The sequence below is a fragment of the Anabas testudineus genome, chromosome 13, assembly GCF_900324465.2.
Source record: "Anabas testudineus chromosome 13, fAnaTes1.2, whole genome shotgun sequence".
In the NCBI taxonomy this organism is placed as follows: domain Eukaryota; kingdom Metazoa; phylum Chordata; class Actinopteri; order Anabantiformes; family Anabantidae; genus Anabas; species Anabas testudineus.
In genome coordinates, this window is record NC_046622.1 from 18,317,059 (window position 1) to 18,389,147 (window position 72,089).

Consider the following 72,089-nt stretch of genomic DNA (forward strand, 5'->3'; position numbering starts at 1 on the left):
TCTCAAAATCTGGACTGTGTAGAACTGGGCTCTTACTCAGGGATTGCTGGATGTCCTGAAAAGCCGTTACTGCTTCTGCTGTCCACTGCACCTGGTTTGGGCAACGTGAGCCAGTCATATCAGTTAGCGGTGCAGCCCTGGCAGAGAAGTTTGGTATGAAGCGATGATAGAAACCTGCCATCCCAAGGAAAGACCTGAGCTGCTTCCTAGTTTGAGGAAGAGGACAAACCAAGGTGAAACCAAGGTATTCAGTTTCTGTTCTAGCCAGAGTACATTTCACTGGATTAACTGTCAGTCCTGCAGAATGTAAACGTTCCAGTACCACCTTCAGATGTCCCAGGTGCTCCTCCCAGGTGGTGCTGTAGACAACAATATCATCAAGATATGCACATGCAAATGCAGTTACGCCACTGAGTACCTGGTCCATCAGTCTCTGAAAAGTAGCTGGAGCCCCATGTAGCCCAAATGGCAAAACTGAGAAATGGAAGAGCCCCCAGGGTGTTCGAAAAGCCGTCAGCTCTTGGGACTGGGCTGTTAGGGGTACTTGCCAGTATCCTTTGCAGAGATCAATAGTGGTCAAATATTTAGCTTTTCCCAAACGTTCAAGGAGATCATCAATCCGTGGTGTTGGATATGAGCCAAACTTAGAAATAGAGTTAAGATACCTGAAATCAATACAAAATCGGATTGTTCCATCCTTCTTGGGCACTAAAATAATCAGATTACACCACTCACTTTTTGAAGGCGTAATAATCCCTAGCAACAGCATAAGGTCCACCTCCTTTTTCAGTGACACAAGAAGACGCTCTGGTATCCGATAACTCATGCGTCGTACAGTTGCATTGTCCTTTAACACAATCTCATGTTCCACAAGCTCTGTACGACCGGGGTATTCTTGAAATATTTCTGGATTTAGCAACATTTTCACCTGAGCTTGCTTTTCTTCAGAAAGATGACTCACATCCAACTCTGAAGATTCTGGTGAGGGCAGGTATTGATCATCCATTTCCTCCTCCTCTTTCACACTTTGGATCAGCAACACCTCGGCACCCTCCTTCACTCTTGGAATCCATTCTTTCAGAAGGTTCACATGAAGAACACGGCTGGATTGCTTACGCCCTGGAGTAGAGATTTTATAAGTGGTGGGTCCAAGTTTCTTCTCCACCACAAAAGGCCCCTGCCACTTTGCCAGCAACTTACTGTCACTGGTAGGTAGCATAACCAGAACCTTCTGACCTGGTTCAAAGCTTCTCTGGCGGGCTGACTTGTCATACCAGGTTTTCTGGCATTTCTGGGCCTCCTTCATGTGTGCCTGGGCCAATTCGCTCATTTTCTGTAGTTTTTCTCTCATCTGAAGACCAAAAGAAATCACATTAACAGGCTCCACACTATCCTGGTCTCCTTCCCACGTCTCTCTAAGTAAGGTCAACGGTCCCCTTACCTCATGCCCATAGAGCAGTTCAAAAGGGGAGAAGCCAGTGGAGGCCTGAGGTACCTCCCTGTAGGCAAAGAGAACATAAGGAAGCCACTGATCCCAGTCAGATCCAGTCTCATTCACAAACTTACGGAGCATTTGTTTAAGAGTCTGGTTGAAGCGCTCTGTCAGTCCATCTGTCTGTGGATGATAAGGAGTGGTCCGTACACTCACAATGCCCAGCAGCTTGTAAACCTGCTTCAGAAGTGTAGACATGAAGTTAGTACCTTGGTCTGTCAAGATCTCACGGGGAAAACCCACTCTTGAGAAGAACTGAACTAAGGAGAATGCTACAGCTTTTGCTTTAACAGATTTTAGTGGGAATACTTCTGGGTATTTAGTAGCATGATCTGTTATAACCAGCATGTAACGATTTCCTGCTTTGCTTTTCTCCACTGGACCAACAATGTCCATCCCCAGGCGTTCAAACGGGGTCCCAATGATTGGGAGGGGGTGCAATGGAGCTCTGGAAGGAACTCTAGCAAAAGTCTTCTGACACTGAGGGCAGCTCTTACAGAACTGGGCAACATCTCTATGCAAGCCTGGCCAGTAAAAATGGCACCTAATTCGAGCAGTGGTCTTGTGTTTCCCCAGGTGGCCAGCCCAAGGAATCGAATGTCCCAAGTTAAGTATAATATCCCTGGCTTCTTGAGGGACCACTAGCTGCTTCGTCTGGCCCTGCTGATGATAAAGAATCCCATTCTGCAGAAAGTATTCCTCTTTGTTATCAGGCTCAGTCCCTAGCCCCGTCTCCCATGCAGTCAATAAACAGATGGACAAAGTCGGATCATTCTGCTGCATTTCAATTATATTGGTAGGTAACGGGAAGCCCAAAGGCATGTCTGGAGCAGTTTCAACCGTTGAATCTACAGCAGTGCGTTTAAGTTTTTCTGTTCTCCTTTGGCTACGTGACTTGCGAGACTTCCCGGGCTGCGTCTCCAGCTCAGCAGCGTAAAAAGGCAACGCACTAAGAGTTGGAGAATGCTCCTGCACATGCTTTGCTTGTGCTCTGGTAACTGCAACATTACAGTGGTGTTCTGTGCCTAATAAATCAACAGGAACTGGCAGATCATGGCCCAAAACCACTGGAAAGGGCAAATTATCAGCAACTCCCACGTTCAGTAGATAAGTCTGCCCTTGCACTTTAACATAGAGATCAGCAGTGGGGTATGGCTTCTCATCACCATGTACACAACAGATTGGAATGGTCTCGAGAGTACAAATAGCATTTGGTGGGACATACCGCCTGTGTACAAGAGTCTGAGTACTACCTGTATCAATCAGGGCTCTGAGTTTTTCTCCATTGATCTTTACAGTTATCATTTTCATAAACTGGTTACCCTTACATTCGACATTCTGACGTGGAACAAAACACATTTGAGTGAGCTTGGTTGGATTCTTTGGACATAATGGTTTGATGTGGCCTTCCTGTCCACACAAATAACAGATTGGTGCTTTGCCAGGGAGTTTTGCTGGTGCATTGGCCTGCTGATTCTCCTTTACCGGAGTCTTACCCGCTCCTGACATTGGCCTCGGTGGTTGATAAGTGGATATAGGCCTGCGAGTGTCTTTAGATGTCTTCCAAGCGATGTTGCTCCATGGTTGGTTCCTTTTCCGTGCAGCCACAAACACTTCAGCCAAATGGGCTGCCTCAGCAGCTGACTTAGGTCCATGTTCCTTAATCCAAACCTGCAGCTCAGGGCATAACATTCTCAAATATTGTTCCAGTATAATGAGTTCACCGATTTCTTGGAGTGTTTTACCTTTGGGTTGGATCCATTTTCCATACATCTCTTTCAGCCTCACATACAACTCCTTGGGACTCTCACTGGATCCAACATCTAGGGAGCGAAATCTCTGCCTGTAACACTCAGGATTAATGTCATATTTTTGCAAAATGGCAGTTTTCACCTTATCATAATCCAGAGAGTCATCCACATCCATGTTGACGTAGGCACCTCTGGCCCTACCAGTGAGCAGTGGTATTAGGCGAAAGACCCAGTCTGCTTTTAACCACCGACATGCTGTCGCAATTCTTTCAAACGTAATCAGGAAGTGTTCAACATCATCACTTTCTGTTAATTTTTCTAATCTTGGATCAACCGAAAATCGAGACTGACCTGAGGCCGCATGGGGTTGGCAAACATTTTCTGGGGAAGGTGTGGCTTGGGCCTGTGAAGCATGGTCATCCACACTGGAAGTCTCCAAGGGATCCAGCACGGTTGGAGAGATTGCTGGAATGGGAGACGTACGCACCTGCACCTCCATTTGCAAGAGCTGGAACTGATGCTGTAGTGTCTTAAGCCGATGCTCCTGTCGCATGGCTTCCTCCTTCAGCCGTAACTCACGGGCCTCCTGCTGCCCCATGAAGGCCTGGAGGATGCCAGCCAGGTCTTTCAGTGTTGGCTCTCCAGCTCCTTCACCTTTAGTAGTAGAAGCCACTCCACAACCTTCAGTCTCTGTCTCATCTTCCTGATCCACGTGGTTTCCCTGTCCACTGTGTGGGTCTCTGTTCTCTGCTTGACTTCTTGTTCTTCCCCCACGCTGCATGGCTCACAGCAAAAATTGTCGCGTCATGATGAGAAAAGAGGAAAAAATACACCTGTATCCTCAACCAGTTGATCCCACCGCTTCCACCATATGTAAGGGACCAAGTAGCCAGGCAAGAGGAAACACAGGTGGATTGCCAAAAAAAAAGGGTTTATTTATCCAAAAATGTGAGGGAAAAATTACACAAAATATTTAAGAAATCTTAGGGCCCATAAAAGAGGTCAACAAAAGAAACCACATATAACGAAATAGACTAGACAAACATAACTTCAACTGAATAAACAGACTAACAAAAAACAACTGACCTACCTAAAGGAACACACAAGGGAACATATATAATGGCTGATCAGACCATTTAACACACACACAGGGGGTAACTACAAACAACTAGTACTACCAAAAACCCAAAAACCCACTAACATAACAGTAAGTCTTTTCAGTTGTAAATAATTAAACAATTAATCAAAAGCAACTCCCTCAAAGGACTAATATTAACATAGACCAACATAGTATACAACATGCCAACCTAAATCCCCCTCACAGGTGGTAGGCTATGGTTCAGTCCAATGAACCATCTTCCTGTATAAAACAGGTCTGTATTCAGGGCCGCGTCCTTTTCCCTCGGCCTGAGAAGATGACCAGCAGCAGCAGCAGCAACAGCAACTAGCCTTGGCCACCTCTGCACTGGTAACTCAAAATAACAAATCAACACAGGCAAGAATTATCAAACATAGGATGACAGTACAGAAGATAACTAAATGTGCGCGCTACAGATAGAAACTAATGTACTGGCAAACAAACTAAATAAAGTATATTAAATAAACTTTGACTGTTGTCTTGCTTTACATTCTACAGGTATAAACTTAATCTTTCTAAAAGGTATAAACTGAATATGATGGTTAAAGTATATAAATCTAAACCAATACCTGAAGTTACCCACAGTTCAATTGTGTGGCAGCAAGTGCGGCCATCACAGCCCTACTCTGAATTTCTTTGTGAATTTGCAGATTTCCTTTCTAACCTAGTTGTTTCTGTAGACAAAGCGTTAATTGCTGGAAATTTTAATATTCACTTTGAGAATCCAGAAGACCCTCTGAGAACAGCATTTATGTCCATATTGGACTCGCTAGGAGTAGATCAGTGTGTAGTAGGACCCACTCATAAAGCGGGTCACACCTTAGATTTAATAATATCATTCGGTTTAAGTATAAGAAATTTACTTACGCTCCCACTGTCTGAAGTTATCTCAGACCACTATCTTGTTTCAACTACAGTGTGTCATATTTACAATGTATACTCAGCGCCGCGCTATCGCATTAAACGTACATTTACATCAACTACCGCACAGAGCTTTATTAGTAATTTTCCAGAGTTATCAACTTTGATTGGATCACCGTCTGACACCACAGAACTAGACCAGGCGACTGAATATCTCGAGTCGTCATTACATTATACCTTAGATAATGTAGCTCCAGTTAAAAGAAAAGTCATCAGAGATAAGAAACTTGCTCCTTGGTATAACGATGACACGCGCGTCTTAAAACAGACTACTCGAAAGTTAGAACGTAAATGGCGCCAAACTAAATTGTTAGTATTCCAGATAGCGTGGAAGGAGAGCATCCTGAACTATAAAAAAGCTCTTAGTGCAGCTAGATCAACGTATCTCTCCACTCTCATAGAAAACAACAAAAACAACCCTAGATTTTTATTTAATACAGTAGCCAAATTAACTAGAAAGAAAACTACTGCAGATATCTCCACAACAACGTTGTGCAGTAGTGAGGACTTCATGAACTTTTTCAATAACAAAATTGTAAATATAAGGCAGAAAATTCAAGCTTTAAAACCAGACAATTTAGTTGACGCAGGTGACGAGCTAACCTCAGCAGATCAGTACCTAGATTACTTTACTCTTCTTGAAGAGAATGAACTAATTTCACTCATCTCTTCTGCAAAATCTTCAACCTGTACATTAGACCCTATACCGACACACTTTCTAAAACAGATAGTGCCAGAAATAATAGAACCCCTGCTGACAATCATAAATTCCTCACTCAGCTGTGGGTATGTCCCAAAGTGTTTTAAATTAGCAGTTATTAAACCGCTAATCAAGAAACCTGATCTCGACCCGTCAGCTGTCCAATTACAGGCCAATATCAAACCTCCCCTTTATCTCTAAGATTCTCGAAAAGATAGTAGCTGGGCAGCTATCCTCGTATCTTCATAGAAATAACATACGTGAACTCTATCAGTCAGGATTTAGGCCTCATCACAGCACAGAGACGCCCTTGTTAAAGTAGTAAATGACCTCCTATTGGCCTCTGATCAGGGTAGTGTCTCTATGCTTGTGCTACTCGATCTCAGTGCAGCTTTCGACACCATTGACCATAGTATTCTCCTTCACAGACTAGAAAATGTTGTTGGAATTAGGGGAACGGCCCTCTCCTGGCTTAGGTCCTATTTGACTGATCGTTATCAGTATGTAGATCTAAATGGCGATTACTCCACATGCTCTCCAGTGGAGTTTGGTGTTCCACAGGGTTCAGTTTTAGGCCCCCTGCTTTTTTCCCTCTACATGCTTCCTCTGGGCAACATTATCCGTAAACATGGTATTAACTTTCATTGTTATGCTGACGACACACAGTTATATGTTTCATCAAAACCAGATGAGATCAAACTGCTTAATAAAGTTGAGCAATGTGTAAAGGATATACGAGACTGGATGCTAATTAACTTCCTTCTGCTAAATCCTGATAAGACAGAAGTACTAGTTATAGGATCATCTGCAGCTAGAAGCAAGATGTTAGACCACACCGTAACTCTAGATGGCCTTTCCGTTACATCTAGTGCAACAGTCAAAGACCTTGGTGTGATTTTAGATTCCATTCTTTCATTTGAAGCTCATGTAGATAATGTCACCAGGACAGCTTTCTTTCACCTCAGAAATATTGCCAAGATAAGGAATATTTTGTCACTAAATGATGCAGAAAAATTAGTCCATGCTTTCATCACCTCTAGGTTGGACTACTGTAATGCCTTACTGTCTGGCTGTTCAGCCAGGTGCATAAACAAGCTTCAGTTAGTTCAGAATGCAGCAGCGAGAGTCCTCACTCGAACCAGAAGATACGATCACATCTCGCCTATCTTATCTACACTTCATTGGCTCCCCGTGAAATTTCGCATTGATTTTAAAATACTACTTTTGACATTTAAAGCATTAAATGGTCTTGCGCCGCATTATCTAAGTGAACTGCTAGTGTCTTATGATCCACCACGCCTATTTCGCTCAAAGGATGCTGGCTGCCTGTCAGTACCTCGTATCCTAAAAACTACAGCTGGGGGCAGAGCTTTTTCTTACAAAGCCCCAAAGTTATGGAATAGCCTTCCAAATAGCGTTCGGGACTCAGACACAGTCTCAGTGTTTAAGTCTAGGCTGAAAACCTACCTATTTAGTCAAGCATTTGAGTAAATAGATCTGGGAAGGACTCATGGACGTAGAGCATTATGGTGAACTGGTATGTTTAGATGCTGTCTTCCCAACTCTCACTGATCACTCGGGTTTGTTGATGGTGAAGTGTTTGGTTGCTCTACATCCCAGTGCGCCCTCATGTCTGTGTTTTCTTCTGAACCCACCCTTTTAGTTAGGCTGTCATAATTAGTCCTGCCGGAGTCCCTGCTGCACTACACTAAATATACATTCACCTCAAACTTTATCTGACTGTGAATACAACTAACTGCAATCTCTCCTCTTCTCTCTCTTTCCCTCTCCCTCTCTCTTTTCCCTCTTCCTGTCTCTCTGTCGAGCTACACGTCATTCCACCCTTTGCCCTCTGGACCTGTCTGACTCGTCCTGATGCCCAACTTCTGGCTGGAGATCTCGTCGCCTGGATCCACCGTTTGCCCTTTGGGATGCGTTTGGAGACTGGATTGGTCACAAGCTACTATGATGTCGGTCCCGGCCTCGGCGGACGTCGGAAGCTGTTTCTTGGAGGTCTCGACTCAACGCTCGATAGTCAAGGAATGGAACAAGTCTGCCTGCAATAACTAACTGGACTCCATATTAACTTAAAAGACTTTAACTGTTATAATGGACTGCTGCCTACACAGCATGTAATCACCCATATGAGGATGGGTTCCCTGTTGAGTCTGGTTCCTCTCAAGGTTTCTTCCTGTTGCCTTCTCAGGGAGTTTTTCCTTGCCACTGTCGCCCTCGGCTTGCTCATCAGGGACAATCACATTATTATGACTCATACACATACACTGTTCATGTACTGTTCTTTGGTTGTGTAAAGCTGCTTTGTGACAATGTCAATTGTAAAAAGCGCTCTACAAATAAAATTGAATTGAATTGAAATTGAATTGAAAAACAATCAACAGGATTAGCAACCTGTGTTAATATTCATAGTGAACTCGTCTCTCTTCTGTCACACAAACGTAAAGTTAGTCCAAGACTTTACCTTCTTTCTGGATTTACTTTTCACTTCCAATAAGCGAAGAGGACGTTCTTGCGTAGTTTAAAGTGATGTGTTTTGGTTCGGTTGGATTTTTCTTGGTGTGAAACAAATCCGAACCGAGGAGAAACTGCTACAATGTTACAAAGTCATCAACTGATTCGGACCAAAGCAAACAAATTGAGGTGTGAAAGCAATCTAAGAAGCTGTTGAAGTATTCATTCAATTTTTCTAAGAGGTCAACCCAAAACTGGACACAGTGGCTTCAAGTCAAATCATCTTATTGAAAACCCAACAATGCATTTACTTATTGCATTTCCAAATGATTTAAGCTCGTTATAGCCATAAATATGTCAAACATTTGACCTCAAATTAACACCTTGTTTTTGTGCATCCTTCTTTAACCATGACCTGGTGTTTCCAGTTGCTGTTGTATGAAACCTCCCCCCACAGCCACATCCGTTTTATTCTTTCTACACCAAAGCTATTTCTTCTGAAACGGCAGCCTGAATGGAGGAAAACTGAGCTCTGGGAAGAGGCTGCAGTTGTCCTTGCCAAGTAGCTGAGTCACAAGAACACAGACGGTGGGTGCAAAGAAGGCACATCTGCAGGAGCCTGCAGAGGTTAGAAGAGGACCTCCGACGACTTCAGCTGGTAGGGACAAGTTAATTGCATGTACATCTGATGCATCTGTTCTTGTTTAGCTGCATGAGTTGTGTGTTTGTTTGTTTTGTTTTTTTGTGACCCCAGCACTTCCCGATTTATTTGAAAGTTGGAACACATTTCTGTACATGCTTCATCTTTAGTAAATCAGGCCCTCAATGTAACTACAGCCTAGAGGATCTAGTTGTGTTGCTTTTCTAAAACTGACACTAGTGTAGAAGACTATCAAACCTATTTAGTGAGAGTCAGTGTAGATTTCCAACTCCTTATAGTGTTGAAATAATACTATATGAAACACAGTCACCACACAGTGTTTTACAGGCATCAAACTCAAAATGTTTCTATCTGTTTATTTACAACATACCTTATAATTAAATTGGTCAGTGCAATCCATGAAATTATCTGAAAGTCAAGTCATGGCAACTTGACTTACTTACAAAACATTTTACTACTCATCCAAGCATGTTGGTCTAAGTTTATCGGTTTGGTTAAAAACTAGAACCTTGCTTTTTAGTTGCTTAAATGTATTTGAACAAATTAACATAAACTGTTCATAGTGCATAAGTTCCACAGACAAACCGAGTTGTTTTTCCTGTGATGTCAGTTTGTGCTTGTTTTGGGGCTGTTGCCTTCAGGAAGTGAAATACATGTTCAGTTGTGAGAATATGGTTATTTGAAGTACAGAACCATAAATAAATAAATAATAATAAAAAAAGATTTAGTGAGATGCCATTTTCAAGCTCCATTTGTGGCACTTTCCCGCAATTGACTGAATTCTGTTGACTCACAGGATGTGCTTGTCCAGGAGACGTCTGTCTGTAAGGCCAAGTACCTCAGACAGTTTATGACTGTATGAGTTTTAGCAGAGCCACAGACACAGACAATAAAATACAATGTTAATGAGTAATGACAGAGTTGGATTGAGACTGATTAGTTTCACAACAAAACATCAACTAAATCTCACATCCCTTAAGTTCGTTTATGAGGACCATGAAAACCCTCATCAATGGCGCGCCGATACAAGTACATACATCTACATTACATACATGTATTTTAATCCAGTAGAATTAGAAATGTTAATGTGGGACATTAATACACATTTATGTTTAAAAGTCACATCACCAGTGGAAGAACCTGAGTCAGACAAAAAGGTCAGTACAGTAAATGAATACTGTAACATTTGTAAAGTGTAAAATATATGTGTTATTATTATTTAATACATTAAATGGATGATAAAATGCTGGAATCAGTTTTGCATGAATTGGTCATAAAATGTGCTCTGATCTTCATTTAAGTCACAACTATAGAAAAACACTGTTTTGTCTGTTTAAAATAATACTACACAAACATTATATGTTTTCATGTTTTTATTGAACATAACATGTAAACTTTCACAGTGCAGGGTGGAAAAACTCCCTAGGCGTGGCCGTCCTGTAAAGATGACTGCAAGAGCACAGCGCAGAATGCTGAATGAGGTAAAAAAGAATCCTGTCAGCTATAGGCTTACAGAAATCTCTGTCACATGCTGCCTCAGGGCCTGGACGGATTGTTGTCATTGATGGAAAAATTAATTCCAGAGATTATCAATGCATTTTGCAGGAAAACGTAAGACCATCTGTCTGCCAACTAGAAGCTCCACAGAGGATGGGTGATGCAGCAGGACAATGACTCAAAGCATACAAGTAATTTACCAAAAGAATAGCTTCAAAAGAATGGCTTCAACAAAGGCAAACACACCTTCTGGAGTGGCCCAGTCAGAGTCCTGACCTCAACCTGATTGAAATGCTGTGGCATGACCTTAAAAGAGTGATTCACACCAATATTGCTAGACTGAAACAGTTTTGTGAAGAGGAGTGGTCCAAAATGAGTCCAGATCGTTGTGCAGGTCTGATCTGAAACTACAGGAAACGAGGTTGAGGTTATTGGTGCTTGGTGTTTACATGTTATGTTCAATAAAAGCATGAAAACATATGTTTGTGTAGTATTATTTTAAGCAGGCTGTGTTTTTCTATTGTTGTGAGTTAGATGAAGATCAGAGCACATTTCGTGACCAATTCATGCAAAACTCCACGTAATCGCAGCACCAGTCCCAAAGCATGGTGTGATGTCTAATTGCCTACCTGTAGATCCTTCTACAATAACAGAAGAGCCTAGAAGTAACTAGACATGCTAACACACCCCCCCCCAGAACACCACCACTAAAAAACTCATGCATTATGTGAAGCAAAATAATCGGTATAACAAAGTTAAATGAGGTAGGCTGCAGGATTCCCTCTACCACAGAAGTTGGTGTTTTCTTCAAGCCTCCTGTCTTGTTCTCTGCCAGTCCTCCACCCTGCCACTGTCCCCATACTTGCTTGTCCATCTTCTCTAAATTTCATGGTCAGCTGACTTGAATCAACTAATCCCTTTGTCCGGCCTGCCATATAAGGTTCAACACCCTCAATAAAAAACTCCGCCCATTTTTTTATTTTATGTGCTCAATTGTCTAGTCTGCTTCTACAAGCTAATGTTGAAGTCCTCTGTGTCGTTTGCTTGGTGCTGACACACTGCATGGATTGTTTTCATCTCCCAATATCCCTGATGAATTGTTAAGCCTGGACTTAAGCAAGCCTGTTTTAGTTTTTGTTTTGTTGTTGGTCTTTTTGCATATTGTTTGACTCGCTCCATGTATGTTCTGTCTCTGGGTTCTTAGATGTTCACTGAAATACTGCAGACAAATTCATACAATTCTCATTTCAAATAACCAAATCATGCAGTCATGTAGGATCCCAGAAGCTAAATGAGAAAAAAAGCTTTTCATCTCCTGTAAGTTAAATTAACTAACATAAACATAATAACTTAATATATATATTGTTTTCACATGCATTGTCTAACTCAGACTCAACTGTGGATTACAGTGAAGTGCATGTCCTGGGTCCTGGGTGGGAAACGACAATCAAGAGGATTTCATCATTGCCTGGCAATGAAAAAACATTAAGAATCATTACGACTGCTCATGAATCAATAACAGTGTGAAATTATGGGGATGGGAACCTGCCGTTTACGTGGCTCCTATAGAATATGCACCTGTATTTGGTCTGGTAATGTCTTGTATTTGCACATTCCTGTCTACACCACAAATATGTGACTCTTAAGGAATGTGTGGAACCAAACATAAAAAACAGTTCCAAAGTTATCTGTCTAGTTATCTATCTGTAACACACAAATGCATTTTCCACGTACTGTACAACATCTTTTAAGACATTTATTTAACCCCTGGAATTAGTAACACAAAAACCCTCACATGTCCCTGTTTGCCATTAGTATTGAGAAATTTATAGAGTGTGTCAGTTAAATATGAACTTTGCTAGATTATGGAGTTCTTTCCCGTGGGGATGATTCATTTTTCACTGGCTCAACAAACGGAACCAGAAAGCCCACACAAATACCACAGGCTCGACCACATTGCATAGTACGCTAGTTATTCGTAATGATCTACTGGGGGTCTGTAAGGACCACATTTTCAAAAAGGTTAAAAATAGCTCTCAAATTCCTTCCTTGCTGAAAGATCCTCTGTGAATTGTACATGGTGCACAGGTCACCACAATATTTTGTTGTATTTTTGTAATGTAATGTTGTATTTTTGAGTTCATGAAACTCCCCCGGCAACAAAAATTATTTGTAAATCACTTACTTTGGTTGTAAAGCTCAATTTCATTGAGAGTATTCATGCAGAAAAAACCTGAACCTGAAAGAGAAATTTTGATTTGATTTGTGATCTATTTATTTATTTACTTAAGTGGTCATGTTACATTAACAAGAGCTGAGAAATACTCCCAAATGATTTCCATAGTCGAACTATCCTTCTGCCACATTTTAGCAGACCTTTAAAAACAAGAGTCTGGTCTATGCTGGGATCTTGAGTGTTTAATTTCAAAATCAATCTCGTGGGTTACAGAGGACACATGCTAAAAAACATAATTACTGTTTTGTTTTTTATAAATCTACCTGTATTTGTTGACATTATGGCCTAATTTAACATTTTTAGTTATGTTGCCCTCTGATTGGAAATAGATTAAGTTTGCTATGAGCATGTAATTGACCGCACTTTGTTCCACTGAAAATGCATTTCTCAAACAAGTCAAGGACTGAAAACACATCAAGAAATGCAAGAAATTATTATGGCTTGACAGTGAGGAGAGTTGAGGAGACGAGACGAGACCAGTGTGACAGTAGAGGTTTCCCCCTGGTTCCCCGCCTCCTGAACCTGAGCTGGGAGCTGGTTCCACAGGAGAGGAGCTTTACACCATTCTACATTTGGAAACACTAGGAACCACAAGTAGACCTGCACTTTGAGAGGTGTTCTGCTCTCATGTGAAGAGAAGTGTTTTAAACTTGGGAGCCAATGGAGAGAAGCTAATGTAGGAGAAAGGCAGTTCTAGAGATTTCTTGTATGTATGATGTAAAGGACATATCCTGGACAAAGATAACTCCCAGATTCCTCACACTACTTGTTACTTGAGGCCAATCCTAGGTCATCGACAGTAAGAACGTGATTAGACATCATGTCTCTGAGGATTTAGGATGACATAGAATACCCTTTGATTTAGGAGTAGAACACAATATACAGTGGCAAGGAATTTAATGATTTTCCGCATTCATTTGTCATAAAATAATAAGTCTGGAGTATTAACAAATATAATGTGCCCAAAACAATACCACAAAAAGATTCTGATCTTTCATGTATTATTCAGAACAATCAGAAAGTGGAAAACCTTGGAATTAATTAGAGGGTTGAGTCCACCCTTGGGAGCAATAACATGGACCAAGCACTTCCTTTACCTGTGGATCAGACCTGCACATTGTTCACAAGGAATTGGGCTGCTCGTTCAAGGGTCTTGGCCAGGAATAAGAGAGACAGGCCTGTAATTCTCTAGAAGGGAGGGGTCAACCATTGTGTTTTTAAAGGGGTGGGGTGATTTGGGTCTGCTTAAATGTTTGCTTCTAGAGATACAGGTGCTAGTCATATAATTAGAAGACCTTCAAGAAGTTAATGTATTTCACTAATTCCATTCAAGAAGTGAAACATGTATAAAGAATACATTCATTCAACACAGACTGATATTTTTTCAAATGTTTATTTCTTTTAATTTTAATGATTATAACTGGCAACTAATGAAAACCCCAAATTCAGTATCTCAAAAAAATGAATATTACTTAAGACCAATACAAAGAAATGCTATTTAGAAATCATGTAGCATGTACAGCACTCAATACTTAGCCGGGGATGCTTTTGCCTGCAGAAATGCGGCGTGGCATGGAGTTGATCAGTCTGTGACACTCAGGTGTCAGGTGCTCAGGTGTTATGAGGGGCCAACACTGCATTGTTGGGTCTGGCATATGGCATCTTCCTCTTCACAACACTGTCAGGCGAGCCTGCTGGCCAATTAAGAACAGGAATACCATGGTCCTTAAACTAGGTACTGGTAGGTTTGGCACTGTGTGCAGGTGCCAGGTCCTGTTGGAAAATCAAATGTGCATCTTCATAAAGTTGGTCAGCAGCAGGAAGCATGAAGTACTTTAAAATACTTACTACTTTGTACTTTGTATGTTCTGGTATACAGCTGCGTTGACCTTCGACCTCAGAAAACACAGTGGAGCAACACCAGCAGATGGCATGACACCCCAAACCATCACTGACTGTCGAAACTGTACACTGGACCTCAAGCAACCAGTGGATTCTGTGCCTCTCCTCTCTTCCTCTAGACTCTGGGATCCAGATTTCCAAAGGAAATGCAAAATGTACTTATTTATTATTAAAGAACATCATTTCTCCCAGTCACCCAGTCTGTCTTTAGCCCAAGAGTGGCTTGACGCAAGGAATTCAACATCTGAAACTGATTCTTATCGCACTGATTCCAGCTATAGTCCACTCTTTGTGAATCTCCCCCACATTTTTTCATAATAATCTCCAGGGTGCAGTTATCCCTATTGGTCGTATGCTTTTTTCAACCACAACTTTTCCATCTCTTCACCTCTCTATTAATGTGTTTGGACACAGAGCTCTGTGCTCTCAGCTCTCAGAGCTCACTTCCAATATATCAGTCTGTGTGGAATTAATTTATTATACAGGTTTCACTTCTATTGTTGTCACTGCAGCCTATAAAGACTCAAAAAGAAGCAGGCCCAAGCACGAGCTCTCCTCTTAAACTAACACAGGTTCCCACATGCAGCTCTATCTGTCAACACTCCTAAACAAAGGCACAGTCAGCTAACAGCTGGCATTCCTACACAAGAGACTGGATGTGGAGGCTTACGTGATGAGGATGATACCACAAAAAATGCTGCAACTAAAGTTGTGACTATGGCCTTGAGGTTTTTTGCATCAAAGAAAAGTATTTGAAATTAGTTGAAGGGCATTCAAAGAGACAAAATAGACTTAAAATAGCACTTTAAATAGTTATATATCTTATATATACGTCCATTTTCTGCCGAGATCAACAGTTTACTACTAATATCGACTTCTTGCTGACAAGGTCGGCGGTTCAGCATGTTTGTCTGCAACCAGTTATGTTGAGTAATTGAGAAGTAATTTACATCAAGGTCATGCAGATCATTCTCCCTTTTTCAGTTGATCACCAACAGGTGAGCATCCGTTTGCTGCTCTGGAGTATTCAGATAGATCTACAAGCAGGAGCTTATCTTTATGATTTTAATTATGGAATTATGCCTTAATATTTGGTGAAAATGTTGTTCTGTGTGGTAGATGGACTGTGTTTGCACTTTTAAATTAAAAGAAATCACCAAAATAGGTTTGACTGGCCCTATTTTCCTTGTAGACACAATGCCAGCCAGGGTTTAACATGAACTCACCGGCCACTGTGGCTGGTGCTCAAATTTACATAATCTAAGTTTACAATTGTGCCAATTGTTCATTGTTTACAGTATGTTATTCTTTATACAGACTGTAGAAGAAGAAGACATGTTTCCTCATTTCACTGAGATAGTTAGGACCACTGATTGGCATCAGATGATTCATTCACAGTCATTGACATAGTCAGGGATGCCTTTATCAGATGCTTGGTTATCAGATCACTTGCAATGTATAATGATATCATATAGTATGATTGTACAGTGTTGTCATTGTAACACCATTACTCTGTTGATTCCTTAAAGGTTAAAATGATGAGAGAAGAGTTTGACCACTTCTACACAATAGATGTATTGTGGTATAATTTAGTTGAGATGTCTGAGATTAAAGGCAATTTGTACTCGCCCTCTGCTCTGAACTGTCATGGTTTACGATGTCTAATAAGCTCATCCATAAAACAAATGCTTAAATCGTGTCAGCATGTGCTACCACTGAAATCAGTCGCTGTGTATAAGTGAGCTAAGAGTTCAAATTAATATGTAAGCAGGTTTTAAGCAGTCTTCTTTAGGCACAGCAGTCCCTTTCCTGTTTTGGATGTTTGCCACCTCTCCTGAGTTTCAGATCATTCCTGCCACACCTGTTCTAAATGAACCTGCCTTTTGCTCTACTTCAGCCTCCGTCACTTCACAGTTGACCTGGTGCCAGATGGATGAGTTCTCTGTTGTTTCTGTGCCCAAGCTTGTCTGCCTCCCAGATAAGAAACTCTTTTTTTCAGTCTGTTTCAATTAATTCTTCAGTTGTTGATTTTCAGTTCTAACCCCTCACCTTTGTCTGCCCTGCTTATCTGCTTCCCAGACATTTGATCTCAGACATCTTACCTTGTTTGGCTAAAAACTGCCGCTGCCATGGAGCTGGTTCCTGTTCATAGATCCCTGGTTATCTGCAGGCATGCAATCTGGCCTATACTCTTGCATCTCTGTCTTCTGCCTTTTCCTGCTTCATTATCTTCATCTGACTGACGACTCTAATTACTCACGACATCTTTTACATTAAATTGTCTTTAACCTGACCTGGTGTATTCAAAATATTTTGTTTTACAAGTGAGGTCAAAATTGCTGTCTAGCTATAAAAAGATTTAATCAAGGTAATCAATCATAGGGTTTGGGCTTGTCTCTTGGTGTACAGATGCACACAAGTGGGAATATGAAAACAGATGAATCATCTAACTGCACATGTGGTGTCACTTTTTATAAAGCTCTGGGGCTGTTATTGCACCACTGGCTCCTCAAGTGGGTGTTAATCTTTTCCAATGAGAGTGTCAGATGTCCCCATCTAGAAGTCACCTGACCATCTTTAGAACGTCAGGGGGATGAATCAAGCATTAATTTGTGGGAAGGAACCACCTCCTCACAGGTGCCATCACCCAGAGGTTATATTTCCTGGCTTCCTCTAATTGTTATGTCTTTCACCACCGTGTTGTGTGTCCATATAAGTGAGATCCATTTATTTGATCTAATCTAGAATCTCACACATTATTCGTGTTGAGGGTTTTTTAGTTCTGTTGCTGTCAACTTTCTTCATGTTAAACAACTTTTTCTTGTTGCAGACCATAAAGCACACACATATAATAATAATAATAATAATAATGTATACTTTATTGATCCCCTTGGGGAAATTCGTTTTGGACAGCTGCCAGACTGAGTCAGCGCTACTACAGGGTTTTGGTGTCTTGTCCAAGGACACCTCAGCTAGTAGCCAGGAGGAACTGGGAATCGAACCACTCACCCTAGGGTCCGTAGGCGACTGCGTGAGTGTGTATGTATACAAGGCACATGAACACCAAGCAACCAAGAAACACAAGACTTGTTCCATCTTTCATCCTGGGAGTTCTGGTCTCATCAATTTATAGTCCTCTCAAAGTTACTTCAGCATGCCCACTAGAACTAGAATTTAACAGAAGGGTTTATGCACTTCCACACTAATATCCTTATTTTTGTAACTGTGGATTAATTGGTTCTTATAAACACAGACTGATCACGTCCTGCGCTGGTATTATCTATCACCTGAGGCAGTAAGAATACGAAGGTGAGAAAACAGAGCGGCCTGTATGGCCTTCAATGACACCTGAACCGTGCAAAAGGCAGATGAATGAAGATTAAAATGTTTAAAATATTTACATTTTTGAGATGCACTGGAGTATTGACAGTGGCATCTATGACCAGCAGGTTTCCCACTGCCCATGACCTAATGACAAAAGACAGAGAGGTAGAGAGAGAGGAGAGCCAAAGATATCAGCCACAAAACTCAAACACCATAATCATTCCCAGAGTATTTCCCATACAGAACAAATTGGTGGGAGTGGGAGCTCTCTGCTTGGTTCTTGCCAATTCACACCACTTTGGAAACCTGTTCCTGGTCAGTGAAAAATGCATTTCTTAATTTAACAATGAAAAGGGATATCACAGATGACGTGCTACCTTGTCTCTAAGTATGAATCAGACTTTTTGGACACAAATCTACTTAAATTCATTTAAAATGACTAAAAATCGAAACCTACAACTAATAAACTATGTATTAGTATTAGTAATGGGTGTGGTGTTTTCTGGTGGCTGGTCTCTTCTCGCCGTTCGCTGGACCTGGTATAGGATGGTAGCCAAGTCGCACTCGTCACTTTGGCAGGAGTCATTGGCAGCTCGGGGACATGAACGTGTGCTCGCACGCACATCAAAAGGATGAATCACCATTATGGGGAGTGCTGTTGTGTCAGCAATCGATAGTAAGATGTGGTATATTTTCTTGCACTTAAAATGGTTGGTGTTTTGTGTATTGCATTATTACTTTTGTAGTGTCTCTTTGTCCCGCTCTGTCTTCCCCTCTCTACCTCTCTTCATCTCTTTCAGGTGTCCGATTCATGATGTAATTTCACCATGGCCATCTTTTAATAATATTATTCCTTACTTCATCTAACTCATCTGTGGATACCCTGGGTTCACCCAGGTCTATACGGATGGATCTAAGGATCCCAGGTCTGACAGAACCTGTGCTGCAGTTACAGCGCCAAGTCATAAAACATAGACATGATCATTTCTTTGTTAGTGGGCAAACTTACAAAATCAGCTGGGGTTCAAATAATTTTTTCCCTCACTGTACATAGGATGCAGGAGAAAGTGGGAGAGGACAGAGGATGGGGCACAGACAGGAAGAAGTGGTTTTTACCAGACTACAAATAATAGGGAAAGATGACACTGAAACTGTCAGGAGCCAGAAACAGTGGAACATATTATGTAGCTGTGACACATTATTTTACTGTTGAACTGTGTTCTCCCAGGACTCACTAGCACACATGCAAGTTATTTTCAATGCTTAAATATCTAAATACTTTCCAGATTGTATAATACAAAATGCACAAACTGTTTGGCTTAAACACTTATCATCTGTGTCCAACCTACAATAAGGTTTAATTTGTTTTGTTTTTTTGTTTGTTTGTTTGTTTGTTTTTTTGTCTTGTTCTAAGAGATCTGAGATGTAGAAGGTACAACCGTGAGAGAGAGGTCATGATGGAGGACTTCAGGAGGAGAGGTGTACAGGCGACTGATTTCAATATTTAATAGTAGAGGCTTGGATCAACTTCTTAAGAAGGACTGGACTCATGAAGAGAATTGGAAAAAGGCAACGCAATAAGTTTCCTACAGATGGCAGTAATGCAACATGTTTGGATGCCGGCTGCCTTAAAACCCCGAAGAAGAAGAAGAAGAAGAAGAAGAACAGGAAGAAGTCGCAAACAATCCTCGCATGTTGCTGCTAGTTCTGCTTTCTGCAGGGTAGAGCTGGTAGGTGGCTCTAAGTCAATGTTAGACCAACAAAATATGTTTAGTAAAGCAATCGTACGTCTTTTATGCCGTACATCGATAAACTGTGCGTTGTCAATGTGTTGAAACTGAAACCAGCACCACGCTGTTGCCAGGTTGCTAGTTTCCTGTTTTCAGTAAAGATAATAAACTTTGGCCGGTGACATTCATGTAGCTCATGTCTTTTCTCTGTAGACGAGCTGATCTGATCCACTGTGTGTACATATGTTTGACAGTAAGGTTAGCTTCATGCTATGTGCAAATCTTAAGATTGCTTGTTTTTGGAAACAGCCCTGTTTCCAAAAATGTTGGGACCCAGTCAAAATACAAGTTTTAGTTTATTTAAATTTCTATAAATATATTATACATGTTTAAGAAGCTGGAAATTTGGCTTGATCAGTGCATTAGGTAGTAAACAAACCTCACAGTAGGCTTCATGTGTTTTTATCAACAGAAAGACTCAACATGGCAACACCGGTGTCTGTGCTCCGCCTGCCAAAAGGTCCTGACCCCAACAGTCGTGGATTTGACCCCAACTCGCCTCGCTTCATTGCTCTCTGTCGCACCTCCATATCCGCTTCAGCCGCATCAGAGGCCGACGCAGAGGAGCTGCAGCGAGAGCAGCATGCACGATCTGTGCTGAGAGAGAGCTTCCTCCGGTGTCTGCTCTCCATGAACAACAAGAAGGTTCAGTTTCACATGCATGAGAACGTGAAAGTGGACGCCACATTTGGAGCATCTGACATTGACGTGCTGAACTTTCAGGTGTCCAACTTGCACACTCCCATCGGGGTGCAAAAAGAGGCACTGATCAGGTCCCAAGATGTGATTTCATTCACTTTTGATTTATGAACACTTAAGAAGGTTTTTGTTTTCTGTTTAATCAGAAAATGACATTTGAGATAAAGGGCACTTGGACCCTCATTTGTTGATGTAAATGGGCTGTATTTTCACACTTTCTGAGGTAGTTTATAAAATGAATTGTATTTTTGCACACTGGTGTGTTCGTACGTTGCCGTTTTTTCTTTTTTTATGTGTGTTGTGCAATACATCATCCTCTAGTGTGACCAAGCATTCATAATCCAGAACAGACAGGCATTGCCTATTTTTAAGCACAAGAGGGAGTCCTATGCCCATCTTTCAAGTGCAACCTCCAACCATGGTGTATATGTTTGCAATGGTTTTGAATGAACTATTAGTAATGTGATATTTTCCAGATCGCTACTAATGCTTTCAAAACATTTTTACACACATTAACCTCTGGGGTGACACTGATGTTTAATCTAAATGAAGGCTGAACAGGTGAGACTAACACTGTCTCAGTTTATTTCTCTCAGCCATAGGTCAGTTCAGAAAGTTGTACAACATACAGTAATAATACTGAAGACTTTAAGACCGGGAATTAAAACAAACCAATGTGTCAGACCATATTTAGCATCATTTTGCATCACAGATTATCAGAGACTTTCCCATTTCTTTGCCCATAATAGTCCAGTTTATCTCTTTGTCAACAGTATGACTAGTGTAATGTCTGTATTTTATCAAACAGCAAATGTTAATGGAACTCTTTCTGCACAGTTAGTGTACTGACTAAGACTAAGGCAGTGCTTATAATGAAATAATAATATACAAATGGCAGGAGAACAGATACTTGAAATATGGCCAGCCAAAGATGAGCATTGAGGTGAGACCCAATTTTTACCTGAGGCACCTGAAGTAGCCAACTTACTGAGGGGCTGTATTTGATTTTGATCTCTGACCTGCATATGGATAAGAGCCAAAATGGAAGTTTTATGAAGGCATCATTGAAGTTTTACAGTGTTCTGACTCTTGCATCATGGTCTCTATTTACATGCCTGACTAAAACCTAAATTATACATTGTATTAATTTCCTGGAAAACTCAAGTATGTTTGGCCAATCGTCTTTAAAACCATCATCAGTGTCACATTAAGCACTGATTAATGGATAAATCCGTTTGTCAATCGTTTTCAACAGGTGGTTCCTAAATGTGAGAATCGGCTGTCTTCAGTAGACTGTTGTACTTTTGGCTGTTGGACATTTGATGAAACCGTATTAGACTCCAGGATATTGTGAAGGACACTGTCACTGTCCTTCAGTGTTTTACCTAAAATTATTTATAGAGAAAACAATCTGGAGATGTATTAATTACATCCAATCTATCAGAACCATTGTTGTTTGAGGCCCAAATGTCATACATCAGATGTTGATGTGATGGTTTGGGTCTGTGACATCATATTGTACATGTAAATGTACTGTATAAAATAAAAGTAGTATTAAAAAGGACAATACTCCCCCTCAAATTTACCCGAGTAAAAGTAGAATAGAATTGAAATACTCCAGTATAGTAAAGTAAAGTTCCTCAAAATTGCATGATTAATTAATATAATTAATTACAGCACATGACTAAAAGTACTCAGTCACATATCCAAAACACTTGGCGTATTATCCTGAATGAAAATATCAGACCCTCAAATGAAACTTTGCTTTTTTGGTGGATTTTTTCTGAATCTTAACACAGCTGAACCACGTCTGATGACAACACACAAATGTGTTATTTAAAACTTAGATCATAAGTATCTGCTGGATTGTTTAGCACCAGCCTCATTGGGAGGAGGAGGAGGAGGAGGAGGAGGAGGGAGCATCAATACTATTTAATCTTCTTAAAAGGTGTATTTTGCAGGTTCCCAATAAGTCATTTTATTTGAGTGCCATTAGGCGGTCGTGCTGTGCCTGTGTCTCTTTTTGTACCTGAATTATCTGACTACTCGGTGGAGACACTCATCAGTGAGGCAGTGACTCATCCTCCCTCTCTTTCTCTCTCCCCCTCCTGTCGCCCCCTTCTCTAATCCGAAATATGACTTAAAACCTTCGATGACGTCATCTGGCCTGTGTGATTCAATCAGGAAGCCCTCAAGGACGACCAATGTTAATTTCATATACACAGGCACGCTGCTCTGTGACCAACAGCCCTCGATTCCCTCAGTTCTCCGTCTCACCTCTGTGACGCTGAGTGTCCACAGCACACACAGTAAGCAAACATGATCTGTGAGCTTTACATCAGCCCATTTCTGTGCCGACTGTTTGATACACACAAAGTTCTATTTATGTATTTCTTCAGTAATATTTTTACATTTACGTAATACCATAGTAACTTTGCATTTAAGTTGAGGTGTTTTTATGATTCAAATTTAACCCAAGGATTCAATATTGATGGTCAAAGGTCAAGGTCATATGCTATATCTCAATCATTTCATTCACATTTCACATGACTTTCATTACATGTGGCACAAACGTCCACTTGGACTCGTTATTAAGTGTTTATTTAATCAATAAAGTATAATTTGATGATGTTGGTCAAATATGTCTGTTAGTAGTAGGCTTGGTTTGTTCTTATTCTTTTCTTCTATTCTTATGAACATTTTTAAAGCAGCAATAAAGTGAAAGTGATCTTAGTGATCCACCCACAGAGACGAATCACCTAACTCCAAACCGTGCTTACAGCTCTACAGAGCGTTGTAGCATCTTTCAGCTCATTGTTTGGATCTTTCAGCATGAGACACAACCAGCACGCATCAGTGTCATTTTTACACGCATTTTATCATATCAATAAATGAATGAGCTGTTGAAAAATTAAATGCTGTGTTAGTGTTGGACGTGTTTCACTGTCCATGTGTTGTCCATTGTGTCTCATGCACAATGAAAACACACAGTTTCAGTGTGAGTTTGCTGTAGTTTTAAGTTTTAATATGGCCGAGATCATTCTCCTTTGTAAAATGAAGGTTTCTCAGGTATGGAGCAAAGTACCTTGTGCATTGCTCCACTCCTTCACAGCACGAAGCTAGATATGAACAGCCTAGTGAAAGTCATCGGGCTATAAGAATAACCTTTTGTTGGATTCATGCTCTTTAATTTGTAGCAGTTCTTGGGTACACGCTGTCTCAATGTTATCTGCTCTTACTGTTTGTCTTTCCTGGCAGCCTGCTTCTCCCTGATTTCAGTGGAAAAACATTACTGTCTCTTAGTATGCTTGTTTGTGTGTGTGTGTGCGCCCGTCTGTGTGTGTGTGTGTGTGTGTCAGCACGTCAGTCATGATGGTACAAGGAATCTGTCCTGTAAAACGCCGCCGGCCAACAGGAAGCACATTCCGCTCCTTCCTGTTTGTGGCCGTCTCTCACTTCCTGACAAGTGTCTGATAACTTACAAAACCACTTAATCACTCCTTTGCCCAAAACCACTGCCAGCAGACTAAAATAATTGAGCAGTGACCTCATGATCATGTATTTTTAGTGTGTTTCATTATAAACATTTCGGAGGAGATGATGATCTTTCATGTGTTGAGACTCATTTCCGTGGAAGAACTATGAGCTCAGGCATCTGACATCTGTTAACACAAAATATGACATTGTTTAACAAGCTTTCCTCTGGTTTGTCACATAGAGGCCGCATCAATTCATGAACACCGAAGCGGTGAGATGAGTAATTCACACCGATAGCTGATGAGTCAGTGAAGCTGCTTCTGACTCCTCTCTGCTGGTTCGTTACAAAGCAAAAAGAAAAATCTGTAACCAGACCGACCCTGTGGTTTGTCCGCTGACACTTTAACGTAACCTTGGAAAACTTTAACTTATTTTTTTAGACATGTTAACAGTGCAACCTTGTCTCTATTCTGAAGAAAAGATTTTTTATTTCAACCTGCAGAACAACTTCCACTTATAGTCACTACGACATTTATTTAAAAGCATTTATCTTTCTCTGACCTTAACCAACATGTTGTTGTTGCCTAAACCAAACCACAGACCCCTGAAGTCAGGTCACCTCCTGATGACTTTTTTTTAGAATATTTAAATGTAATTTCTTGGAGACCATTAACACTGTCACTAGAATTACGTTGTTATATTGATGTTAGCATTTAGCTCCAAGCCTCACGGTGTTACTTGGGATTCAATGTCACTCTCTACTTACTGTGTAGTGTTCACAATATAGATATGACATGTGATACTTCAGCCGTCAGTTTAATTATCCTGCTTCAGAAAGATTTGTTTGTTGTTTGCACCATTCTTCTTATAATGATCATATTGTGTCAACCTAAATATTATAGCTGTAAGTTACCAGACCAGGTCCTATCTAAATCAATGGCTGCAGTACAATCGCTGATGAATAACTTTCTCCAAGTGCAAATTATGTGGTCATATTTGTTAATTTCTCATTGGAGCTGTTGTTGAAGCAGCCAGACAGGCAAACACCAGTGGAATGGCTGAGTCACAGTCAGTCCCGAGGTTTGTTTGAGTTGCCACCAGGGGGGAATGTTGGAGGAGCTCCAGTGATTGTGAGGGCCAGGCGCTGTGCTGCAGCCTCACTTCCCTGTCTCAAGTGGCCAGTCAGATAAACAAGCTGACAAGGGAGCATGCCAGCTTGACCCCATTGAGTGGAGGTCTGAACTTCAAACATAAGCACACCATTCAGCCTTAAAACATTGTGCTTTAGTATTTGTGTCTATGGCAAATATTATATGCATTTATCAACACATTCAGCTGGTTTGCCTTTGAATGAAGGAGACCAGTTGTTCAAAATGAACATTTCTCTTTAGCCTTCTGTTCTTTTAGGGCCTTACTGCAATCGAAGAATCCTTTCTGTTTGTCAGATAAAATGGACTTTAGTGACCAAGATGTTGCCACAGCATGGTATGGGAAAGGGGACACCTATGCACAACTCAAGTCTAGACAGGAAGACATAGGCTATGAGGAGGTGGGAGGAGAAGGGAAGCACTAATTACAGTGAGATTAAAGTTATCTTCATTTGTCTGTAAGTCTGTAGACTCAATCATGGTCCACTCCCTTTCCCACAGGAATAAACACAGGAAGATGTTGCTAATTAGTGTCTGTAATGTTGAAGACCAACCACTATCATCACTGAATGGACAGATTCAGCATTAGTGACCAGCAATGGTGATGCACTTGTGCTAATTGGTTTATGGATATAACTGTAGAGCATGTTAACCGCAAACTAATATATTATATCTGCTGAACACCAACACGTTAGCATTGTCATTGTATCTTCATTAAGTTTCGTCTTAAAAACCAAATTCATTTTAGAATGGCCAAACAGTTTTAACAGCAAAATGCTTCCCACCTCACCGTGCTTCCTCGCACACAAACTGGTCATCCAGCGCCTGCCACTGAGGCCGTTTCCATTTCAGTGCAACAATCCTTTAATTAGACAAAAATAGGAAGTAGTCATGTGGTATTTGAGAAGTGGTTTCCAGTTGGAACTGGCTGCAGGCACAGACCCAGTCCTGACTTCTGCACCGTGTGCAGCCTCTCAAAATGGATCATATTATCATTATCAGCATCTTTGGTGGGAAACATATGGCAGCACTCCAGTGGGTACAAATTCCTTTAGAAATGTTTCCGTGACCTTAAATGACTGCGCTGCTTTTTAAGATACGTGCTCATGGTGTTTGTGAGGGAGATTGGATGACGGTGTTTGTTGAGAGGAAGCTGCCCTGGCAGAGGGGGTGAATGTCTGGTGTAGAGCTGTTTAATCAGGAGTAGGATCACATACTTGTCTTGAGTTCATCATCCTGTGGTCATTAGCTGAGTCTGGAGGCCGGAGCGACTGCAACAGATTTGAGGAGATAGCAGAACACCAGCATAAGAACGTAACAGAGTACTGTGTATATCGTACTCTAGACTGTAGCTGTAGACTTAGTGGCTTAGTTTATTGGTACTTGCTTCTAAAACATGACACGCGTCCACAGATAATAATAATTATTATTATAATGATAATAATAATAATACCTCCCTCCTCCTCTTATGTTTTTTTTTCCTATTCACTCCACTGTCTGTGCAGATCTTACACTGAGTCACTTCACCTTCTGCAGCTTTCCTCCCTTCTTGTTTTCTGTCCTCATCAAAACTGCATTTCTACAGTGGGCTCAGCGAGTGAACTAATTGCTTATAATTTCACTTAGACACGCACTCACGTCCAGCCCAACGCCTCGCTCCTCCAGACGGCAATCTCAATCTCTGCCTTACTTGTTGCCTCCCTTCCTCTCCTCCTCTCTTTCTTTTATTTTTCCCCCCAAGAGACATAATTTACTTGTGTCAGGGACAAGGACATCTGCCTATTAACAAGTGCCACTGACGTAGGCATTGCCATCCCCTCCTCCTTATTATCCCCCTTCCTCATCTGCCTTCTTCTTCTGCTCCTCCCCCTCCTGCCTTACTCAAATTGGGGTCACCAACCTTCATCGTGTACGCTGGTGAATCATCAGTGGGACTCACGCCACACGGGAAGGAGGGACATTGCCCACCCTGGATACTTCCGTCCTCCTTCCCAAATTACTAGGGTAACCCAACATTGTCTGCTCTTTACTGTCACATCACTCTGTCGCACAAAGAGTGGAATAAAGAAACAGAGGGAGAGCTGGAGTATGAAGGGGAGACCGAGTGGTTAAAGGGAGAGGGTTCTTAAGAAAGACAGAGTAAGAGTAAGGAAAATGGGTTCAGCACCTTTTTTGGTCCATCAAACAGGCTTTGTAGTGTTATAATGTAGTCGCTTCATTAGTACTGATTACTGCCCAAACAGGGAGAACAGAGAGTCGACCATAGAGTTCCTCCATTACCTCATAATATTTGCTTTTTGAATTGCTGTTTCATCATGTGTATGTCCACAGGATCCCTAAGAATTACAAACCTATAGGGAATTTCTGCCTCTCACAATTTACATCCAATATATCTCCAGAGAGACATTCATAACGTCGCACTCGGCCGTGGACACACAGTTGAGCAACAAATGAAAGGAGAATAAAAAGCCAGCTTAAAGATGTGGAAACCTTATGGTGGATCAGCATGTAGCTGTCATAACTCCTGCCCCTGACTGTTTGTTCTGATCTCCGTCTCTCCCCTCACTCTGATTGTAATTTCCTCAGTCCTGTGTTGTTGTTTTTTGGACAATGAGCCACCAGATGCCCAGACTTTCCATCCACCTGGTCAGGGGACCTCCAGTTAAACCAGCCATTTTCACCTGCCCTTTGCTAGATTATCAAGTTCTCCATCTTTACTGTGTCTAGCTTCTATTTAATGTATGTCTAATCTGGATCCTGCTCCTTGTCACTCACTGTATCTGCCTGTGTGTCTGTATTTTGGTCCTCTAAGCTGTTTCATTCAGCTTCATTCACAAAATGTGACAGTAGCTTGACATTCACACAGACGTGCTGTTAATGCTAATGCACTTGCCTGTCCCAGCTGTCACTGTGCGAGAGGCAGGTTACACCCTGGCCGCGTTGCCAGTCTGTCACAAAGCAGACATGAAATATGGCCCTAAGTAAAGGTACAGCAGGATATACAATGACCCTAAGTGTATACAGCACATGTCCCTATCAAATAAATAACTCAGAAATTTGCAGATTTGTCCAAAACTGTCCACATTTTGTCAGACTAATGTGAGACAAGCCACACACAGAGGTCTGGTATAATATATCCACGTTTTGACAAATCCAACTCAGAGAGTTTGGCTGCCACAGCGTTACAGTGGTCACAGTTTGAGAAGTCAGCCACCAGTCAGAGGTCAGCGTCAGTGTGTGTGTGTGTGTGTGTGTGTGTGTGTGTGTGTGTGTGTGTGTGTGTGTGTGTGTGTGTGTGTGTGTGTGTGTGTGTGTGTGTGTGTGTCAGAGAAAGAAAGCGTTGTGCCTATAGCTAAGAGGTGATGCGTGTTTCTCTCTTTGTGATGAGGTGTTGTGGAACCTGAAGGGGTGAACGACAGGGAGGAACAGACTGTACCTGCTCACGCTGTGGATGCTGCTGTGGTTTTAAAGATCATGGGTTTACATGATTGGGTTATTTAATGGTATGTTGTAGGACTTTTATTCACTGTATCCAGTCATTGTGTTATTTCTCTTTAAGCCTGAGCTCATTGTTTTTATAAATATCGATGATCTTAATTTGTACTTGTTCTTTGACCCCTGATCATACAAACCTGTCTATACTTCCTAAATTTGTGGTTCGTATTTCTCTGGTGTAGTTAGCATACTTTGTTTTTCCCTTTACATTTTTAATTAAATTTATTACATTATTGTGCCACAATAATTTATATTCTTTACCCCTCGATTTGTTTACAGTCTGCCTAGGACAGGCCTTTTCAGATACCACTGTTTGTTTTAACATTTAAAACACTTTTGACATGACTTTCCAAATCTGGTTATACTGTATCCCTGATCACAAGGTCTCACTCAGGGAAATTTATTTAATTACATTTAGTCATTAGGACCTTTTATCAAGCGACTTACAAGTGAATTTAACTAAACTCACAATGTTTTCTTAAAAATAACCAAGTTGTGTCTAAACTTATCACCGGGCAGACTGTTCCACAACTTAAATCGTATGTTTGTCATTGTTACCTTAATGATAAAGGGCTGGTATGCTCCTATGGGTCATGACAGAGAGCAGGGCCAAACAGCTTCTCTGATTTGTTTCAGACACCAACTGCGTGTCAAATGAGCCTTGCTGAAATAAAACCCAATAATAAAACCCAAATGATCAGCACAGATAGCACTAGATACACTTTCTGTGTGATTCTGGTGAACTGTATCTTTGACAAATCCAGAGGTTTATACAAAAATAACAGTATTTAACAATGATGACGACAACAAGATTCTTCCTCACAAAATAAACTTGGAAATCGTGCTCTTGTTTGTCTTCGACCCCCATCAATGCTCAGTGTTTATAGTTGAGCAGAATGTAGAGAACAGCAGGATCATGTCTGTATATTGTGTGTGTGTGTGTGTGTGTGTGTGTGTGTGTGTGTGTGTGTGTGTGTGGGCAAAAGGTCAGCTTTGGCTCGCTCCAATAGCATGTCAACATGGACGCAGCTTATTTGCTGATGCTATCTGTGAGTAGGAATCTGAGTAAACACTGAGGCTAGATAACAAGTGGAGCACATCTTCGAGTGTTCTCTTTCTCCTTGCGTTCTCCACCACCGACACCAAACTCTCCTCACCCTGCGCTCATCTCTCTCCCATCTGCCTATGCGGTAATCTCAAAATCTCTTCCAACACACACGTCCCTCTCTATCTGTTACTGTCTCAGCGTCTCTCTCCCTTCAGTCGCTGTGCCAGAGAATGTAGGAGTCGAGTGCCCTTTTCCTGTTGTAAAATTGCCAGATCTCTGTTCTTGAGCTTGGTCCTGTTCTCCTTGGTGAAGATATCAACGGACACAGCTGTCCTGCCTGGACAGATGGCCACATCCTGCCAAAGATAGTAACAGAGAAATGAATCACTTGATTACCTTACTCAAGTGAGAGATGTTCATTCATTTCAGTGCAAACTAACACAGAGCAGTGTATCAGTTGATGATGCAGTGAGGTGGGCAGGACGCTAACAAGGAGAAGACATCCCCAGTTAAAGTAAAGCTTATGCAGCTGCATATATATTTTTTTAATTACATTTTCTTCATCTCAAACTAATTTGAAAATGTGTCTTACCCTGTGAGCTGTTTAACAGTCGAAGGAGCGTCTGAGTTGCATGGCGTGACACCACGGTGCACACATCTGGACGGGAAGCCCTGCTCTGACCCCAGCACATCTGGAGGTAAAATAGTCAGAGACAGGGACGAGATGCATAAATAACACTCACACATATGTACAGTATGTTCTTCATGGGAAATACACAAATGCAGACGGGCATGCACTTTTACGCCAAAGAACAAACACATGTCCTCGTACATGCATGTTCTGTGGATGCAGACAAACAGGTATACTCCAGAGGAAGCTGGACGTCCCATGGGTTGGGAGACGTGGGTTTTCACAGTGTCTCAGAGAGAAATATGAGCAGGTGCTGCAGCTGTTTGAAGGGCATTTTAACCTCCCAGAGAAGCCTACAACTGGAGCAGGACGAGACGTCCCAAACTAAAGCTCAGAGCTTTATTCATGGTCGACCCACAGATACAGAAAGAAGGGCCGACATTTTCTTTTTTCAGATCAGGTTAAAATATAGAGTCAATCATGTTAAAGCTAAAGAATTTGTCTGTGCTCCAAATAGATCAACGCTGTGTCACTACAGCCACCTACTGCCTCTGTAACAGGTACCACCCACCCTGGGCGCAGCCTGGGTTTCATTCACCTGTTTTAAAAATGCCCTTTTGACTTCACCATGCATCCTCTCTCTCCTCGCTGTCATCTCGAATTCAATATTCCTCGCTGTCCTTGACTTTATTTCCTTCTTTCAGACTCAGTGTTTCAGTTCAGCTGTAGCTCGCCCACCGTCTTCACTCAAACCTTCTGGCTCTCTCCCACTTATCCTCATCCTACTGTAAACTGTTTGCTTGCAGTGCAATTGGTTGTCATGACAACAGGCCCGGGCTGAGATGCAGGTGTTCCTTGTTGGGTTTGATGGCGCGGAGCCATTTGCTTTTCTTATTTGTAGTCACATGAAGAACTCGTGGCTTGAGTGGGTCACTTGTGTGTTTGTTTATTTATTTCAAATGGCCAATCCCCAGTGCAGGTTTGTGTCAACACGGAGGACCAGCTTCCTGTTATTACTGACCACACACACACATATGCATATACAAACCTGTAATATATGTACTGTAATTGTGAGGCGGCATGCAAACACACACAGATGGCCCCGTGTGCTGTATGTGCTGTAGCTTTCCTGGACAAAGAACATGGAAGAATATACAATACTTGTATATACTTGAAATATATACTAGAAATGTGCAGTATTTCTGTTTAGGTCACTTTTCTTATTCATTTCTTTCGTCTTCTCGCCTCCTCTACTCTAAGAATTTACTTGTAAACATACAGGTTGGTGCAAATCCCAGTATTTTAAACCTGACTGATAAACTGAAAATAAGACAGAACAGACGTAAACATAACGGTCATAAAAAGTTAAGGACATGTTTCTCTAACTTTCCAGACAGTTCTCACTGTTCTCTCTAGCCGCCCTGCTTCAGAAAAGCATGATTGCTCCTGTAGAACCTGGGACAGCTGCCACTGATAACTTTGGTCAGCTCTGACAATCAGAGAGGAAATTTCCTTTAATTTAAGAAGAAAAACTTCATATTCTTTTTTCATCTCTGTCTGATACATTATCCATGTATTTTGCTGTACACTTGAGGACAACGCCGCTAATCAGTGCCATCTGTGTTAAACTGTACATGACCTCCAAGAAAAGGAGTTAGTGCCAGCAGAAACTAAGTCTGGCATATGCGTTTGCTGGCAGTCTGTTTCGAAAATATACACTGGCTGTGTTAATAGTCAGTGTATATGTGCAATCAACTGGTTCAGGAGCTGGAATCTCTTTTAACAGCTGCTTAATATACTCAGAAATGTTTGCGTCCATTTTATTCAGTTTGCTTTGTATCAGCTAGAATAATTTAGTTTTACAATGTAAATGTAAGAAAAAAAAACACTTTCATAAATAAAACACACGTTTCTACTCCTCTATGTTCACAATTACTCAAAGGAAGAAAGTTATTCACTTAATTTTTGACATGTTCATGTTTGAGGTCTTCATATTTAAGCTTTTTATTTTGGGATTATTGAGGGTTATGTTACAGGTTGGACTGTGTTTTTTAGCTTTTGACCACATCTCACTTTTTCTCCACCATTAGATTATGATGACTCAGTAAAGCTGGTAAAGCTTGAACATTTGGTAACACTTGCCCGCTTCAACGCTAACATTATGTATTTGTCCTGTGCTACTGGTATTGATTAAACAATATACAGCACTTTCACCATGAAAATCCTGGACACAGTTATGTTATTCTGGCCACGCCGCTTTATTTAGTACACGACCTTCTTGGCTGTGTTTGGACAGCTGGAAATAACGTAGCTATTGCAAATGATACACCGCTAACCACAGCCGTTGATGCACACGGTTTATTCAGTATGCGGATGTGCTCGGGAATCCAACCCTCACATTATGAATGTTCCAGCCTAATTAAATGTTTTCTTTAATCACAGTGCCGCTCTAAAAGGATCCTGTTCATGTGTAGTGAACGCAACGTACACTACTGAGTTCTGTTTGTTACCTAAACATGTAGGTTAAATGAATAGTAGAGATGTTATAAAAGGGGGAGTGAGAAGAGAAAACATCACTGATAACGTAAAAGAACTGACAAAATGTGTGTGTGTGTGTAAATCTGAGAACTGAATGAGTCTGTGCAGCAGCAGCAGCAGCAGTAGTAGTAGTTTCTGGAGTGTGTAGGTGGGGGTTTGAATGAAAGAAGTGTCCATCCTTTTTTTGAATGTCCTTGAGCAAGATAATGAATACATACCAGATTACGAGATGCTCTCAGCGTCTCCCTCTCCTCTCACTCATACACATGCACAGAGGATCCTTCTCTGCCTCTTCAGTGACCTTGTCTGTCATCTGCAAACATGATACAACTAAAATGTGCGGTGGAGGAGTGACCATGAGACTTCCTGTTTCCATTCTCATTTTATTTGCATTTCTGTTTTTACTGTGATATGACATGCACATTTTTTGATTTATTGTTTTCTGACCATACTTACCATTCAACACATGCTATTGCACTTCTCGGTAATGCTGTGTTTTTATGGGTATTTTACAGGAATTTTATGGTGGGAACTTTAGTCTTCAAACATGTTTGCACATTCATTCACTAAAATTACAGACCAGTATATTAATGCGTCCTCTTTTTTCTTCATTTGCACAGTTGTCTTTTACATTATGTACCAAATGATACAAATAAAAAATAGACCTGAGTTGAGTATTTATAGTTTTATCGAGTAAAGTTCACTACAAAATCTGAGGGTTTTTGCTCATGAGACAGAACATTTCTAAAGAGCCAGCTTGGAAATACAAAAAAAACACTTTGGTATACATCAGATGACATCCTATTCATCACAAAGAGGCCCCTATGTTGTGTAAAACATGTTCCTCAGAGATATTTTTTAAGTCAAAACAATGTTGTTAAACAGCTTTTACGCTTATGCTCAAAAGGTCTGTTTTAGCAGCTTGATCAGTATGATCCCTGTTGTCTTTCTAATGAAATAGCGGAGGGTGGGAGGCATGCGTCTGAGCAAGGCAGCAGACAGGAGAGTGGACATGAGGTGATGGCATGAGAAACACACACACACGCACTGACAGACTATACACAGACGCAGTGACACAAACAGGGTCTGACGTTTTTCATCCACTGGCAAAGAATTCCAAAGTGAGTTTTCGCAGCGATAAGATTTCATTCCTTCGTCCTGAGGTCACTGTTTATGGAGAGAGAAACAAGGAGAATAAATGTGTATGTGTGTGTGTGTGTGTGTGTGTGTGTGTGTGTGTGTGTGTGTGTGTGTGTGTGTGTGTGTGTGTGTGTGTGTGTGTCTGAGCCTCTGTCTGTGCCGTGTGTACATTCATGCAGGATGTGTGGCTATTTCAGTGAAGTGGACTCCTTCATGTGAACATCTAATGCAGTCGTCTCCCTCTCCTCTCGTCTGTCTGTTCCCCTTCGCTCTGACTTCCATTTGTCCTTCCCAGCAAACAACACTCACAAATCATCCATCTTCTTTTTTCTTTTTCTTTTTTTTTTTTTTTTGCAGTGTCCTTTCCCTCTAAGACCCACATAATGTATAAAAACAGCAAACAGTGTAAGTAAGTATTTGCTGGAAGCATCTAACCAGTAATCCAAACACTTTTCTCATCGTGTAGTTGGGCAGCAGCAGATATACAGTATCTGTTTATAGTTAGTATAGGCTGCGTTTCTCTCATTACTTCAATCTGTGGTGTAAGACGGTGTAGTCTGTCAGCGTACTTTGTTTTACCATTTTTATTGTTTACCGTAAGGATAGTATCTCATGACAAAATCTGCCTCTTTAAAGGCAGCGCTGGCTTCCTAGTTACTACTGGTTAAAGTTAAGACTGGCTTAACAGACTGACATAGTTGTGCATCAAAGATTGATTTGAACCTCAAAAGTGGCTGTGGCTCCACCCTTTGCACTGATTGTGTCAGCAAATCTGAATCTGAAATGAAGCCTGCACCAAGATGATAATTGATCCCAACAGGAAATCCATTAGACGACGCAGTTCTTGTCTTATCATTGTGAACTGTTTGAAACAGAGTTTGACAGATAAAAGTACATTTTAAAATTCACCAACACAAGAAAACATAAATGTAAAGCATTTACTGCTGAAGTAAATCTATGAAGTTTCATAGTTGCGTGTCAACGGCCTCTACAAGAATAAAACGATGGGACTTCATTACAAACACAGTTAAGGTAAATGAGAGGTCGTCACAGAATTGACTCTCCGGCTCTGCACGTTTGTCATTCTGCTCGTTTCCTAGTGAGGCATCGATCATGTTAAGTGTTCGAACATCAATCTTTGCTTATTTTTGGCGGCTGTGAAGCTTTTTTCTCATGACTCACTCTGCTCCGTGACGTGCTGTTCTCAGGAAAATTTGATTTTGGAAAATGTCTGCAGACAACGGAGCCATTAAGCTCCATTGTTTCCATAAGTTCTCCAAACAACACTTTGCATGATGTTGATGTTTATCACCGTCACAGGTTGAATTTTTAGAACAGTAGGAGCACTCTTTGAATTCACCCTGGTTTCCAACTCTCAATAACTGAACAGTAACTAGTCAGATTCTTTCATTTTTGCTGATTCCTGGGTTCAAAGTGAAGCGATTTCCTCCTTTATAAAGACCTTCAATAAGTGATTCAATAAGTGATTTAATAGCTGGAGTTTCCAACAACAATTAATGTCTAAACTGAAGCAAATGTAAACCTATTTTCTTTGCTGATATTTCGCACTATTGACATCTTACAATCTATACGCAATGTTTAGGATCTTCTTCTGCTGTCATCCAACTCCTGTTATTTCAACGCCTGCTATTCCTTTTCTGGCCAGCAGCCACTGATATGTGCATCTCCTGACTTCCACAGTCTGTGATTTCCTCATCAGCTCCTCAGTGTCACCATATATCTAAAACCATCAAGTAGAGGGGGCTCAAATGCAGACACTAAGCAAGCAGGCAGATGTGAACAGGTTTGCTCATACTCCAGGCATAATGAACCACGCAGGGATGACAGGAGACAAACCTGCAGGCAAGTACATACAAACAAGGGGCAAAGTCTGAAACCAGGAGGCAAGAGGAAGTGGGTAACAGGAGGATTGGAACATTTAAAGATCTCTAAAGATTATCTGGTTAAATGACTGAGGACACCAGGGTAGTATATGTGTATATATGTGCAGAAGAGATGATGAGGGGAAAGTGGAGACTGCTATGTAGACAGGCCTTTTGGAACTAGTGATGGGAATGGCAGTCAGGTGTGCAGGAGGGAAAGTCTGAGGGCATCTGGAGGCTGGATTGGGAACAGCAGTCCATGGACACAATTCAACAGTTCAGACAGTTACTGAGTCCTGAGGAAGTGATGATGTGAGTGAAGTTAGAAACACAATGAGCCTCAATCGTTACACCTCTGCACTCAGCTGTCTATGTTTATGGTATGCCAAGATAAATCTGCTTTAGAGAGGTGTTGAATCACTTGCATGATCATTTTAGAAGATGGTACAGTAGTGCTCTACATGCTTTTCTATTATTTCATTCACCTAATTTCTATCAGTCAGTTACGATAAATGACAGAAAGAGCTCTCTTTAAACCTTGAACCCTAATGAATCAATCACTGACTTGAGATTCCTTGACATTTATTTACAGGATAAACAGCCTTCTACTGTAAATGACACACGTGAATGTGTGTTTGTAAGTGTGTATGTGTATGAGTGTGTGTTTACAGCTGTGTGTTTACAGTGTTCCTGCTATTGCTGGGAGGCCAGGTCACATTTCTCTCCTGATCGCTCTCATTGCCACCACAACTGATAACCATGTTGATCTCTAAACCATTACGTCTGACAGTTTTTCTGAAAGACAAAAAAGAAGGTGAAATAAATGAACAAGGAATAAATCCAAGCTCCTTCCTCTTCCTCCTCCTCCTCCTCTCCTGACTAGACCTTGCTCTCTGTATCCATGGAGGGATGGAGAGGTATGGAGGTGGGAACGCTGGGATGCAGGACGGATGGACGGCTTTTTAACAGGGCGGTGAGGTATTACTTTAAAAGTTTCTCTCCACCCCCATCGGAAGTCAGCAGGACAGGCAGCCGACAGCTTTTCCAGAGGATGGGAAACCTGGAGGCTGGAATTACTGCTCATTTGGAGAAGGCACAGTGAATCCAGAGCTGTGGTGAAGACTAGTGCACTGACCCAGAATGTCTAAAGGCCTGATAATTCTCACACATTTCAAACTTCAAAGAACTTTTATGTGCCTTATTTCAATTTGTGTTATACAGATTTCAGTTTGGAAAAATTCTTGTATAGAAGCCCTATGGAAACTCCATGATTTGATGGCCACACCAGTTCATAAAATGGGACTATGGTGAATCTCTTTCCGCTGGCCTAGTTGGTATCTCTGTATCTTTTGAGCTCTCCAATAGGATTTAATATAAATTTATGTTGGTTTAAGTCTAGCTTACAAATGGCTTTCAAATGTTGTGTATTTTTACTGTTGACCAAGTGTTTTTCGGTGTATTTTGTTACCTTCCAAGCAGCTGTCCCAAGTTATGCAATCTGTCACAGGAAGTTGCTTTTATTGTTTTATAGTAGTTACAAAGGAATCATAAATGTCATAAAACACAGTACCTCCTGGTGGTGTGTTCAAATCACAACTGAAGTCATCATCTCAAGGCACTTTACAGTGTTTAAGGTTTCGACCTTACACAATATAACTGTATACAGAATTATATAAAAAAAAACAACACCCCCACTTGGCTGTGGATAATTGTAGAGGAGTACAGAGAGAACTATTTAACATGTTAGATCTTATTTTCAATCAATGCATAAGTAAACAATAGCATACATGCAACAATTTGTGGGTTTTGGGAGATAAACACATTCAAGCACAATGGTCTCAAAGTGGTTTCTTCTGCAAAATGTTTCCTTTTACCATCTATCATAGCAAAATCATAATTATTAAGGTAGGCCGAGGCCCAAATGATGGCAAGCTTTGTTTTGAGATGGTAAAGAGCCCAATTGACCTGATTAGTATTTACTGTTATTTAAACAGACCCCTCACTTAAAATGTTAGGTCAAAGGTCAGAATCATCAGGGGTTAGTATGAGTTCAGTCAAGGAGTCATGGTGAATGTTTACTTACTGGATATTAAGGTTTTAATATCTGCTGAAGATCACGTTATCTTCTCACTTTGCTTGAAATTGTAGATATTGCGTTGAGTGTAAGGAGGATGTGCAACAATGTACAACTTGACAATTTATTACTCTTACATTACATCATGTCTTCTCTTTTGTCATTTCATTAAATATAAAAGTGTCCAGAGTCTGAAAACAACTGATGTGTGGTAATTATTAGTGCAAACCTTTTCCCGGAACAGGTGTGTATGTCTGTGTGTGTTGCGAGAACAGAGCGAGTGTGTTTCGTGTGTGAAGTTACTCTGCACTGGAACAATCACTCAGTCTCAGGATGAAAGAAGTCTGTGAATGAATTTTGTGTGCGTTTGTACGAGAGTGGACGGGAAGAACAAGTGGAGGGGACAGAGGGGAGGAGCAGGGGGGACGTGGGCAAGCGTTCCTCCAGATGAGATCTAATATGTGAGACGTTGCATCCTAAAGAGACATTTTCTCATGGGCTTACCCCATGAATACAAATTCAGCCCACCACCCGCTCTGCACTGGAAGGACGGACACACCTTGCTTCAACCCATAGTGGAGAAGTACAAGCTGCTTTTTCCTTTTTTTAACCTCTCCTTTTACTTCCATCCAATCACAACACTCAGTTGTGGTGACTTCATGGCAGCGCTTATGAGTCATCCATTCATACCTTTGGCTTGTAACTGAAACTGTTTGCTCTCATTCAGTGTCATGGGGCCTTGTATTTATAATGACGGAGCGATTGCCTGCGAGCATGTTGGCCGAAACATAAAATGGTGCCAACGAAAAGCAGCAGGTGAGTTTGTTAAAGGCGGAAATGTGGAACATAATTAGTCTTCTTCTGAGAGCTGATCTCAGGGTTATCTGGACTGTGGTTACGCATGTGAGTGTGTGTGTGTGTGTTCGAGTGTATTTTGTTTTGTTTTACTTTGACTGTGTATGCAGAAGAATATCTGTATAACAGTATTTGTGCTTTAGTTTGTTTGCTTTGCACACGTGTGTGGGTGTGTGTGTGTGAGAGAGAGAGAGGGAGACAGAGAGAGAGAGCACAGATAGAAGAAGGATATAACAGCCTGTAGATGAACAGAGGCCGACCTCAGTGACATCACTATTTGGGTGGATCCAAAGATCCAAACGGTGGAAAGTCAATTAGAGTTAAACTGAGTTTACCAAGTGGACACTTAGTAAAGCAGAGGAAAAAAGCAAAAGAAGTGTATGTGGAGGTGTGTGTGAGTGCATGAGAGAGAGAGAAAAAAGCAGGAGAGAGAGAGAGAGAGAGGGGAAAAGGGGAGGAGATACAAAAGGGAGGAACAGAGTGCAGAGGAAGGGAAAGAGACATAGTAAGGAGGTTTAGGAACAAGAGGAAGTTGTTGCCAGTGATACAGTACAGAGAGACAGACTAGCACAACTCATTTTTCTCCTGCAGCTTCCATGACAGCAGTGGTATCAGTGTGTTTTAAAAAACCAGAAGTGGAAGTGCAAGCGACAGAGAAAGGGAGTTGCCTACTATCAGAGGTCAGGCAGGCAGGCAGAAGGGAAGCCGGTGGATGTTTTTAAGAGTTTGCTTATCTGACACTGACAACAGGATGAGAAGCTGAGCAAGGGAGCAGAGAGGGGAGAAAAACATGGAGCAAGCAGCATTACCTACAGCCCATGTACACAGGAGACACAGGAGAGACAGGAACCAGTCACCCTGAGAGAGGTAAAGAGAGAGAAGGGAGAGAAAAAGAGGTAAATAGTGCATCTTGTCCATTCTGTCCAAAGGAGCAGGAGCGAGACCAAAGGGATCGTAACACTGGAGCTCAAGGATAAACCATGGACTCTGCATACAGCCCACCACACCTGGACGTGAGTACTACATCTCTATGCCTCTCACACATACACACAAGCACACACTCACACACACACGTCTGTCTGTCAAGCCACAGGCCACAGGAACTGCACTGCTGAAACCATTAGTCAGTCTGGGGAAAATCGCACACACACACACACACACACACACACCTACACTCATGCACATGCATGCACCTCTGGCACACTGTGTTGCTCAATCAAAATCTTGTCCGGTAAGCAGCTTGTCCAAGAATAATGTGCGCATTACGAGTTCAAAGAGCATAATGCAACTCACCACCTCTGCTACACACACAGTATGAATTGGCCACGAGTGTTAACACTCAGCAGCTTTAATGTGAAAAGCAGAGTTGTGTTTTGGTTCTGTGTTTCACATCGGTTTAGCTGTCAGACGCACAACGAGGGCAGTCTCCGAGCTTTCAGTAGCCACAGGCTGGACGTGTCAATATTTCCACTGATGCTTTTGCATTGCTGTGCCTCAGCGGGGGCCTCCTGTTGACCACAATGCACTTGGATCACCGTGAACCTGCAGGCATCCCAATCGCTGAGACAAAAGATGAGACACGCACAAAAAAATGAGGAGGAGAGAGACAAGTTGTAAATGCACAGAGACCTGTTGATGCTCGGCTCAAGCTCGCACAAGTATGACAGCATGCGTGTGTGCTGCAGATGTGATAGCTGATGAGACAAGGGGAACGGGTTCCAGTTACGCTGTGAAAACAGGAAAGTGCTGGATTTGCTGCACTCCTGAGTGTCCACCAAACGGAACCTATGTGCCTTAATCTATTTCCAACCGCTCGCGTATATTTACGACCCAGCTCCTCCACAGTTATACATCTTGACGTCCGTTTCTGTGGACGTGTTAGTGCTCACTCTGCCTGGCGGTTGGTATGTGTTTAAACCCTGTACTGTTCTTTGCATGGACACATGTGCATCTGCATGTGTGTAGCAGAAACAGTGATTTGAAGTTTGGGTCATTAGCCTGTTAATCGGTCCAGCTGGGATGAATTACAGCGGTGTTGTAATAGAGTCCAATAAAACCCTGTAGCAGCCTACCTGGAATATTACTCTAATGATTTCATGTGTTGCACCTCAGAAAGCAGAACTGCAACTCCATTTGCAACTGTTTTGATCATTTTTCACTCCACCCAATTATATATGAACTCCTCAGCTCAGACTCATGCATTAATGGCCAGTCAAGCATGGGGAATACTGTGCAATCATAACCTCACAGTTAATTATACAGACTATGGCGTGTAAGCTCACTTTATGTGTTACAGTATATGGGCCTCTACGGAAAAAGAGCGGCGGTGATACAGCTGTATCCTCTGAAATGTTCTCAGGTGTGTATGTGTACACTGTATATCACATCTGGGCTCGCGAGGCTGTCCGACATGACATATTTTTGAGTAAGCTCAGAGCGAGAAAATGAACCCAGTGACATGTATGCTGCACGTATCATGTTCTGAAAGAATGGTACAGCAGCTTAGAAAAATGAGAGGTGGAGGGTGGAGGGGGGATCAGGGAGAGTGAGAGGAGGAATTTGGGAAAAGAAACACGGGAAGAACAACAGGAAGGGAAAGTTGAGGGACCAGGCGTAACATGAAGACAGCGGCTGTGGATAAATCAGCCGGCTGCAGTGACATGCTGGCCCTCTTGCCCAGCAACAGTCCGCCGCACTCTTCCGCAAAAACACCATTCATTTAAGGCTTAGGTAAAAAAGAGCAACATTATTAGGAGAGAAGGGAAGGGAGAGTGGGAGATGGGGATAAGAACATATAACATCCACAGATCCATAGATTGAGAAGAAAGTCAGAAAAATATATAAGAAGGGGAAACTAATAGAAAATAAAGTAACAGTATAAGAAATCAGAAAAGAAAAAGGACAATACAATATGACAACGCAGATGACAAAGCAAAAGGACAAAGTTCAGGAATGCAAAGAGGAAGGAGGAAGAGGAAAGCGAGCAGTGTTTGAAATAAACAGATAAAAAGAAAGGTGGCAGTTAGAAACAGACATCAAAGGTCAGGGGTTTTAATCAGTGAGTTTTGCGAACACAGGGAGGGTCAACGACGACGCTCGCCAGGGTCACAGCAACTGTCTGCTCAGGAGGTCAGGTCACATCTAATATGTCTAATAAGCTGAGTCGCCTGCGTGCACACAGGGGAATGATGCACGAACACGGCTGATGAACTTCAGACCTTCACTTCGCGTTGCCCCTGACCCTTTCATCATACAGCTCTCTTCCTAATACTCCCCAAGAGCATTTGATTAGTCCAGATTCATGACACCCAGCAAAAATAATAAAAAAGAAACAGTATAGAGACAGGGATAGTGATAGATAAAATCAGACAGTGTGGGGGGAGGACAATCATAAAAATGTCAGCTTGTTGACAGTGTGGGTGGCACACTGATGCACATGACACATAAAGATGCTGGAACCTCTTTGTCTGGTTTAAATTGGATAGAATCAGTCATAACACAGACCCCCCAGGGAGAAGACAGAGGGTGTATGTATATCAAAGTGATGGGTGGCAAACTGGCCCCTGCTTGCAGCTTCTTTCTCTGTTTTCATGTGTTTGTTCTACTTCACACAAGCTGAGGCACACCCTATTGTGTGACGAGCGAACCTTTGAACCTCGGAGTCACCTGGGTGGTTTTGTAGGTGAGGAAAGTACAGGAGAGAGGTGGTGTTGTTGTCCTTAATCTGCTTTACAAGCTTCTATGGTATATGGGAGAGGCTGTCCAGCAGAGTGTCTAATCTGTAATTGTCCACTGTGTTGCCTCAGGTGAAACAGCCATGGGTGGGGCTGCCAGGGTTTAATGGATGGCTAGCAACAATCCCACGCTTGGAGGTGGTTTATTTTCCCAGGCCTGCTCTTTGAACCGTGTACCACACAAACAACACACATGTACACAATCACACAAGCATAAAAATTTGCACACCTTCACACCTGTGACCTTCTTCTAACCCCCTTTTCTAACAGAGTGGTAAGATTAGCATCCATTACAGTGTCATTATGTCTTCGCTCAGCTATAAACACATCTGTTATCTTGCCGTAGAGGGCTTAATCGGTTCTGTGTCCCTTAGCGAGATTAGATAAAGAGATTGAGGAGGGAGATATGAGAGTTTTTCCCTTGACACACGGATCTCTTTTAAAAAAAGGGTCATTTACGTTTGTCAAGGGGGACAACAGGTAAATGGTTCTTTTCTATATTTATTTTATTGTATAGCACTTGAGCAATTGAGTTGTGCCTGACCGATCAACCTTTGCTCCTTTGCTCCGACCCCAACCTCTTCATGCCAAGAAGGCTGTGAATTTGCTGCTTTCTAATTACCGACTCAGTTATTAACACCTGCACTAGGTGTGACCCCTGTCTGTGGCTGTGTTCCCATACTGAGAAAAACCTAGAGGGACATATGCTGATCACTTGTTATGAGACAGCTTAAGGGGAGTTAACTTTCCCAACACAGTTAAAGGAGCTGTGTTGTGGCATCTGTGGAAATTTGGTCAAAGCTAATGATGCAGGCAGGGACAAAACATCAAAGTCATTTGCATCACACAAAACACTAAAGCACACCATTTGCTATTCATGTGCAGCTTGTCTGCAGATTTTGGCTGTGAAACGAGGCAATGTATCAAACACACAAGTCCTACAGTCATGTACTCGTGGCAAAAACCTTGGCACACATTTGCAGATTTAATACTAGCTTATGATAATGGCTTGTTTTATTTTAAAATTTGATATCCGTATACTTCATATATGCACACACCCACCTAAGGAAAAGGGAATAAGTGTATAGTTCAGATTGTTCATGTCAAAGTTTTTCTCTTTCCTTTTGACAGTATACGTCAGTCTCTCCAAAGCGAGACTAGCTTTCAGTTCCTCTGTCCATATTCCTGTTGAGGGTATGTCTATATTCTTCCAGAAAAGTGCTATTATCTTCCTGGTCTGCATAGGTCCAAAGTCAATGAGCAATAATAGCTGCAGTCTAACACTTTCAAACAGCAACAACAGAACTTTTCAGTAATGTAAACAGTGTCAGTTCACATTTTCTATTGTGATCATTTGGAAAAGAAAAACACCTAAAAACTGTATGTTGAGCACCTGTAGGTAAAAACGTGAATTAAAATAAATGTATCTGTAATTTATGGTTAAATTTTAACAGGTCCTGAAAAAATGTTTTTTAATCATATATGAAAACTACTCAGTGTTTCAGTACCATACTGACCGTACGACTTCATGTGGACAGTAAATTTCTTGAGCATATGCCACATGAACGCTGAAGACTAATGAGAAACTAGTGTGTCCAGGAAATAGATGACATACGCATGATATACAGAGACCAGGAGCATCTCATAGCAATTATGTCTTTTGCAGATTTCTCAACCAATACATCAATGAAATACTATATTTCAATAAAATACTGTGCATGAACATGTTACTTCCAAGCACCTACATTTAAAAGGACAGAGGAGTGCCATGCAACATGCCTCACAAGACTGGTATTCTCTTTTTTGTCCACCCATTTTTCAATGTACCACTTCCTCTCATGTTTCTCCCTGACACATGTCCTCCAATCATCTCTCCTTACCTCCCTGTCTCCCCCCAGTTCCACCATGTTCCCTGCTAACCTCCTGCTCCTCATGGTCCTGCTGCTACCTCAAGCCTCGTCTGGTCGCCAGGGTGGAGACACCAGCGAGATCTATGGCAGGGTGTCTCCCGCACCTTCCTCTTTATCACAACCACCAGCTGGTTCCCTCCTGGAGCCCAGTCTGGCTCAGACCATCCAGAGTCTCCTCCTGAACCGGCTGGGCCTGCAGTCACAGCCAGAACCTCGACCTGGAGTGCCAGTGCCCCAGTATCTCTTGGATCTTTACCGCTTCCACCAGCAGCAGTACCATCTAGTGGAGGACCCCTCGTTTAACTTCCCAAGTCAGCACATTCAGCAAGCCAACACTATACGCAGCTTTCATCACAATGGTACGATCACTGCTACATCACGATGCCATACTGCGAATGCTATTAATTTGAGTTCTATTGGATGTGAAACAGCGATGAAAATATGTGATTCATAGCAGATTTAGTGGAGATTGCCCTTTCAGGTTTATCACATTTATGACAGTACCAGGTGTTTTGTGTGACTCATCATTTAGCAATCTCAACAATAAATAAACTCTTAGATAAGAGTGATTGTAAAGTCGTCTTTCTAAATGTGTGACAACATATTTAAACCTATCTCACACTGAAAGGAATTCGGACTGGACTCTGCACTGCAGTGATTATGACTGGATTAACCTGTAAGGGTCCCTGGGGCAAACATTTGCTTATAATGCCCCTAGAGCACCTCCCTTATTCTTTGCAAGTCTCCTGTCACATCCAAGCTCCCATTAATTTCAAAGCACCCGGAATACAGTTCAATACATTACTCAGCTCATGTTTGTGGTAATTTTACTAAGCACAGTTTATATACACTAAATTTTCAGCTACCTTTATCACCCTTATTTCCCGTATCAGTTATTTGTTAATAGATATTTGTACAGCATTCCTGGTTTTAAAAGATCCAGCAAATTACAAATCAAACAAAAGTAACTGGTGTGTGAAAAGGTCGCAGATTTCCAGTCAAATAACTCCAAATTTTGAACCACAATTTAAACTCTTGACTGTTTTTGTCTTTCTCTTAGAGCCCCTTGGAGACAGACCCATAACAGAGGATCATAAAAGAGTTCATATCTCCTTCAATATCTCCTCCATCCCTCAGGATGAGAGGGTGCTCTCAGCTGAACTTCGGCTCCTTCGCAATGACAGAGCTTCTCTGGGCCCTGGGCCTCACAGACTAAATTTATACCTCTCTGAGTGCCATGAAGACCCTGAGCCCACCCTGCTGGAGACAAGGTTACTCACCACTGGCCTCCACAGTTATAAAACAGATGGTTTCTGGGAGGCTTTTAGTGTAAGTGCAAAGCTCATCCATGAGGCTCTTGCTAGGAGTGGCAGCCTGCGCTTCCTCCTGGAGGTCAGGCCTGAGAACAGCACCTCCACGCTCCCAGGCCAGAGTCTCTCCTCTGCTGCAGGTGAGGAGGAGCCCAAGAAACACAAAGAGGGACACCTGAGGGTATGCAGGTCTGTGGGGCAGGACGACCACAGCTGGGCGCAGGAGAGACCCCTCTTGGTAACTTATAGTCATGATGGGCACGGTGAGCCTTTAGTTAAACATGGCAGGAGGACCCAGAGTGGGGGCCAGAGGATAAGAGGGAGAAAAGGAACAAAAGAGAGGGCCAGGAGCAGCAGCAAGGGTCTCAAGAGAGACCAAGACTGGGGTAGGGCCAAAAAAACAGGGTATACAGTGCAGGGCCGGGTGGTAGATAAAGGTGGTCTCAGTTGGAATGAACGTGGAAGGGTGAAAAGAAATGGTGGTCGGGCTGCAAAACTGAAACGCCTTTCCCGCAACAGATGCCGCCGTCATCCCTTATACATAGATTTCAATGATGTTGGCTGGCACAAGTGGATCATCGCTCCCAGCGGCTATGACGCCTTCTTCTGCCTGGGAGAGTGTCGCTTTCCTTTGGCCGACCACATGAACTCCTCTAGCCACGCCATGGTGCAAACTCTGGTAAACTCTGTGAATGGAGCCGTGCCCCGGGCCTGCTGCGTCCCCACCTCACTCAGTCCCATTGCCTTGCTCTACCTGGACTCTCAAGACAGAGTGGTGCTGAAGAATTACCAGGACATGGTGGTGGAGGGCTGTGGATGCCGGTAGTGGGCAAGACAATTCACCCAGAAAAAGCTAGAGATGGATGGAGGACCACTGAGGGAATAAGAGAAAGTGAGAAGCATGAAAAGACAGACAGTGAGAAGACATCGAGACTGATGCAGCAGCATAAGAAGGATGGTCGGACAGAATGGATGTGAGGGAACAGATTTATCATTACCAGTAGCAAGACAAGTGTCAGACATGGACAGAGAAAGACAAAGAGTGAGAGAAACAGAAATAATCTGCTTCACATTTGGAGAAATGATTAGATAATAAGACACAGGAGGATGTCCAAGCAGAAATATTGTCAAAACACAACTAAACTGCCAGGAATTATTTTTGTTCTGTTCCCATTTAGCTACGATGCAGCTGCACCGTCAGCTGACAGGCTGCTTGTTCTACCATAAGAAGCCAGTGCTTTGACATCAGAACGTGTTCCAGTGTTTTCCACTCATCTCACCCTCTCACAACTGTCTGACAGGCACGTGCTCGTGTTAAGCTGTGGTAGCAGGCAGCGAAAAAATGGTTAATGGATATTGAGAGCAGGCTTATGTGGACATGTATTTTGAGCTCTGGAGCCGAGTTTACACAAATCTGTATCTTTCTGATGGACTTAAGTGATGATCAACAGCATTAGCAATACGACAATGGCACCAGCATGACATTTAAACTTAGTGTGACAGTGTTGTGTCTGCAATATTTAAAGCAAGAAGTAGGAGGCATCTGTTTTTATGAGCATCAATGACCCCTACATCACAAGCTATTTAAAACCACAACAATAATGCTGAGGAATTATTATGCTATTGTTGGAATGTACTATTATCACTATTATTTAAAAAAAAAACAGACTTTTTTGTACATTTATTTTGCAGATATGAAGAAAATCCAAGTGATGGTTGTCTTGTGATTATGCATAATTCCACTGAATGGCAATTCTAACTTATAAGACACATGACGTATTTAAATAGCAGCAATATGGTGTATTTAATCTTGAAAATATTTAAGATACCTGCACTCAACAGAGCAAAAACTAAAAGCCTTCCGTCCACATAAAGTAAGTTGCAATTAACTTTACATCTGTAGAAATGTTCAGTGTATTGAATTAACAGTCTGCATTACTTCAACGTCCCACCTCATCATTGATCCACATGATAGCAGACGTGAGTGGTGTCGCACTTAAAAGCGTAACTAACATTTCAACTGAAAGCTGTGTGTATCGTAGCTACTGAAGTGTGTAACTACAGGTGTCCTTGCTAATTGTGTCTGCATGTGTCAAGAAAAAAAAAAAGGAAGCTGATATTAAAACCGGGACTTCGGTGCCTTCCAAACAGGGGCTTTCAAAGTGTTCTCTGCTGAGCTTAGTAATTGTTTTTCAGTGTTGCATTTTTCTCTCTAAATGGAAACATTTAAGCAACAGCTTGTAAAATGTTTGACAATATACCTCTAATAAACTAAGTAAGCAGCACAGCTGTCATGTCAGTTTTTCTTTGCATTAACCACTGCCTCCTTTCTTGTATACACATATATTTTTCCTCAGTCTACAGTGACTTATTGCCATATTCAGAAAGAAAAGAGAAGCCGGGACAGATAAATCTAAGATCTAAACAGTTTTATTTATATGATAGTGTAGCAAAGGAAGTAAACTCCAATTCTAACATTGAAGCAGCTAAGTTCAAAGCAAGAGGAAATGCCTTCTTCCCACTGCACAAAACCACTGAACTGCTGCATCAGTACACCCCTGTAGATAGCAAACATATGCTTCTGATCCGAGATGTCACAGATACAAACAGAAAGGTCAAACCCACTCTGCTGTCAGGTCTTTGACCTCCATATTCAAGAGCTTTTGAGAATAGTCCTGTCAGCCACCACGAGATGGACCAGCTCAATGCAGCTTAGACGATACTGAGTGTCAAAATATGACTTGTTTGCATAAGGTAGAGTGTATCTGTTATTACTATTATGTTATACAGCTGGATGTATACTATGTATATACAATAGATTTTGTGATTTGCCTGCCATAAAAAAGAAGGCCTGATTTTAAACAAAGAACTGCAAAAAAAATTGAGAAACATTAGATCATGTGATTGTTTCTCATGAGTCAGTGGTTTTGTGCTGTTTTTAAACACATTCTATTAGTGATCCGAGGTTCACAGAGATCCCTTTTTTTTTGTATTATACACATACGCAAAGACAAGCAGGCATTAGCACAATCTGAAGCTATTCCATAATTAAAACCTGGCAGCAAAAGGGCACTTTTTGAAGTACCGTACCTTTAGTTTGTTTACAATTTTTAAACTCATCACCTTCTTATCACATCATCACAGCACCTGTCTTCTCTAGGATTTATACTTTCTTACATCCTTTTTCAAAACAGTTAACACGCATGTCATGCAAAGACCCCAAACAGTAGGTACTTCCCTAATTCTAAACCTCTAATTTGCCTGTAGTATGTGCAACTCCCTGCACAAAGCCCAACTTCTACAGAGTTTCAGCTGACGTACAGACATTATTGCATAATCCTGAAGAATTGGGAATTCATCTTCCGCCCAATCACTGCAAGCTGGCCAAACCCTGATGCAGCAAAGCAGGTCTAAATCACAATTTTTTTCTCGACCATATTTTACGATTGGGAGGATGTTTTCATGATGATATGCTGTGACCTGTTTATGCCAAATGCAGTTGTGTGTGTTCTTTCCTAATAGTTCAATATAGTTTCATCAGTCCAAAAAACATTTTGCCAATACAGCTGTGGAGTATCAATGTGCTTTTTGGCAAACTTCAGGCATGCAACAATGTTCTTATTAGTAAGCAGCAGCTTCCTTCGTGGTGTCCTGCCATCGACACCCTGCTAGTCTGTTGTCTGTTCCTAAAGAATAAGGAACAGACAAAATACGTAGTACAGACAGAAGTTTGAGTGTTTTTTGTCTGTGGAAGTAGCTCTAGTCCACACCCTCAAAATTAATTTCTTTGTTCCTGTATGCTAATGCCAATTAGCTTCTTTGACGTCATTATTCCAAGGGTTCACATACTTTTTCCACTTGCACTATGAGGTTTTTATGGTTCTACTCAATAAAGACATGAAAGATCAGAATGATTTTGTGTTATTATTTCAGGCACATCTTGACTCTTGATAAATATCGGATTACATTTAATGTCAAATGCAGAAAACCATTTCAACATTTGAAAAGGTTCACATACCTTTTCTTGCCACTGTATTTCCCAAAAAAGCACATGCAAACTTTTTTTTTTTACAGTTTTTCCTCAGCACGTCTGTCCACGGTGACAGCACATTTACGTAACAGTACCACATTACATGTACACACAGGCTGAAACAGAACGACCGGACAAAATGATAAAAATGACATTTTTTATACTTTATATTTAAAGCTTCATGTAGTATTTTGTGAAACTGTGAAATTACCAACTAGAAGAATCTATTAATTTGACATGGTGTTGTTTGAGCAAGTAATTTGCTTTGCTGCATGTTTTACTATTTTTTTTGTTTTGTTTTAGAACATTTTGCAAACTAAATGTCATCATCATTTTGGCCGGTCGTGTTCTGTTTCAGCCTGTGTGTACATGTACTGTGGTACTGTTTCATCAAAGTGCTGTGTGATGTGTTGAAGAAAACCCGTAAGGTGTTTTTTGTCTTAATTCACACCATTCAACCCTAACATACAGCAGATAAACACTGTATTATCCTTCACTCTGAAACTTAAATGCTGCAGTGCCATCAGGTTTGCATCACAGAGGTCAGCGTATTTCAACTTAACCAAATTTTGACCCCAAATGCAGGAAGAAAACCAGAGCAGTGTACACTTTGCCCAGAAAAGTGCTACCACTCTTTCTATTGATAATAATAGCATTGCTCTGTACAATGTTACACATGTTTAATGAGAAACCGGCCAGCTGCTGTGCTGTTGGAGGAAACTACCCAGACCAAGCTGCACACAGCTGGAATTTTCTGTGTGACAGAGGTAGATAAAGGTGTGATAAAGATGTGCACATATAGATGTCTCATCTCATATGATGTTCACCTCTTGAGGGGTTTTGCAGATAACACTTTTGATTTGTGACAGTGCATTTCATCTCATGGGCTGTGGCACATCATTGTTCACATAGTGGTTAAGCGATAGCCTCTGGCCTTTTTCCTCCATCACTCCGAGTCATTCTTTCACCTACAACCCTTCCTTACTGACTTATTTACTGTGTCTCATCTTTCAGCATCCCATTTGCCTTACTTTTATCTTATTTTCTCAATTACCTGCTCATCACTACACAGATTTCATTTCTAATCTGCTTCATCTGTCAATCTGACCATCAACTCCATCTCCGCTGCTAGATTAGAAATGTGTTAAACAGTGCATTTGTGCAACATGATGAAGTGAGAGATTTAACCGCCTCCCCCAGCCTGCTGTGCACTACTGATTGGATTGCAAAATAAATCACTTACTGTATATATGAATTTGGTTTTGGTGTGCCATGTAATGTGCAGTGGAACAGAAAGACCCAACCAGCTCATCACCCCTTGACCTCTACCTTTATCAGGACTGCGAGGATAGGTCTCGATCAGCTTTACACACCCTGACACTGCTGTTTTCTTCTTTGCAAAACAGCTCAAGTTCTGTCAGGTTGTGTGAGGATTGTGAGTGAACAGCCCTTTTGTGCGCGTCTCATATTATAGAGGGTATGTGGATTATGGATAATCTTCGAGAAAGTTTTTGTGGACCTGTCACCAGAGGACTTGTGTGCACAGCATGAACAACCAGGCGAGTCTGAGGTCATTGCCACCTGAGTGTCCTGGTGAGTTTCATCTTGATGTTGCTTGCTGTGAATCCACAAACCAGCTTATTTCCTACACCCAGCGAGGCACCAGTTGACACCCTTGCACAATTCTACTGAAAAATGTGAGCTTTTCTCTCACTAACATCTGAAACTCTAAACCAGACAGACATTGTGCAACTGTATGTTTTTATCACAACTGCAGCAGCAAAAAGTTGCTATGCAAAACAACTAGGCCTATATTACAGAAACCAAGCTGAATTAAGTTCAAAACCATCACTGACAAATACAACCAGTTAAAAATATGTAACCCACTTAGAGCTGAGCTCGTTACTTTCCATTACTTACGATTGTGTGATTACGAACCAATATACAGACAAAACAGAGCAGAGATAATATGCTAACAGAACGTTACGTTCTACTACTTAGTTGCTTTAGAGTTACCAACCAACATAGCTAACAGAGTCAGTCAGCTAGGACACACCACACTTAACACAGTTCTTTACACAAATTCGATCACTGACTTTTCGAAACATCCTAATAGAAATGTTTATACATTTAAACTGACCTCTGCTGAAAACTGTCTCCATGAAACTAGTGATAAAAGGTGAAAACCTCAAAGCTTTTTAAGCACTGTCCACAAGGTCTGGGGAATTCAAAATACTTTGTCATCACAGAAGTGAACAAATCCTAAAACCATCATCTAAAATCAACAATATTACCTTTAGTTTCTGTCTCACAATAGCATCCAATGCAACCTAAAGTTTAGCTGTGTGATTGGGTGTATTTCCCAGAATGAACTTTAAGGTATGTTCACCTGCTCCCACCTTTTTCTTTGAACCACATTTTTGTACACAGTTGTTAAACTTTTGTTCTGATGGTTTAGCCAGGAGAGTGTCCTGCCCATCCAAGCCTTCGAAGTCATGTCACATTGTCTCTGGAAAAACATATGGGAACTTTACTTCTGAAGCCAGCAAAATATTTTCTGAGACTTCACTCTGTTGTTTAAATTCATTTTCAAAGTTTTCCCCACAATATTGTTCTTTAAGGAACACATAATTATTGTTATCAACAGTAGGAGTATGGTGGTGGTGGTGGACTGTATCTAATGTTTTTAAGCTTCAGAATCTTTCTGTGTGAAATTTGTGCTCTATGTTAGTGTTGTAAAGTTGTATTTGGGTCATGTAAAAGATTAAAATTCCTAGAAACAACACTGAGGATGTGATCCTGCTGAACTGTATCAGATTTGTCAGCAAACTTCGGTTGAACTTTGGAGCATGCCCCAGTTATTTTATGTCATTTACCAGTAACAACTGTTCAATGTACATGTCAAGGCACGGGGATTGCATGGAGTTCACTGCAGTGCAGTCTGAGTGTAGACAGAGGCCCTGAGGACAGATGGAGAAGGTCTTTTTTGTCCCTAGTGTCTGCTGCAGTCTGACAGTCTGTTCCCCACCTGCCTGATCCACAGAAACTACCCTCCCACCTCCTCATGAGACTAACGGCTGGTTCAACTGTACGACCCACCCACTGTCCATATGACAAATGATATGTATCCATCTATCCATATATAAATTATACCAGTCTAATGGTGTGTGGGTTTGGCAAAGAGGTGCAGCTACAAACTGTGTGCCTGCAGCTAAACTAAATGGTATTTATAAATAAAAACCAAGATCACAGTTATATACTAGCAGAAGAAATGCATCCCAGTACTGTGGGGTCAGAGACCCTTTGCGGGTGCAAAAGATAACCCTGGACATTAGAAACAGTTTTAAATCATGGTAACCCCTTAAGGACACTAAATTGCAGTTCAATACATATAGTGTGTCACACAATAAAATAATAGTGTCTCAAATCACTGCAGCAGATGTGGATGTATCTGCCAGTTGAGCTGCTGCTGCTGCTGCTGCTGCTGCTGAGTTGGTGGTTCAGTCTGGAACACATAAAACAGATAGCAAGGGTTTGGGTTTTTGTCCTCTGAGCTTCAAAGACAGACTCATGCTGAAACTGAGCAAGCAAAACTGGACCTCTGGGTCACAGAGTGAAGCAGGTGCAGCACGTCAAAGATTCAGGAAGGCCAGCCGGAAGCAGGAATATCACGCACCACAATGCTACCCCTGAAGCCAGGCAGGGATGATGTGTCTGTCCACCTCTCTGCCAGTTGTTCTTAAACTCTGTTCACATATGTGTTTAATGTAGCAGTCCAGAGGTTATATAAAGGCCAGATGTTGCTCGTCGCTGACTGAAAACATACCCAAACACCAGATAACAAGTTAATCAAAAGAGATACCGGGTTAAAATCTGTGTATCCTGTACGTCCACTCCACGTTTCTCTCTCTCTCTCTCTCTCTAGGCATCTGTCTGTCTCTTGTATGTCTTCATCTTATCTTCATCTTCCCTCCTGGTGGATGACAAAATATGTTTTTACAGGTGTTTCACAATGTGAATGCTGTCCCTGCTTGAATGGAAATTGCATTAATTCCATCCCTTCTTTCTGCTATTCCTACCTTCTCTCACCACCCCTGATTTGCTTTCAACACTTAAGGCATGTGTTTAGGGAAATACACCACTGGAATCAAGAGGAGGGAGGGGATATTCTTGAGTTTAGTCTTAATTAGAGTGCTAGAAGCCGTGGTTTAGACCCTGCGACACATCTCCATCACAAAATGTACCTCTTAATTCTCCAAATAAGAAAAAATCTGAGAGATCACATCATTTGGAACCAAGCTTATTATCAGACTGATTGGCTGATTAATTTAATAGCATTAATCATATTCACAGACTGTGATCAATCACTAATAAGTGCAATTTTAAAATACAAGGAATTACTTTTACGTGTTATAAACATATGGTCTGCCTCACTTTTGTGGCCTTTTCGGTGCCAAAGCTCATGCATTCATGTAACTATAGTTCCCCTTGAATTGGCGCAGGTTCGAATCCATGGTTTAGCTGGATCCCTTTCTGTGTGGAGTTTGAATGTTCCCCCCGTGCCTCTGTGGGTTATCTCTGGGTACTCACAATGTACATGCATTTTAAGGTAACTGGTAATTCTAAATTGCCCATAGGTGTGAATGTGAGTGTGTATGTCTGCCTGTCTCTGTATGTCAGACCTGTCAAGCGTGTACCCTGCCTCCCACCCAATGACGGCTGTGATAGGCTCCAGTACTCCCACAACCCTTAAGATGCATGGATGGACGAATGCTGCTTTTGGCCAGGCATGACTCAAATAAGTACTTGCTTCTTGCTTCAACTAAAGTATGTCTGAGTGTTTTTTATGTTTTTTTAAGTAGTTCTAGTCCACATCCCAAGGGAGGTTTGTCATTGAAAGGGTTCACATACTTTTTCCACTCGGACTGTGAGGTTTTTATGGTTGATCTTAATAAAGACATGAAAGAATTTCTTTGTGTTATTAGTTTAGGCATTTATATTTGTTAATACTCTTGTAATAGATGAAGATCAGATTACATGAAAACCATTCAATTCCAAAAGGTTCACATACTTTTTCTTGCCACTGTAAGCCTATTTGAATTATCTTTTTTGTAGCTGTGTTGACAACTCCGGAAACTATTTAATGCTGTAAGCAAAATCTGCCTTTAACCTAAACTCATCACTCAACCTGAATCCACAGTGTCCTCAATCATTCAGATCACAAGGCTGAAACCAGTAGGGTAACAGCAGCATAAATACATTCATCACTGATGCTTAACTGTTGATGAGCCAACGGACAGGAAAAAAAATAGCAAAGAGAGGACAGGATGACTGAAACAGAAACTGTCACACAGCCTGTGAAGAAATGGGTAGAGAAAGAAGAGGAATCAAGTGATGAAGGGAGGGAGAGATGGAGAGGGGGAAGAGAGGAGCTGGTGGACAGCTGCTGCTCTGTTTACTTTGAGCATATCGCTCTTCTCCAAATGTTTAGCAGCACACACAGGAAAAGAGAGAGAGAGAAGGGCAAGGGGCGAAGAAGCGACAGGAGGATGTGAGTGATTGGAGCTTCGATGGCGGTTGCCAGATCGGACTCATCATGGTGTATTTTATGACTTGCACGTTCAAAGCACCTCACCATTGGCAACCAGAACTCAGTGGTAGGAATACCCTGTCGCGGAAACGGACATCAGCTTCAACGGGAAATCCATTAAATCACATCAAGAAATAAAACTGAACGAATTGAAAAGTGAAGTGAAATAAATAGAGAATGAAAATAACAGTGTGGATATTGTTACCCTATAAGTATTTAACAACTCATGTCATCATAAAGAAAAAATGATTCAGTGCTTTATTTTTTCTCACACTTCCACATGTACTTCTAATCTCTGGCTACATTTCCAGGTTTTGTGACCTGGGGGATTTTTCTGGCGGTGACCTTTCTCATCTAGCATGTCAGGAGGAAGAGGCTTAAACCACAGGATTTGGGTTTGCTGTTAAATTCTGTGGAGAAAGATTAACTCCTGTGCGAGTATATCCGCTGAATCTGTGGGAGCTGTCAGTGTATTTCAATGTAGCCACTGTCTGACACGAAGTCTCCCTGCTCTTAGGCAACAAGAGGGAGGAAGGCAGAAAAAGTAAAAGGGGAAATCGAGGAAGAGGGTGACAAGGGGAGGAAACGAGTTCCAACTCAAAGTAGGGCCTAAAATTTATTAGTTTAACTAACATCAGAGGTCAATATAATCCCCCTTCCTCGGGTATCAGAGCCATATAACACCAATGCAAAACACTTTTGGCAGACCTTAAATAACCACTTGGGTGTCAGAGTGTACAAAAGCATGGTCATTGAACTTGATAAATGACCACCATGGGTAATATTCTTAAAAAAGAAAAGACAACCACCCCCTTCTTGATGTTTCACCCCCCTTTCATCTCTTCTGCCTTTGTACAAGGTTATTTTTCTTTATACCTTTTCCCAGTACCAAACTCTTTTATTACAATTGCACATGTGTGAGTCTGAAAACAGCGCCGATAACAGGCACATGAATAAGTAGGGCCCATCACCAAGCAGCAGCAGTACATGATGCTCCTGAGATGCATTAACACAGACCGCAGCCTTTCCAACCGCCTTCCAAAAAAGTAAAAGGAGGAAGAGCAAAAAAAAAAACTGAGACAGAGAGAGGAGGAAGAAAAAGAAAGAGGAGGGGGAAGGCCTGGCATAAAGATTAGATTAGCACTTATAACATCTGTGAACTCGTCCGACCTAAACTACCGCTTCCCCATAGATTTGAGCCTGATCTCACATTTTCTTTCCTCCGCCTCCCCTCCCCTTCTCTTCACCTCTTCCTCCTCCACCTTCATCACTTTTTTGGAGGATTGCTGTTAGCTCTTTAGTTTAACTGCAAGGCCGGTGTTACTTTTTTATGTATTTGTTTATTAGCAAATCCCCTAAAGAACAATGGATTGACATGAATGAGACTTCTGGTGTGTGTCTTGTTTATCTGGTATATCATTACTGCTTGTGCAGCAGCTCATCAAGACAAATTCCTTTTAGGTGAAAACATATTTGGCAATAAATCTATTTCTAATCTGTTTCCGTGAGGCCTGATTCGGCTTGAATTGTACTACCATCTAAATGCTACTAGAAACACCTAAGTAAGCTATAGCAGAGCCATGGATGACACATATTGAGTTGTCAGTTCATTAAGAAGACTTTCTAATTAGTGTAATTCAGCAGCTCTTCAACAGATCCCTGTTCAAGAGGCTGATAACATGTTGATAATGTTATTTTGAAGGGGTGTTGATTCAGCTGTAGGACCAAAGCATGTGACTTTGACACAGGAGGTTGCTGTTCCTGTCCTGTTTTTCAGTTAATGTTGATTTCTTTTCATCGTTAACAAAACCTTTTTAACCAAGCCGTTTTACCTAGATACACCTTACCATATATGTAACAGAGTAGAACTAGTGTAAATGTCCTAGAAAAAAGTGGCACCATATCAGACACAGATATTTGGTTTTGAAAGACAAGCTGCATTTGTTTTCAAATGTCTTGAGCAAAATTAAATTTGTAGTATTAATCATTTATATTGAACTCATAGGTCCTTCTTATGCAGCTTTTAGCAGTTACACTAAACAGCCTCTTTCAGACTTTCTGTCCCTGCAAGCAAAGGTGAGGGGAGACATACCTCCTTGATCTGTTTACGTGGTCAGTATGCACTCATAGAGAGGAAACTATTGGCCTGGTCTGGAGGAACTCAGTTTCCTCCTTTATTTTTCTGCTTAGCCATGAGCTTGTTTCCAGAAGCACTAGCAGTAACTCCAAGGGGAGGAAGGGTGGGAACTGTGCGAAGACAAACTGATGGAAAGACTGATATATACCTTCTTATCTCCACTGGTGGTCTGGTGGAGACCCAATTATTTTGTCTTAAAATGAAGTGATGAGCTGAGAAGATCAGGAGATAACAGAAATGTCCTTCAAAAAACACCAAATTTAGACTTCATACAATCTTTAATGAACTGCATGATATCCCAGTTAGGCTTGGCTGGCACACCCAAACACTTGTTGAAAACCCCTTTTTACTGATGTCCAACACTTTGAATCTCTTTTTGTGCACTTAAAGCGAATGAATTGCAGGGTTTTTGTATAATACTGATCACCCCATCTTCATATGATAGATTTATAGATTTTAAACATTGGAAATAATGTTGCAATTCCCTTTTGTTATTACACAAATACTTAATAAAGTCAAAGTAACATGTGAAATAAGATAATGGCCCTCAATCGTACATTGCATTTAATCGCAAGTTGTGTTTTGAAAAAGTTTGTTAGTGGACCATTGATTTGGGATTGTTGACCAGCCAATGTAGTCATCCTCAGCTGGCCAGAGTACTGGTTGGTTTCTGGATTCCTGAAGAAAAAAATGAAAGTGCCATGTACAATCAATAAGTTTCTGCTTCAAGGCCCTTTATGGAGTTCCTTGCCAAGTCTAAGTCCTCTAGTCCAACTTGGCCTGCGGTGTAATGGGAGCAACATAGTGTCATCTACTAATTTTATGGTGGTAACATTAACTTAATTGGCCAGCTAGCTACATCTGAATTGTCAGCCAGCAAAACTGACTTTAATCGAAGCGATGAATCTGTTATCACCATAAACAACACGTGTGCTTTTTGGCATAACAAAGCTTGATTTGCAAAGCACAGTAACTAAGGGCAGAGAGGCTTAATGCATTATCAATTGCCAGGTACAACTGGCTATTTGTGACTGTCTGCTCTAAAAATAAGGTTTTCATTGAAATAAAATATTCTCCATGGCTGACTAAAGCCCCTCTCATTTCTTTAACAGTTGTATTTCCCCACCCTGTTTTTAATGTCCACATTTCTCTGGCTGGCTAAAACACATGTTTCACTTTAATTCAAAATCCAGCAGACAATTTCACCATCAACCAGATGCATGAGATCACTGGTTTACTGGAAGCTGGTTTAAATAAAAACAAGCAACCTCATGGCCCAGCAGATTCCCAAAACTTAGTCAAGATCAGGTGCGTGTGTGTGTGTGTGTGTGTGTGTGTGTGTGTGTGTGTGTGTGTGTGTGTGTGTGTGTGTGTGTGTGTGTGTGTGTGTGTGTGTGTCTGTGTGTGTGGTTGGCACACTGTGACAACAGCTTTTAGGAAGGAAGAGACGCTAGCCAAGAGGCCATGGAGCATTTCCATTTGAGCACATCAACAAAACCTGTTATAAGTAACAACAATGAGCACTATAACAGGTGTCCACATTATGCTTGTTTTGAAGATGACTGGCAATAGAGATGGGGGAAAATGCTTCCAAAATTCTTACTTAATAAGAGAAGGTATTGTGTTTTAAAGGGAGAGAGGGAATAGAGTACTGACAGCGATTCAGTCACAGCCGGAAAACACCACCTAGAATTATAATTTCCCTCTGACTCCATTTGAATTTATTTACTGGTTGGTTGAATTTATTTAGGAAGTCGAGAACAACCATAAAAACCTCACTGAGTTAGTGGAAAAAGTATGTGAACCCTTGAAATTAATTCCTGGTTCATTCCCCCTTAGTAGCAATAACCTCGAGTTTCAGCTGACGTTCAGACATTCTCACATTATCCTGAAGAATTTTTTGATACACTTGGTGTAGTGTGTTGTGTCCTTTGGTTCATTTTGACTGGTCGTCCACTTCTTGGTTGACTAGCCACAGTCCCAAAGTGTTTCCATTTGTAGATTGGTTGCCTAACTGTACACTGGTGAACTTGTACATTATATTTCTTAATACTCTTAACTTAGATGGGATGAGATCATATTTTATGTTAAAATTAAAATTCCAAAAGGTTCACATCCTCCTCGCCACTGTGTCCATTATACAGACAAATAAATGAGTAGAAACGATAGCTAAACCATTAATCACAAAACAACAATGCATTGAACAGGTTATATTCTGCTTTTGTATGTTTTTTTGTTTGTTTGTTTGTTTGTTTTTTCTTAGTTTTTCTTGTTTTAGATGTTCTCACAGCTGCACAGGTGCAGGATCTGTTTTGCTGTTGTTCACATGAGGTGCAGAGCTTACTGCTGCCAAAATGCTCTGCAGAGGGCCTCACACAGTTTGTAAGGTTATTGCAGGTCAAACTTACCATTTGATTGGTTGTTTTATTGTTTTGGATTACAAATATCTCTGAACCAAACATTGCTTGTTAGAATACACCTTTCACTGAGCCAGTAGTCAACATTTCAGTCTTTTCCAGGCCACAACTGAGCAAAACCACACTTTATTCTGTCCTGCAGCCCTTCCGTCCCTCCCTTTGTCCCCTCATCCCTCTTCCAGTCTTGTGTTGGCTAAAGTGATAGCATAGGTGTGTTTGTAGCCAGAATGAGAAAACCAAGTCTGAAGCTACAAGAGCATCTGTTCTTTCCTCTAAAACACATAAACATACATAGATATATACACAAATAAACACAGGTCTGAGGACAGCCTTGAGCTGTCAGTGCAGGGTCCTGAAGCAGACAGCGGGTTATTTTTATCTATATTGATGGGTAGGGGGGGGGCAGACCTAAGGTGGATGGAAGGATGATATTGTGGGATAAGTGAGAAAAGCAGATGGAGAAGAGAAGAAGAAGCAAATTATGACCCAAAACAGGAAACATGCAGAAAAGACCTCACAGGCTGCAGGACTGATAGAGAAGATTTTCCAAAAATTAGCTTTATGATCTACATTTTGCAGAACAGATGTACACAAGGTAAAGATTTAAGGAACACACCAGATGCAGGTCTAGTCTTTGTAATGGGGAGCACAGCTCAAAGAAGGAGGATACATTAGAAAAGTTAGAAAAACTTTGTTACACTAAAATTTAAAACCCTGCTTTAGGATGGTAATAAATAGTATAAGTATATATAGTAAAATAATAACAACAGATAAATTTGTAATTCCATATTGTCATAAATAGGTCCCCTGCTTTATTATTAGTTGAGTAGTTTATTGATTTTGTGGCTGATGTTTACAAATGTCTCTGGACTGTGACAGCTTAAGTCTGGATGGACATTTCAATCGCTGTGGCTGAGGACACTGGAGATACAACCTGTCTGGGCATGCAATTACAGTATTTGCTGAAAAACAAATATTTTGTCAAGATACGTGGAAAATGTTTCACTAGTGTCAAGCGGCCAAATCAGTTACACAGACAAACACGTAACCCCCTTTCCCTCTTTGACTTTTCAACATTAATTACCCGGTGTTGATGTGTGAATCTTTGAAACGTGTCCCACGTCCTCACCATGTCTGACAAAAGTAGATATTTTCCAGTCTGAAATGAAATGTGCAGATCAAGTTCACATTTGCATGTTTATGTTGGGGAAAACATGCCATAACTTCCTTAGTAACACCCTGGGAATAGAAGAAATTCTGAGAAACTTCCAGCTGTGAAATAGAGTAATACGCTGAGTTTATTAGCAAGAAGGGTTGTGCAGTAAAGAGGGTGATATTATCTGGGAAAGAGCTATTGCAACAACAATTTTGTAACAGAATCCAGAAACCACTAATATTTAATGGACAGAAACCTGTATGGCAGTGGTTCATCTCTCTATTTCCATCTCAGTGGGTCTCTGTAAAGTGGGAACAGGAGCCAAGATGGCCACTTCCTACACGGCGATTCTCAGGGAAGCAGCAGGGCTGGGAACAGGAAACTCCACAAAGAACATCACAGACAGACGGAAATGAATATTTAAAGAAATGAAGTGTGTGAATGCCTCTGTGTGTGTGTGTGTGTGTGTGTGTGTGTGTGTGTGTGTGTGTGTGTGTGTGTGTGTGTGTGTGTGTGTGTGTGTGTGTGTGTGTGGATGATGAGGCACCAAGGGTGTAAGGAGGAGAGAGAAACAGAGAGGACAGGAAGAGAATTTTTTTTTTTTTTTTTTTTATGAGTTATACAGTGGAGAATAGTGTGAACGAGTGCCAAAACCAGTTATGGCTGAAAAGAAAGAGAGACAGAGAGGAGAGAGAGAAAAACAGATGGAGGAATTAAAATCAAGGAGGAATGGGAGCTTTGCACAGGTGGGATGGATGGATGGGTGGTTGGGTGGATGATGGAAATTCTCTTTGTCCTTCATTCTTCTAATGACGTGGCAGCAGATTTGCAGTGTCTGTCTTCTTCTGGTCAATCCCCACACACAGGTGCTCAATGCCAGAACAAATCCTACCCCGATTTTACATCCCCCAAGGTTCACCCTGTGTTTTCACAATGTTCAAAAAAACGTTTTCTTATTGGGATACCAGTGACATGTGGTATGGACATATGGTAGCCATCGCACCTGGCTTAGGGCTTGAGGGCGATAAAAGATGTGCAGGGTGAGGAGAGGAGAGGAGAGGAGAGGAGAGGAGAGGAGAGGGTTGGTACAGGAGTAGAAGGGCTGGAAAGGATCATAAAGAACATTTTTCTCTAAAATGCTAAATTTCCAGAAATAGTAAGCATAGGAGGGACTACTTTTGGAAACAGACCTAGCCTAATGTTATTACTTTACCATAACAGGATGAAGAAGAATTGCTGGGCAAGGCGGCGGAGCAGGAGATGAGGCAGGCCAGGTCAGCTGGTCAACGAGGTCAACACTGACTAAGCTCAGCTGAGGATAGTAGTTAATATGTGGTGTTTTTAGTCTCCCTCTCTCACTGATTATCTTCACAAAGTGTCATTTGTCCTGTTAGCCATTGTGAAGGTGACAGAGCAGTCCTTCAGTTAGTGTTTTTCATTGGTTTCTACTTTGGGTCATCAGTCAACAGTGATTTTATCTTACAGCAGTTATTTGACTGCTGTGTGTAAACCAAATTGCTCCTCAGGGACACTGAAGCTCTCCTCACTATTCTCTTAAAAGAAATACTAAAAGGTAGAAATTCCATCAGTGCACAAATAATCTGCTTCATGTAAAAGTCAGGCATTCAAAGAAAGATACAGCACGTCCTGAGGCACTGCAATGATATTCACAGTTCTTTGATTTTACATGGACGTGACAGCATTCACGTGTCAATGTACAATAAAAACAGAACTCTGAATGAGGTAGGGGTTATGCAGGTGTATTTTCATATTTGTGTGCAGATTTCTGTTATGCAGCATCTGTAAAGACTTTACAGATGGGCATGTGCCTCTTGATGATTGACACAAAAACACTGCCAGCAACGCGTTTCACCATCCACCACAGACACTCCAGCAGCCCAGCCCATCTTTTACAAAAATACAGTTTGTCTCCATTTCTGGAAAACTGGATGACACTCAGCGCATGTGCCCAGAGCACACACATGTCACCAAAATGATATTTTTAATTGCTATAGAAACAGTGGGAACTATAGTAAAACTCAAACCCAGTAAGTGACTTGATGTAGCCGGAGCTTTTTGGTCAGCCTTTTTGTGCAAAATGGCTTTAATTAATGTTTACTGTAATTTTTACTCTATCACATTAACACGTCCCCAAAAGAGCACACACAGTGACTAATGGTGCAGGATTTTAAGATGCCAAATTAGGGAAGTTCTCTATAGTGTCCTTCCTGGACAGACACGCTCAGCAAAGCCAACTTCGGAGATTAATTAAATTAACGGGGATCAATTTAAGTATTTTTAGATCCTGTGGTGCACTCTACAAAATCACTTATCAACATATTCCATCATCATAATACACAAAAATAAAGTCTTTTTTTAAATAAGAACTTATTTTGCCAGAAGAGTTAAAGTAATTGCCTAAAGAAAGATGATCATCTTAATCTGTGCATTCACAACACTGAAAAATATAGAACAAGAAAGAAAACTTTAACAGGATACGCAAACAATCGGAGGGGTTCACCTCTGAGTAACACACACCTAATACCACAAGTGTTAAAGGGATTCTCCAGCTTTTCTCCACATCCCAGCGGTGCGTTGGTGGATTTGGAGCTGTGAGAGAGTTGGCCCGCATATCAATGCAGAGGAACTGGGAACTGGGAGAGAACACCTGAGTCTGTCTACAGTATTAATTAATGGGAAAATGTAGAATCTGAATCTGGCTGGAGCTACAGGCCCTGAGTATGCTTACAGTGTACATACAGCACAGTGCAGCGTTCATTTTACTAATGTTATGGTGCACCAAGAGTGAAATTCAAGTGGTACATTTAATGAAAGTACTCATCTAAATAGTAAAAGTTCTCTGCTTTATTGCATTAACGTGTTCTAAATTATCTTTTCATTCACTGCTCCAGTTTTTTAACTATCCTTTAAAAAGCTGCTTTAGAGAAATTAACATGAGCAAAAACATAAAACACCTGAACACATAAGCAGAAAATGTATAAGATTTCCGTCTGAAAACAACTTTAGGGCATAGTAGCTCAAAGTTGTTTCTCCTTTGTTTAACGGGAGCGGGTCCAGGCTGTTGCAGAAGGAGTCATGGAAAAACAATCACAGCCTCACAGGCATTTTTTTCAGGAGGCGACAGACTTTAAGCACCTAAGAATCCTGGGACCTCAGGACATCGGGCTGCACTGTGGGTGTCCATAAGGTTTTATAATTAAAGTGGATCCACTCAGAGAATGATTCACTCTCCGGTTACTGTGTGGACACCTCACATTAATTGTCTCTTTATTAACTTCAAATTACAAGAGGGGCCAGATGTATTCATCACCTTTTTCCTGCTGTCAAGGCACTGTATGAGGCTGTATGAGGCTGTTCTCTGGGGATTTATGAATGAGGGAAAAGTGGTTGGTGAGGAATAGGCTGGTGTCTGTTGTAAGAGGTGAAGAATACTACTCTTTCCATGTGTAAGCAAATCTAGAAGAGTAAAAATGTGTCTGCACATATGGAGGAAAAAGAAAACGATTAGTCCTGTTCCAAAGACAAAGAACAGCTTCTGGTAGTCTGATGCTGACATCTCCATAAGGCTGAGGAAAGGGGAAATATGGAAGTCAGAGTAACAGCACAATTCTCCTAAAAGGCAGATATACAGATTTATTACTGCTCAGGGACATGAGAAAGAGGCCTCGGTGTGTCAGCTAAAGTGAGTGATTCTGCCTCCTGTTTACCTGTCCACCTGTCTGGTGCAAAGACAAACATCTATCTGCAAAATTCGGCACTCAGTTTCATGAAAAAATGTCATACAAGAGAGAAATAAACTATATTAAAAGTAATAAACTGCTTTGTTAAACTGTTGTGAGTTAGCCAACACAATAGAAATCAGGAGCATATGTGTCTGGTTTTGCTTTCAATCTGTAAGTTTAATCATATGTTTGTGTCATTTCTCGGCTCCCTCCACCCTGTCTTTCATCTCCTCTCCTCACTGGCCAGGAGACCACAAACTGCAGTGTTAGTAGCTACTGTTGCTAATAAATACAGAGGACCTTTCAGGCATTATCCAGATGAAGACTCCCAGGAGAACTGCACAAAAACGAATGGCTTGTGTCAGTGATGACAACTAGCATGATGAAAACCTGGTTCACAGACAGAAACACTGATCTAGTCTCCTCTGAGTGCAAATCAATTGTGTTAAAAACCAACTCCATATACTTTATGCTTCACATACTTAGTATGTATACAGGGAACTGCTCCGTGGCAGCTTGTGAGTCCCGTCCCATCCTCCACGTGTCAGGAGATGTTGAGAGGTGGAACAGAATCACATCCAATCTGTCCAAGGACGACCTGCTGGGAAGGTCCCCAGTTAATTTGTCTTCCCACTGCTCTGCCATTGGCTCTTTGCCATATTTTAAAGTGAGTCCAAACAGTTGAAATGTCTCTCTCTCTCTCTCTCTTTCTCTCCTCCATCTCTCACGGTCAGTACACGGGAGGAGGACAAAGCTTGGAATGCCTTCAAGTTTGGCAATGAGAATGTCGACAATGACAGAGCCACCCATCACTGCAATGAAGCTAAAAGAAATCAGGAGAACATGCTGAAAAGGAAACGTGGTTCTGTACCCTCCTGGTGTGATGTCCTGTTCTGTTCAATTCATGTGCTCCATTTGCAAATTAGAGCCCTCTTTAAAAGCTTTAAAAGCTGCTCCTTAAATCAGTCAGGTTACATTTCAAAAACACACCTGTAATAATGATCTGCGTATGTTATCCAGTCAGAAAAAGAAGAAACTAATGCTCAGTTTAACCACTGTTTCACACCTCAAGTGAGATCTCACCACCGAAACAACAGCACACATGCCACCACAGAAAATATTGCTGTAAAAACAAGGCTGCCAAGTTTGGGAGACTGGTCATGGCTTTCCATTGGGCTTTAAACGCTAATCATCTGTGTTTCTGAGTGTGCTAGCGTGAAATACTTGATGCCATGTTGTGCACACTGGTGGGAGATGAGTCATCACTCCCCCAAGCACTCAGTTAGTAAGCACATCAGGCACTCTGGGAGACAGACGCAGTCAAGCACCTAATCATAAAGTGAAGGATCATAACACCATTATGTGTGGTTTTATAAGTACGTTATCATCAACAGAATCTTATTCAAGTAAAAAACACACACAGACTGCCACAGGCTGCAGTTTAAATCTGAGGTCTGTGCTGCCACCTGCTGCTGATGCTTTTGCATTCTGCCATCTCCTGTTGACAAAAAAGAGAAATCCCATTCCCAAATGAATACTGTGTAAAAGGCAAGAGTCAATACGTAAAAGGCGTGTTTAGCGTCTACTGTGACTTACTATGACACATATTATAGAATCGAACAACTATAAATAAACCTAAAGCAAGTAGAAAAGAGACAAAAAAACAACATAATTACTAAAGTGACTCAAAATGACCACCATCTACCAAAGACACGTAGAGACGTCAGAGTCAAAGAGAAACAACATTACCACCAGAAAGACCCCCTCTGTGAAGCGCTGGGGGTCTTTTACATGGGCTCATTGGCTCATGTTCTCTTCATATGTAAAACATAGAAAGAATACTGAAAACACCCAAAATCAAAATTCACAATACTCAGTGTTATTAAAATTATTTAATATTCTTTCATTAAATTGTGAGATCATTTTGATGTTACAGCTGGATTTGCATGGGCTACTACTCTACATGTGGTTTACATGGGCTTTTATACATAAATTCATAATCTGAAAAGTTATTATGGCTGTCAAATAAATGTGGTAGAGGAAAAAAGTATAACATTTTTTACTAAAGTATGTTATTTTGTGTTTGTAGCTGCATATTTAGCAAAACTTTTTCTAAACTGTTCTGTCTGGCAAATTATTAAAAACTAACCCACGTTAGTCTACAGCTCAGGAGGCTGCACTGTCAAAATCGCACACGTGATCACTTGTGCGTTCTCTAGTGTTTCTCATTTCTCCCTCTCCACCTTCAGTCTATTCAGCTCACGGGGGTGTTTGGCGTTTGGTTAATTAGACTTTCTCCATGCTGTGAACTGTTTGCTCGTGCAGAGCAGTAAAACCTACACACACCTACATCAGATTAATCTGAAAGGGTTCGTTTATTTATTTAAACGCATGTTTAAACGAGAGGAAACATGGACTCCTGCATATTTCAAACAGTCTACAGTCTTGAAGAGACGAGAGAGGACGCCATGCGCCAGAGCAGCCAGGTGTCGTCAATCAACAGATTACTGTCACCCTCATATAAAAGCAGTGGTCTGTGTTTCGGTGTGTTGCTTCTGTCTCAGCTGTTGGTGTGACTTGGTGTGCAGCGCAGTGGTGAGTGGTTTAAAGTTTGATGCTCTTCTACCTGCAGAGAAATCACTTCAGTGTTGACTTGTGCACTCTGTGTGTTGGATGTAATGTTTAGATTTGTTGTCAGAAACCAACTCACCCTCATGACCCCCAAATTCTACATGTTTATTAAGAAATTCTGGGTCAATATCTTGACTGTAAAGCCTCTCTCTCTCTCTCTGCTCAGAATAAAGATGTCTGGCCGTGGGAAGAAAACTGTACCCAAACCAAAATCTGCAATGTCCCGGTCTTCCAGGGCTGGGATCACCTTCCCAGTGGGCCGCATCCACAGGCTGCTCAGGAAAGGAAACTATGCAGAGCGAGTAGGCACTGGCGCTGCAGTGTATCTCTCTGCTGTCCTGGAGTACCTCTGTGCTGAAATCCTGGAGCTAGCGGGGAACGCCAGCCGTGACAACAAAAAGCACCGCATTGCTCCCCGACACATCTTATTGGCAGTGAAAAATGACGAGGAGCTTAATAAGCTACTGGCAGGAGTCACTATCTCAGAGGGTGGCGTCATCCCAAACATCCAGGCAAGCCTTCTTCCCAAGAAGACCAAGGCACCCAAGGATGATAGTTCTGCTAAAGATGTTCAGTCTCAAGAGTTTTAATGACCATAGCCTGGAAAGTCTTGGACATTTTAGCCCATCATATTAAAGTGTTAAGCTTTTAACCAAAGAAATGCTACCCTTTATAATTAATATAGAGTTACCATTTGTATGTTTTACGTGTCCATTAAAACGATGTCCCTCAAACCCTGTTCTCCATGTTGTGACTTAAAGTTCTGTTGCTGTGTACATGTCTAAACTGAGTCTCTTGACTTTCTGCAAGTTCAACATTCTTACTAGTCAGGAAAGAACTGACAATGCCATTTGACACTCGTGGTAAATTATCCAGAAGCAAAACATTTGATCAATTATCCCAGCAAGCAATAACTGGTTAGAAATATGCTGGAAGTGTATAAAAAAAATAAATCCCTATACCTCTATTAGTATAGAGCTAAATGTGCCCTTTCATTATATTGAACTTAATTAGTTAAAGATGATTCAACAAAGCAAATGCAAAAATTAGGATTACAATAAAAACATCACAAGGTAACTAGGTCAGAGTTTTTAGTTGGGGTAACAAACACAAAATGTGGACTTAATGCGGGTATAAAATGGAACCATTTGAATATTTAAGTTATATTTTATAGTTGTGTTTTCATCATAACCCACACCATCAGCTCTCTGGCTGAATTGTATAACACTCTGTAACGTTGCGTGTGCTGAACGTACCCCTGGGTAACGACGTGCTGACGTAAGACGTGTGAACAACAAACAGTTGTTGGACTTCAACAAGCTAGCGACTGGTAACGCTGGACAAAAGCAGGTTCAGGGGACCTGTCGTTGACAGAGGGAGACCTGCGAGACCGAAGCCGTCGGAATCTCTTTTATACAATCGTGTAACATTTAGCACCGTTCTCGCTGGCGGGTGTCGCTCCTCCGCGGTTCTCTAGCGCTAATGTTAGCTACCGAAACATGCTCATTGCTCGGAGTGTGACGCCTGTTTTTTTTTGTTGCTGCCGCTGCTCGGTGGTTGTGATGTGAGTCGAGTTGCAGCACGACAGAAGGTGAGACGAGAGCTACAGCCGGGAAATATTTTTTCTTGACACATAAGAATGGACTTTGTCAGCGGTAAGCAGACGAGCTCACGCCAAGAAACAGGCGTGCGACTGAACACGGCCCTGGATGTCATCGACGGGCAACAACTTTAACAAGCTAGCCCACGTTAGCTCGCTTAGATTCAGCAAATGAATTGGTTTGGTGTCGGGCGCTAAGCTTTGCTAGCATAATGGAGGCACCCTGAGTGGCTTGTTCATTACAGTTCACTGTCCTGCTCCTCTTAATCACTGCTGGCAATGTGCTGACGACCAGGGGAGCTTTTCGTCTTGGAGCAATTGGACGCGGTTGGCAGAAATTATTAAGTGGAGACTCGCCTGCCTTGGTGACAGATCAGCAGAGCTGTGTAGTTTACCAGATAAATAATGACTGAACCTATCCATTTTACTTAAGTATCACACATTTCCTGTATTAATATTTGTGTGAAACCGCACTTTAATGAGCTCATTTTAAAAGATGAATCAAAGTCAATTGTGGTTTTGGGGTTTGTGAAAACTATCATTTAAGTCACTCCTAATACAGCTTCGAATTTCCTGATTTCACTTGAGAGTAATTTGGTCATTTAAGTACAAGAATAGGTGCACAACTTTGTTTTGTTGGGAGAAAAAGGCCAGAGACAGACTTATCTATATCAGTTGGTTCCCAGTTACTGTTTAACATAATATCTATGCTGTCTGGCACAGTTGAAGACTGAGTTTCATTAGAGATGACAACATGAATATCGAAGACCAGTGTCTAGATTTGTGCAATGTTAAGACTAAAAGCAATGTAGACAATGATCACAACACTACAAACAACACAGAAGAGATCACCTGCAGGATCTCTGAACTGATGACTGACAGTAATTCAGAAAAACAAAACATTGTTCCTGCAGAGGCCTCGGAAACATACCTGATGCCTCAACTCACTGACAACCTTCAAGCAGAGGAAGATAACCACCAGGCAAAAGATACACTGGAAATTGATGAGGTCAATGGCAATAGAAGGAGCAGTGCTCAAGACACCTCTGCAATAGCCAATCCCAGTGACTTGATCTTTTCTAATGATGAGCAGCTCAAGGATAATATTGGGGTGCAGAAAATGAAGGAAGCTAAAGAAACTGATCCTGCAAAGATTGTTGTGGGTGAAGGGAATGATGGCGCAGAAATGGACATAGGTGTAGACCTGAGTCTGGATGAGAGCGGGGTGTTGGAGGGTGAATCTACAAATATCACATCATCCTCAGACAATAATTTAGACTTGGACTCAACGTCTCAGGGTGTTCCAGCTGGCAGCACAGCGGAAAGCCCGTCAGATGCTAGCCAGACGAGCAACACAGAGACTACTGTTACAGACCAGACTGGTCTGTACCCACTGGTGGAGGAGGGAAACGATAAGCACAAGCCAAGTGGCAAAAGGGTGACGTTTCCTTCAGATGAGGATATTGTGTCTGGAGCAGTGGAGCCTAAGGATCCCTGGAGACATGGTAATACTGTGTGTTTGTTCTGCATGTCTATATATGTAAATGATTTTCTATTTATTGTACTTGTTTATTGTGCCTGACATGTATAAACATGTCAATCCTGCATGGTTTTACAGGATTTATTCCCACTGGACTTTTCTCAAGCTTCAATTTTGTAAAGCCATTTAGTCAGTTCAGATTGGATTTAAAATGTGCCCTGTCATAGTCCATATTGCCTGTGTAGTCAGTATAAATGGGGTTGGTGCATGGATGTTGACATGATACGTGAGAGGCCTGTCACTGTGCCAGTCTTTGCGAGGGATTTTCTTTTGTGTTTATCTTCAAAGCTCGTCATCACTTGAAAGATCACACTACAGTCTGTTTAGTTCTCAGGCAGCACCTGTGCCCTCTCCCCTTCTTCAAACAAAAGTTCGATTATTCCTTTAAATAGTCAAATAAATAGCTTAGTCGGGGTTTTTCCTAAGAGCTGAAGTACCTATCTAAATATAGTCCAGGGCCTGTGCTGGATGCAGCATTGTGAGTGGATCCCACCACTCCTTGAGGTGTGCCATGTCACTACAGTAGGTTCCTGTTTGTTCAGTCAAACATGTCTTAAGGAAGCTCTTGCAGGATATGGCACTGCCTGTGCTGTGCTGACGTAAGAAACCAAATCTTTAAAGTTGTGATTAAATGAGAAGTTACCTTTTCATCTTTTACAGTTTATGATCCATGTAAGTAATATAATATGTACTTATTTTACAGTAAATGTCCAATGTTTAAAATATGAACAAATACTTTAGTTACTCAGGAGGTACATTTACAGTAGCAGCGCAGTAACACAGTGGCAAAAGGGTGAGGTTTCCCTTTCAAGTCCAAACTTTGGACCAGACTGTTCAATGAGCACCAGATGAAGATGCCAACCCAGATCAAATGACACAATACATTTAGTACTACGATGACTATAATCTAACCTGATGAGAAAAATAATACTAGTTTAGTATCAATCAGTAGAACAAAAGGCAGTTTTCAAAAACAATTTATTTCCTCGGTTACATTATTCTAACCAAAGTAGTAATGGTAAGTAGTGATAAGTAATAGTCATTGAAATGCCCCAACCATTGCCCCAACCAGTTAATCTGCTAGTAGTGTTAGTACTGTTGCTTCATGTTTACTATCTTCCTTTAGGCTTTAGTCTGTGTGTGCGTCTGTGTGAGATCTGACCATGACTCACTCTCCTTCATCTGGTGTGGACAGTGGATCGTTAAATAAATAGACCTAGGGATACAGTGGAATTTGGTCACAGCACTTTGACGGTAACTGCACTCTAAGCAGATGCCAAAGCTGTGTTAATTTTAAGTATTGTGCCAGCTTTCCCGTCTGTGTCTTTGTGACTTGTATGACTTTGAGGTTAAGCCAGGGGGAGTCCTTTTTTTCTGAATAAAGCCAAAAATGTAGGCCAGGTCAAGGCAAAGATCAGTGAT

General features: G+C 41.4%; 4 protein-coding genes across 4 annotated transcripts in view; all 4 read left to right on the forward strand.

The window, feature by feature from the left end:
- The first annotated feature begins 19,710 nt into the window (after positions 1–19,710).
- gemin7 (gem (nuclear organelle) associated protein 7) lies at positions 19,711–22,408 on the forward strand. Its single transcript, XM_026365910.2, has 2 exons — positions 19,711–19,821; positions 20,294–22,408. Exon 2 carries the CDS (start codon positions 20,305–20,307, stop codon positions 20,689–20,691), a length of 387 nt encoding a protein of 128 aa, XP_026221695.1. The 5' UTR covers positions 19,711–19,821; positions 20,294–20,304; the 3' UTR covers positions 20,692–22,408.
- Positions 22,409–39,299: 16,891 nt separating this feature from the next.
- On the forward strand, positions 39,300–48,110 carry bmp16 (bone morphogenetic protein 16). Its single transcript, XM_026372187.1, has 3 exons — positions 39,300–39,882; positions 44,502–44,872; positions 45,574–48,110. The coding sequence occupies exons 2-3, from the start codon at positions 44,509–44,511 to the stop codon at positions 46,647–46,649; spliced, it is 1,440 nt and encodes a 479-aa protein (XP_026227972.1). The 5' UTR covers positions 39,300–39,882; positions 44,502–44,508; the 3' UTR covers positions 46,650–48,110.
- A 19,258-nt stretch (positions 48,111–67,368) lies between these two features.
- On the forward strand, positions 67,369–68,261 carry LOC113172862 (histone H2A, sperm-like). The gene is made up of 2 exons (XM_026375898.1): positions 67,369–67,491; positions 67,694–68,261. The coding sequence occupies exon 2, from the start codon at positions 67,701–67,703 to the stop codon at positions 68,115–68,117; it is 417 nt and encodes a 138-aa protein (XP_026231683.1). The 5' UTR covers positions 67,369–67,491; positions 67,694–67,700; the 3' UTR covers positions 68,118–68,261.
- A 550-nt stretch (positions 68,262–68,811) lies between these two features.
- ppp1r37 (protein phosphatase 1, regulatory subunit 37) overlaps positions 68,812–72,089 on the forward strand; it is a 33,178-nt gene continuing 29,900 nt past the window's right edge. The window contains exon 1 of the mRNA XM_026368219.1: positions 68,812–70,632. Within this exon, the coding sequence (XP_026224004.1) occupies positions 69,882–70,632 (751 nt within the window). The 5' untranslated portion in view covers positions 68,812–69,881. The remainder of the gene's footprint in view (positions 70,633–72,089) is intronic.

What these genes read in the sequence shown, in the direction of transcription:
- LOC113172862 (XM_026375898.1), top strand. Translation starts at nt 67,701, where the DNA reads ATGTCTGGCCGTGGGAAGAAAACTGTACCCAAACCAAAATCTGCAATG.
- gemin7 (XM_026365910.2), top strand. Translation starts at nt 20,305, where the DNA reads ATGGCAACACCGGTGTCTGTGCTCCGCCTGCCAAAAGGTCCTGACCCC.
- bmp16 (XM_026372187.1), top strand. Translation starts at nt 44,509, where the DNA reads ATGTTCCCTGCTAACCTCCTGCTCCTCATGGTCCTGCTGCTACCTCAA. An exon ending in ACGCAGCTTTCATCACAATG is followed by an intron (nt 44,873 to 45,573) that starts GTACGATCACTG and finishes TCTTTCTCTTAG; the next exon opens with AGCCCCTTGGAGACAGACCC.